The following is a 72,089-nucleotide window of genomic DNA, read 5'->3' as shown; positions in this document are numbered from 1 at the left end:
TTTATTTGTGAGTAGGCTCAGTGTTATAAGCCTACTCACATTTACTCTGCCCACATTCACCAGTTAGTTAGAGACCAGAGTATCGATGTTAACACCAAAAGTGCTTCTCGCCCTGGTCAGACCGAATAATGAAGCCATGAATAATGAGCCACGTATGGATTTGTCAGATTTTTCAGTGATTATTCGAATAATGAGCCACGTATATGATGTTTTTCTGAAGGAACTGCAGAAAGCAGATGTTAAAAAAGGCTAAGGGCTTTTTCAGAGTGGAACCTGCTCTGTTGCAGGTAATCTGTTCTGTCCTCGTAGCCACCAGGTACTCAGATAATGGGCTTCTAACAGCCATTAACATGCCTCTAACATCCTCGTTTGGCCTTGTAGTACCTCGTACACAAATTGCCTGCGCTTTTTTTGCTAACTTTTGAACTTCCCGAAATTAGCACCACGCTCAGAGATGAGCCTCATTAGAAGAGCCACTATTTCTTGACTCACACAAAAAAATTCATGCTACGTGACTCATTATTCATCATTTATTATTCAGTCTGACGAGGGTTTAACCATGCAGTGTATTGTGAATCCTCTCTATTGTGTACCTCTACCTCTTTCATTCATTAATTTTCAGCCACTTGTCAAGGTCATGGTGACAGCAAAGCAAGCAGCACTCCCACACTTCCCTCTCCTTGGCCAAGTCCTGTAACTCTTCCCAGGGGATCCCAAGCTGTTCCCAAGCCAGCTGAGAAGGACAATCTCTCCAGCATGTCCTGGGTCTTCCCCGGGGCTTCCTCCCAGTTGGACATGCCTGGAAAACGTCCTTAGGGAGATGGCCAGGGAGCATCCTCACCAGATGCCCAATCCACCTCAACTGGCTCCTTTCGATGCAAAGAAGTAGCGGCTCTACTCTGAGTCCCTCTCAGATACTCAAGCTTCTCCCCCTGTCCAGGAGTGTAAGCCCAGATACCCAATGAAGGAATCTCATTTCTGCCACTTGTATCCGTGATCTTATTCTTTCAGTCAATGCCCAAAGCTCATGATCATAGGTGAGGATCGGAGTGTAAATGGACTGGTAAATTGAGAGTCTCGCCCTCCAGCTCAACTCCTTCTTTACCATGACAGTCAAGTACAACGTCCGTAAAATTTCAGATGCTGCCTCAGTCTGTGCATCGATCTCCCGCCAGTTTACCTCCACTCGTGAACAAGATCCAGAAATACTTAACTCCTCCACTTGGGACAGTAACTCTCCCCTAAACCAGAGGGGACAATCCACCGTTTTCCGACAGGGGACTAGGGTCTGAGATTTGGAGGTGCTGATTCTCATCCCAGTCACTTCATACTCTGCCTCAAACCTGCTCGGTGTGCAACAGAGGTCACTGCCTAATGGAGCCAACAGAACCACATCATCTGCAAAAAGCAGTGATGCAAACCTGAGGTCACCAAACTGTACAGCCACAAACTTCAGTTTGATTTGGTGTAACATCTACCTTCATAATGTAAAGTCACCATTTCTTCTGTGTTCCATCAGTCTTCAATACATCTTTGAACAAGTAGAACACCACTACTTCTTCCAAACCTCCACAGGAATGTAATTCGGTCTCACTGGCTTTCTGTGTTTTTATTTTCTGTATTACTTTTTTTCCACCTCTCCCATATTCATATTTGGCACCTTATGCTCATATGTCCTGTCCACCTCTGACCTTTGTGCAATCTCATTCTCTTTATTTATTCACTTTTCAAATTTATCTTTCCACTTTCTCAGATGTGTTTGTCATTTGTCACAACATTCCCTTCTTCATGTTGAATCACCTGCATGTCATTCCCAGACTTGACTGTCTATTCCATCCCAGAGCTTCCTTCACATTTCTCTTTGTTTGTAGCTGTTTTAAGGCATCTAATTTGGATTCCGCAACAGCCTTTTCTGTACTAGAGCATGCTTTTATGAATTCTTCCTTGAAATTCTTTACTGTTCTCTTTTGTGCACTGCTCCATTTCTTTGCACCATCATCAAGACTGCTTGTCCAATGTTTTCTGTCCTGCTGAACCAGCATATCCCTAGGCACATTCCTCATTGTCTAAGCCACTGTCTCACCATCGTACAGGAGCTTTTTCCGTGGCACATTTGACAAGTTGTCTCTGAATGCTTCACCAAAACCCATTCCACTTCAGTTCCACCCATCAATACAGGGAGGTGATTTTATCAACAATTTCTCTTGCTTTATCAATCCTATGTTCAGGATTCAAAGTCTCAGTCGTCTTCATGTGCCATTTTTTGTAATGAGAAAAGTCTTTGATCCTAATATGCACCAAAATGTAATGGATTCTTTCTTGGCTCATGTCAAACCTATCCACTGAATTTCATAAAAACAAAAAACAAAAAACAAAAAAAAAAAAACAAGCTGGAAACATCACATTTCCAAAATGAAGGCACCTATACAATGGAAAAAGTTGCAGTTCCTTGAGTGGCTGGTTGTGATTGGATTAGAAAGGAGCACATTCCCATAGAACCCCATGTTAAAATGTCCATCTTTGAGCAGAAATAAACATGTTTACTGCCTGGTACATAAAATGGTTTTGACCTCTAGTTTAAGCTGCCATGACATCTGGACAGGGGGGGGGGGGGGGTGAATTTATTTCTAACACCTTAGTTTCAGACATTTTCACACACACACATACACACACTCATCTTCAACTGCTTAGTCCAATTAAGGGTCGCGGGGGGCTGGAGACTATCCCAGCAGTCATACAGCACGAGGCGGGTTACACCCAGGACAGGACGCCAGTCTGTCACAGGGCCACAAACAGACAAACAAACACATTCACAGCCACTCGCACACCTACGGACAATTTAAAGATTCCAATCCATTATTTTAAACGATAAAATTAGGGGCTTGGAAGTTTTGATTGACAGTTAGCCAAGACCAGGGGCACAGGCTCCAGTAGCAGCCCTGATGCATCATGTAAAATGTCTATGCTCCAGAATTTTGTTGAGTGAAATGTATTTGGGTGATTCTTTAACTACGGGCACTATTGGCCTTCTAAATGTAATTTCCACCACACCATTGCCTTACAATATAAAGCGCCTTGGGGCAACTGTTTGTTGTGTTTTGGCGCTATATACATGTGCTCTGATGTCACTGTTTATCTCCATAGAAACTACCCAAACAATCTTTCATACAAACTGTTTAAAGGGACATTACAGTGTTGTGGTGGAAATTACAGCAATAGTGTGGGACAACTACATTTTGTTTAAAAAAATCACAACAGTTGTATGACATTGAATACCCCAATTATGTTTTATTTTACTGATATTTTATTCAGAGATATTTTAAAACATTAGAAAAAATGTTTCTTTACCATTCATTTTTATCATTGAAGATCAAAAGTCTGGGTGTGGGACAAGCACAAAATGGCAATAAAAAACGGCTGAAAAAAGGTGAAAAAGTCATCATAGACTACTAGAACAAATTTCTTAACACACTTTCATTGTAAAGATAACTATAAAAGTGTGAAATTTCCCCTTTTTTCTGTTTTTCATACAATATGATCAAAGGACATAATAAGTGCCCGTAGTCTAAGAATCACGATTACTCCACGATTACTGAGGATATAAGCAGGTGGTAATTTTTAATGCCCACATCAAAGCAAACCATTATGAATACTATCGCACAGTCCCCCCCCCCCCCCCCCCCCAAAAAAATGCTTTCATAACCAACCAAACCAAGGTTCGCCTGTTAGCCGAGATTGTTTGATAACTTGAACGTGTAGAGCATGTTTGAGCTACACTGGCCCTGCCCAGGTCACTCACAGTCTCACCCACACTTCACCTCTTTATCCATATATGGGTTGGTTTAGGCAGAGCGCTGCCAACATGGCGGCACCCAGAGCAATCATTTTTGGTCTTCAAAATAAATGCCTTTTCCAGGTCTCTATAGAAAACATATGGGTGATGTTATGCAAGGTTTGTCCAGTATACGTGGTCTATTAGATAATAAACCGACCCTTTTATTTTTTTTTAACTATATGGATTTGAATGACGTGCGTTTACACCAATCAGGCTTGAACCCTCGTGCGCATGCGTGAGTTTTTATAGGCATGTCGGTGATGTCATTTCCCTGTGGGCAGGCCTTGAGTGAGATGTGGTCCCGCCCTCTCGGCTGAATTCCTTTGTTTCACACGCTGCTCGAGACGGCGCGCGTGGACACTATTTGAGAAATTAAGCTGGTTTTCGGTGAAAAGTTTAACGGCTGATGAGAGATTATGGGGTGTTTCTGTCGGTGTAAGGACTTCCCACAGAGCGGGACGTCCTGCAGCGCTTCCAGGCGCCGTCGTCGGCCTGTTTCGACCTGAAAACATCCTAATTTAAGGCTTAATTCACCCAGGACATCGTGAGAGAACAGAGAAGATTCAGGAGAGGCCGGCATGAGGACTTTATGCGGACATTCCACTGTTTAAGGACATTTTTTAATGAAAGACGTGCGCGCAAATTCGCCGAGTCGTTTCCGTGATGACTCGGCAAATCTGTGTGCGCCACGACAGGAAAAACACCTCCGTGTTGAAAACCATTTGTAAAATTCAGGCGGCTTTTGATGGCTTTCAACAAGTGAGTAACTGAGAAATTGTTTAACAGCTTGGGCATGTTCCAACTTGCCCGTTAAGGTTTCCAACGGAGGTGTTTTTCCTGTCGCGACCCCCCGCGGTCGGGTCCGGCCCGACATGCGACTCTGCCCGCACGTTCTTTCATTACAAAATGTCCATTAACAATGGAATGTCCGAATAAACTCCTCATGCTGACTTCTTCTGAAAGTTCTCTGTTCTCTGACGACTTCCTGGGTCAACAGAGCCTGAAATGTGGAAGTTTTCAACTTGAAACGGCGAGACGCTGCCGCCTTGAAGCGCACATCACCGTCAGGCACCGTGGGCCGTCCTTAAAGCGACTCTACCAGACCAAAATCTCTCATCAGCCGTTAAAATGTTTACCGAAAACCAGCTGAATTTATCGAATGGTGTCCACTCAGTTGTGCCTTACAGTTTTGAAAAAATTTTGATCAAACAAAGCAGCAGTCTCTGAGCCATTCCTAAACAACGAAAAAACGACGAGAGGGTGGGCCACTCCTCACTCAAAGACTGCCCACAGGCGAATGATGTAACCGACAGGCGTGAAAAAACTCTCGCATGCCCACGAGGGTTCAAACATGTCTGATGTAATCACACGTGATTCAAATCCATATGGTTTTTGAAAAAAATAATAAGGTCGGATACTTTTCTAATAGACCTCGTATAATATATGATAAAAACCAGTGAAGTTTTTTACTTCTGCCAACAACAGGTAAGACTGAAAACAACACCCCCTGTGGCGGTAGTGATGCATGGACATTAAAAAAAATTCAATCCTATCCTAGGTCTTTTGGATCCTTTGGATCTATAAAGCTTAAATATGAAAAAGTATCGGTATGGATATTCGCGATACTGGGCTTGTATTTACTTGGTATCGGATCAATACTAAAATTCCCGGTATCACCCACCTCTACTCAACTGAGTTCTGATCTGGTTGCTTTTAGTTTCCCAAAAGACCCTAACTGAAAGGACGAAATGAAGGCTGTGACCCTCGACTTCTTTTCTAAAAATGAAGAAATATGGAAGCAAATACATATTTATGAATCATTCACATTTTCTTTTTCAAGAACACACCAGTTTTTCTGAGCGATCCCCTGGAAAATAACACACTGGTACACAAAACAATACAGTGTGTGTTTGATTGTGTATGTTGTTTGTGTGTGTGTGTGTGTGTGTGTGTGTGTGTGTGTGTGTGTGTGTGTGTGTGTGTGTGTGTGTGTGTGTGTGTGTGTGTGTGTGTCTGTCAGCTGTGTGGCTGGCTTTGTTTGGCCGGGCCTGTGATCACACCACCTTAAACACTGTGATTAGTGAGACAACTGTGGAAACACACGCACACAAATTGAGAGCCACAAACTTGAGGAACACACACGCTTCTGCATAGAAATACACAAACCACTTCTCTTTTTTTTTTGGCTTACAGACACACAAACATGGACAGTACACCCACATGCATGCACTTACTCGAAGCGCTTGGACTGTTCTGAAATGACACACAATTCTCTGGATGCTCTCTAATTTCCTGCGTGTGAACTGAGAGCTTCTGAGGTAAGAAATGATGAGGGATGGCTCATCGTACTCTGCAGACATAAAGCAGGAAACTTTATCCCTGAACACTCACATGCTCATTCCTGACTGGATGTGTCATACGCACAAGGTCAAGGAAGTTGAACTCAAAATGGGAACATGTGGCACACACTGTGTTCTGCAACCATAATATCATCAGTACCAAGGAATATTCATATCCAAACTGTAGAGACAATGGAAAAAAAAATACAATCTTGACTTCTAAAATTGGAATAATTTAATAATCATCTTGACATTTGTGGCACATGGTCTGAAGCCAGGGGCCTGAATCCCTTTGGGGTGTGTCCAGTGACACATTGCTATTGAGCACAAACTAGAGTGCGTGATGCAGAGGTTGTATTTGCTTACCTAAACAGTCATGAGTGTGCTATGGATATAACACAAGCCCCAACCTCTGGTGCTGAAAAATTAAGCCTTTCCAGAAGTAGGGTTGCCAACTCTCTGAAAAATAAATAAGGGACACCTCACTGGCAGGGCTGACCGGCCCATGGAAATATAGACTGGAATGGACGTGCGCGCCTCTATCTATTAGCGTCACTCAGGACAGGAAGGCGCCATTACTAAGGGTGGAAATGTGCAGCTCATCAATAATAAACTGACCGCTTTTTTTGCACTAGCATCACTATTTCTTAATGGATTTTAATAAATGTAGGCTTGTTTCAAAGCCCTTTGAAAGCTCTTTCCAATGAACCTATGCATGTGTGGGTGAAAAAAAAACTTTTATGTAAAATGCAGAAATTTGGGGAAATTACGACAAACTGTGCTGCTTTTCTCGCTTTATTGTCGTTATTTGTTAACAGATTTTAATAAAAGCAGGCTTGTTTTAAAGCCCTTTAATTGCTCTTTCTAATGAACCCATACATGTCTAAGTAGAAAAAAATGTTTTATGTAAAGTGTGGAAATTTGTGGAAAATATTCCATTCTGTTCATTTACTGTGATTTGTTTTTTTCCTGTCATCATAATTGTCAATGGATTTTTATAAATGAAAAGGTCTAACGAACCCATACATGTCTGGATAAACAATCCTTATGTATTAAAATATAAATCTGAAGTATGCCTTGCCATTGTGCTCATTTATCTTGCTGCTTTTTCCACTGTAATATTACTGCTAGACTTTTAATGACAACATATATATGATTTTTACTAACATTTTATTACAAGTAGATATAAAGCCATTCAGAATTTATGACTTTTGACTCTCAGTCAGGGTAAAAAGTACCTCCTCCATCCCCTCCAACCACACTGTTAAAATTTAAATGCCTCCTGTGACCACCATGTACATATCACATTAAACAACAGCTGCAAGTATATATACACTCAACAAAAATATAAACGCAACACTTTTGGTTTTGCTCCCATTTTGTATGAGATGAACTCATGGATCTAAAACTTTTTCCACATACACAATATCACCATTTCCCTCAAATATTGTTCACAAACCAGTCTAAATCTGTGATAGTGAGCACTTCTCCTTTGCTGAGATAATCCATCCCACCTCACAGGTGTGCCATATCAAGATGCTGATTAGACACCATGATTAGTGCACAGGTGTGCCTTAGACTGTCCACAATAAAAGGCCACTCTGAAAGGTGCAGTTTTGTTTTATTGGGGGGGGATACCAGTCAGTATCTGGAGTGACCACCATTTGCCTCATGCAGTGCAACACATCTCCTTTGCATCATCCATGAAGAGAACACCTCTCCAACGTGCCAAATGCCAGCGAATGTGAGCATTTGCCCACTCAAGTCGGTTACAACGACAAACTGGAGTCAGGTCGAGACCCCGATGAGGACGACGAGCATGCAGATGAGCTTCCCTGAGACGGTTTCTGACAGTTTGTGCAGAAATTCTTTGGTTATGCAAACCGATTGTTTCAGCAGCTGTCCGAGTGGCTGGTCTCAGACGATCTTGGAGGTGAACATGCTGGATGTGGAGGTCCTGGGCTGGTGTGGTTACATGTGGTCTGCAGTTGTGAGGCTGGTTGGATGTACTGCCAAATTCTCTGAAACGCCTTTGGAGACGGCTTATGGTAGAGAAATGAACATTCAATACACGAGCAACAGCTCTGGTTGACATTCCTGCTGTCAGCATGCCAATTGCACGCTCCCTCAAATCTTGCGACATCTGTGGCATTGTGCTGTGTGATAAAACTGCACCTTTCAGAGTGGCCTTTTATTGTGGGCAGTCTAAGGCACACCTGTGCACTAATCATGGTGTCTAATCAGCATCTTGATATGGCACACCTGTGAGGTGGGATGGATTATCTCAACAAAGGAGAAGTGCTCACTATCACAGATTTAGACTGGTTTGTGAACAATATTTGAGGGAAATGGTGATATTGTGTATGTGGAAAAAGTTTTAGATCCATGAGTTCATCTCATACAAAATGGGAGCAAAACCAAAAGTGTTGCGTTTATATTTTTGTTGAGTGTACATAAATATATTTAAACATTTTTGTTTCCACATGTGAACGCAGCTTAATGAAAAGAACTTATGGCGTTGAGTTATAGTCTCAGTATATTGACATTAAATTGCGGCATAACGACTTTAAAATAGACATTTGTTTTACATAATTACATTAAGGCTCTTGTACAGTTCATTTTAGTATTGGAGAATTTGTTTTTGTGGTTCGTCCAGTTGATGGTGGAGCACTGGCTGCCTTTTTTCTGCTCATATCGCTTCTGTTTAACAGGATCAAGGTCTCTCTCCACCCTCAGTAACGGCCGCCGTGCAGCACGCCGCTAGTCACGCCGCTAGTCACGTGACGTCCATTCCAGTCTCTTTTTCCATGGACCGGCCAACTGACCATCGCCTTCACCCTTCCCAGCGCGTGTGTGAAACGATTTTTAACCATTTGACTATTGACTTGACCCTGAATTTAAGTAGATGCACACATGCATTTGTTATGATATGAACATGCGGAAAACAAATTATTATTTAGCAATTTATTTTTAGTGCAAAATAAATTTTCACTCACAATTTCAATATGAGCATCCTGTCCTGCTTCAAAGTACATAAAGAAAAATTTCTTTAAAAATAAATCTTTCTCTGTCGTGTTATTGCTTAACTTAAAAGTGTATAAATTAACAAAAACAATGTAACAGTGAAAGTCTGAAAAAGTAAACAATACATACAATACTTATAGCTGTTGTCGCACACCTTTTCCACCCAGCCATTTTACTTTTCCCATTTGCCCATGTACTTTTGGTTTCTTTTTTGTTTTGTTTTTTTCGAGGAGGAGTAACGACGTTACAGACATTGCTGTTCGTAGGCGTGTCTGCGGTGCCAGTGTCGGTATCAGCCACGCTACTTTGTTATGGTCGTCCACGACCGTCGCCGGCTCATGATTCTCGTCCAGGATCTTCTTGCGAGCAGATGTCCCTCAACCAGTGAGATAAGAGTGATTCTGTATCGTCAGCTCGTGTCTGTCAGCTCATTGGTGAAGAGCAGGAGAGAGGCTGGGATCATATTTACTGTAAGTTTCCATATAAAGTGCCAGTCAATTCCATTGACATTTTACAGACTTTTTGATTCTCACAGAAATACAGGACAAACTGTGTCCCGTTTCAGGTCAATACGGAACGCACACTTTTATTTCCAAATAAGGGACGATTCCGTTTTTGAAGGGACGGTTGGCAACCCTGTCCAGATGTGTCAAAACACGCAGTTCTTTGAATGGCCACTTGAGGCTGACTCCAAACACAAGTCACAATTCTATAGCCCCCCATGTTAAACTGTAAAACAGAAACCAACAAGATTACAACAATGGTACAAAAACTGTTTTTGATCTCTATCGCTAGTAACCCTGTACATGACAAATGGATGTTGAGGAGCGGGGGGGATTATCTCCATAACTCATCAGTGTCAGGTATTTGTATTTTAAGCCATAAAGTTAGGAAAATTAGGGATATGGTCACTCTGCATGCCAGCTAATGTGCAGGACTGATGCCCCAGTTAGCTGTGGCAGCTAGCTGCTATAGACGTGCTTGTCTTTTCTGAGCATTTTATTATAAATGAGATAATTTGTGTTACTGTGCAGCTAATTGTACAAACAGACCAAGAATGTGCTCCAGAATTTCCATAATATTTACCAGAATTTCACTGATATTTCGCCCCTTAACCTGGAACATCTCCTGGTGGCAGGGCAGTGAACAAGGACATCTCTCAGTCACTCTGCATAGCTAGCCTGTCTCAGGAATTGCTGGCTCCCCATACCTTGTCCCACCTCCTCAACCAGAGCCAAAAGCTTGCTTTCTCTGCCTCTTCTGAAAGCTCCCTGGCAGTTTTGTGTAGCTCCTTACCCCCAGTTCCTTCAGCAGGTAGGTTGTAGATGTGCCCACAAATCCCCTTGTGCCAACCTCCACTGGATAGAGTCTTGTACTCCATCTACTCTCCCTGCATTCCGTGACCAGGTCAGAGTATTTTGCCCTCTTTTTTTCGTGCGCTTCCTCCATTCCCTCCTCCCATAGTACAGTCAGCTCGATCAGAAGAGCAGTTCTTTTGGATGTGGCCCATAGCACCACATCTGGTTTCAATGTGCAACCGAATGGACAACAACAACAACAACCTTGTACTTCCCAGGCAATTGGCTTGCGTTGATCTTAGACAGGCCTGCTGAGAGTTGCTGAAGGAAGATCTTCCCCATATCATGTTTTATGTCCAGATTCCATGGGACAACCATGTGATTGGGTTCGATCATGATTATGTTAATCTGGGTAGAAATCAATCAATCAGTCTTTCTTTCTTTCCTTCCTTCTTTCTTTCTTTCTGTCACATAGAGCTCAGTGAGATAGTATTTGGGCTACCAGTATGTAGATCTGGGTTCGATTCTCTGTCACACTACCTGTCTGTGTCCTTTGAAAAGGCACTTCATGTACATTGTCTCAGTCCAACCAGCTGTAAATGTGCACCGGTCTTGACTGGGGAAATAGCATATGTCGGCCTGGCGTCCTGTCCCGGAGGATATAGGACAATATGAGGTGTTGTGAATAGAATTTTGAGGCAAAAATGAATTTATTCTTTTTCTAGAATAAGGCTGTAACAACACAATTGGGAAAAAGTGAATACTTTCCAGATGCACTGTATATTGTTAGTCCATCTCCTATACCACAGAGCCCTCTGTTCTGTACAAATACATGCAAATCCAGGCTAAATGTTACCACTCTCCAGATGTGGCTGGTAAAAACTAAAATATATTAAACTGTAGTGTGTGTTTATGTACTGGATTAAGGTTGCCAATTGTGAGCAACATGACTGTAAAGCAGTCTCATGTATTTCTCATGTACTTTTAAACACTTCTTTCACAATCAGTAGGTGCATCAGACAAAACAATCAACAAAAAGTCCCCATTTTGAGCCCTCTGATGTCAAATGGAAATTTTGGGCTGCATGAACTGTATACAAGTACCTCTTTAGCAAAACAAGTCCTTATAATGAAAGGAAATGGCAACACTCCATGATACCAGCTCTATTCACTACTTACATTTTTCAAAATTATATGATCTCCACTATTTTGTTGAGGGTCTGCAGGGTGACAAAATGACTGACCTCCTGTTCCCATGGATTTTAACTACAGGTTTGAGGAGAAAATGACCACCTTAAATCTGCCTTGACCGCCCAGCACGGCGACAAGTACCCAGGAGACCTGTGATTGTCGGACTGGTGACAGATGCATGCAGTGAGTGGTGGTAGGCCGTAATTCAGGCTGTAATTTGCAAAGTGGAAATGTAGGTGACTGAGGAGTTCGTCAGTGTGAGCAAGCACGAGAGGGAAATAGTGGAATCCAGATGGCTGATTTGCAAAATCATCTTCAATAGTTTCCTTCTTCCTTTTATTATTTTTTATTTTTTTGCCCGCCAGATGACTCCGTATACTTTCCACCAACTCTATCATCGCAGTTGAGCATCATTTCCTTTGTAACCCAAGTTGACTTCCTGTGTCAAAATGCTTTTCCTACGTGGAAATCAAACACATGGTGTGTTTGATTCTGTAATTGGTCACAGTTTAGTTTACAGCATGCTTTGTCTGATAAGGCCAAAGGTCAAATCTGCTGTGGATTCACTGAAACAACTGAAATGAGGGATGCCTAAAATTTCCATTGCCATGTTGGACCACAGGCAGTGTTTTTGACATTGTAATCTGGTGGTGTGTGTGTGTGTCTACACCAATGTCAAAATCATTCCTCAGTCAAAAAAGGTCCACTCTTCTGTATCTACTGCACAAACTCTGGTTCCACAAGCACATCTTTGTAGTATTTTAGTACAGAGCAAAGTGGACCTGTGCTGTCCTTTTTTATGTTCAGTCTGCAGATTAAATATGTAGTTTCAGGCGGTTTATATATATGTGTGTGTGTATGTTATGTATACGTATCTATATGTCTATGTATATGTGTATCCATCCACCCATCCATTTTGTATACCCGCTTACTCCATTGATAGGTCACAAGAGTACAAGATATTTCATGTTCAAACTGATAAACTTTATTGTTTTTGTGCAAATATTTGCTCATTTTGAAATGGATGCCTGCAACATGTTTCAAAAAAGCTGGGACAGTGGTATGTTTACCACTGTGTTACATCACCTTTCCTTCTAACAGCACTCAATAAATGTTTGGGAACTGAGGACACTAATTGTTGAAGCTTTGTAGGTGTAATTCTTTCCCATTCTTGCTTGATGTATGATTTCAGTTGTTCAACAGTCCGGGGTCTCCGTTGTCGTATTTTGCGTTTCATAATGTGCCACACATTTTCAATGGGCGACAGGTCTGGACTGCAGGCAGGCCAGTGAAGTACCCGCACTCTTTTACTACAAAGCCACGCTGTTGTAACTCATGCAGAATGTGGCTTGACATTGTCTTTCTGAAATAAGCAGGGACGTCCCTGAAAAAGACGTTGCTTGGATGGCAGCATGTGTTGCTCCAAAACCTGGATGTACCTTTTAGCATTGATGGTGCCATCACAGACGTGCAAGTTGCCCATGCCATGGGCAATAACACACCCCCATACCATCACAGATGCTGGCTTTTGAACTTTGCGCTGGTAGTAATCTGGATGGTTTTTTTCCTCTTTTGTCCAGAGGACATGACATCCATGATTTCTAAAAACAATTTGAAATGTGTACTCATCAGACCACAGCACACTTTTCCACTTTGCATCTGTCCATTTCAAATGAGCTCGGGCCCAGAGAAGGCGGCGGCATTTCTAGATGTTGTTGATGTTTGGCTTTCGCTTTGCATGGTAGAATTTTAACTTGCACCTGTAGATGTAGCGACGAACTGTGTTAACTGACAATGGTTTTCTGAAGTGTTCCTGAGCCCACGCGGTAAGATCCTTTACACAATGAGGTTGGTTTGTAATGCACTGCTGTCTGAGGGATCAAAGGTCACGGGCATTCAATGTTGGTTTTCAGCCTTGCCGCTTATGTGCAGAAAGTTCTCCAGATCCTCTAAATCTTCTGATTATATTATGGACTATAGATGGTGGAATCCCTAAATTCCTTGCAATTGAACATTGAGAAACATTGTTGTTAAACTGTTGGACTATTTTTTACGTAGTTGTTAAAATGCCACAATTTTGTCCCACAGCAGGATGCTCAGCATCTCTGGGGGTGAATGGAGATGTGGGCATGCCTGGACTCTGGACCTCTGCACAATGATTGCACGATCAGTCGAAAGGCTGAATCCCGTTTTGATTGACAGCTAATTTGAGATATAGCTAATTTGTAAATTTTTGCGTATTTATGCATTTTTAAATTTATTCCAAAGTGTTTTGTGTGAGCTATAAATCAGTCTGTTTTAAAGGCACACAGGAGATATCATATGTTTATACAGTGCTACCAAACTAAAAAAAAAACAAAAAAACTTTGTATCGCAGCCAAACAAAATGAGACAAGACATTTGGAAAGACAATAGAAACAGACAAAACTGGTGATGTTGATACCAGGAACATTCACATATGGTAGGCATCAAGTAACGGATTAGACATTGTGTGAGATCCAGGTGAGTTACTCTCTGCTTCGTTCTTTAGAGTTTAAGGTCGTTGTACTTTAAGTAACATCCTGGTTTGCAACACACCATCAAAGTATTCATGATTATAAGTCTATCTGTGGACATGTGGTAATAATTAGTGGTCACTGATGTACTTTATTTAGTGCCGGAGAAACCAAAGCATTTTGAACCATTGAATCAATAGGAAGCAATGGTTCAGTGTTTCGAAGCTTTTGATACAATTAGGTATGGCGATGTCTGCTGGTCAACCTTTAACATAACATTTGCATGGAACGTAAAGGGCAAGATGTCATCAAACAGTCAGGCTCTGTTATGTATGTTTAATAATAAAGGTTCTATGTGCTTCTTGAAATTTTTGACTTTTTGTTTAAAAACATTAATAATATACTTGTGTTATAATCCCTGAAGGAGTCTTCCCAAGGGATTAATAAAGTTCTAAATAAGGTTCTGTCTAATCTAATCTAATGTAATTGTGCCACCATAAAATACTGTATGTAATGGAGATATAAATTGTGAAATGCTTGTGCAACAAAGGACTGTTATGAGCATTTTACATATTTGAATTTACATATAAATAAATTGACAAATTTTATGATGTAAGCTGACAATGAGCTTCCCTTCTTTGAAAGACCACCAGCTACCACTGATGTCTATGTATATGTGTATGTGTATGTATATGTGTATGTTATAAAATATATAAAGCTGACCAAGTGTGTGTGTGTTCGCTATGCACAGCCATAGTCATTAAGCAATCTACACCAAACTTGCTATGGTGACTGGGGGCACCAAGGGGTGCCCTTAGGTTGAAAGCGTATGTGCACGAACACACATACAGTCAGCCATATATATTAAATTACGACCTGCTCACTGGAGCCCTTATTTTCCCAGTTCATGTGGTACTCAGGTCAGGTATCAAGCATCACACTTTATTTACTATGTAGTAGCTGCTGGCTAGGGTGCACTTTAATTACAATCCAAATGGGCCAGCACGCAACATGTGCCAGTTAAAGCGCGCGCTTTTTCAGTTAAAATGTACCTGCTGTGTATGGCATACTGGAGAACTGCAATGATATGACATGCTATCAACTTTTATTATCATTCACGTGAGTCTCATGAATGTCAGAAATTGCTCTGTCACAAATTAATGATGACAGCATATACACAATGTAATACCACTTATTACACCTTAACTAAAGTGTCATAAAATATACAATAACATGGCTAAAATTCATCTATTACCCGTATATAGAGTGGGTAACTCAGCTAGTGTACAGTGAGACAAATAAGTGTTTGATCCACTGTTGATTTTGCAAGTTTGCCCACCTACAAAAAATGGACAGGTCTATAATTTTTATTGTAGGTACACTTCAACTGTGAGAGACGGAATCTAAAAACAAATCTGGAAAATCACATTGTATGATTTTTATATAATTAATTTGCATTTTATTGCATGAAATAAGTATTTGATCACCTCCCAACCATCAAGAATTCTGTCTCTCACAGACCTGTTAGTTTTTATTTAAGAAGTCCTCCTATTCTGCACTCTTTATCTGTATTAATTGCACCTGTTTGAACTCGTTACCTTTATAAAAGACACCTGTCCACACACTCAATCAATCACACTCCAACCTGTCCACGATGGCCAAGACCAAAGAGCTGTCTAAGGACACCAGGGACAAAACTGTAGACCTGCACAAGGCCGGGATGGTCTCAATCAGTCAATCAATCAACAACTTTATTAATCCCACAAGGGGCAATTTCATTTGAGCAGTCTGTTAAAAAAAAAAAAAAATAACATAACAATATATATAACAACAATAAACTAATAAAAACAAAAAAAAAACAGACTTAAGAAGTTAAAATGAATAGCAAGAATAAATAAATAAATAAAAACATGGCAGACCTACGGAGCATTTAAAAGTCGAATAGCCGAAGGTATAAACGACTTTAAAAACCGGTTAGTTCTACACACTGGTTTTTAAAGTCATATACCAGGACAATAGGCAAGCAGCTTGGTAAGAAGGCACAACTGTTGGTGTAATTATTAGAAAATGAAGAAACACAAGATGACTGTCATTCTTCCTCAGTCTGGGGCTCCATGCAGGATCTCGCTTGTGGGGTACGAATGATTCTCAGAAAGCCCAGAACTACATGGGGGGGACCTGGTCAATAACCTGAAGAGAGCTGGGACCACCTCAGAAAGATTACATTAGTAACACACTATGATGTCATGGTTTTCTGCAAAGGGGGCATGATGACTGCACCGTATTGAAGGGAGGATGGATAGGGTCATGTATCGCAAGATTTTGACAAACAACCTCCTTCCCTCAGTAAGAGCACTGAAGATGGGTTGTGGCTGGTTCTTCCAGCATGACAATGACCCGAATCACACAGCCAGGACAATTAACAAGTGGCTCCATAAGAAGTATTTCAAGGTCCTGGAGTGGCCTGGCCAGTCTCCAGACCTGAACGCAATAGAAAATGCTTTTTACTCTTTAAATTCATTTTATTAGGAAATGGAGTGGGCTGCAGCCTCAACTTTATCTAAATTCTGGGCCTTAGTAGTCACCTTAGTATTTCTTCTGTTTTTCTTGTTGCTTAATGCTGACAAATTATACTGCATTTGTTGTCTTTCTGATGCCTGATTCTGTTTTTTCTCTGTTTGAGGTGTGGCTGCATCCAGACATGGGTGTGGTGTCTGCTTCTGCAACCCTCCTGTCCTGTGCACTGGCAAAATTTCCTGTATATTCGTTTTGTAAATTGTGTCGGTAGCATGGCCCAAGCAGAGGGTCACCCCTTTGAGTCTGGTCTGCTTGAGGTTTCTTCCTCAAATCATCAGAGGGAGTTTTTCCTTACTACTATAGCCTGTGTGATTGCTCTAGGGGTTGGTAAGATTAGATCTTACTTGTGTGAAGCGCCTTGAGGCAACTTTGTTGTGATTTGGCGCTATATAAATGAAAATAAATTGAAATTGAAAATCTTTGGAGGGCGAGAAGATCTGTATGGAGGAGTGGACCAAAATCCCTGCTGCAGTGTGCAAACTTGGTCAAGAACTACAGGAAAAGTCTGACCTCTGTAATTGCAAACAAAGGTTTCTGTACCAAATATTAAGGTCTGTTTTTCTATTGTATCAAATACTTATTTCATGCAATAAAACAAAACTTAATTATTTAAAAATCATACAATGTGATTTTCTGGATGTTTTTTTTTTTTAGATTCTGTCTCTCTCAGTTGAAGTGTACCTACAATAAAAATTACAGACTCCATTTGTTGTAGGTGGGAAAACTTGCAAAATCAACAGTGGATCAAATACTTATTTTCCGCACTGTATATGTCTATCTTATATATATTTATATGTATATGTATATATACATACACATATGACTTTTCTCTGACAGGAAGCAGTGGTCAGATAAAGGGAGGTGTGTTCTTGCTTTTGATTTAGCAGGATTTGCCCAGCTGCAAAGCAGAAAGACAAGTTACTCTAATACACACACCTGTTACTGCATTGCGATTGATGGCTGCTTTGATGCTTGGGCTGGTGGGGGGCAACAGTGGTGAAGCGGAAGGGTTTGAAAACAGGACTACATGACCCATGGGACTGCTGGGTGTTAGGAGCACTTTGATCCCTGTTCCGCCCTTACATGTATACTCCATCCAAGGTTACCCCCGGACTGCTCCCCCCCCCCCCCCCACAGCCCCAGTGCTGATCCTTTGGGACAAGTGAAGCAGATATGGGAAACGCGACCCAGAATCTCTCTGACTAACGCAGAGCTGGAAAACCAGCCTGGACACAGGATAAACCTCACAGGGCTGCAACACAGACATGCACGTGTGTGCACATCATGTTGTGAAGCTGTTGTTTTTATCATTTATGCATTGTAGCCATTTAATCTGTTCTGACTTAATGACCAGGCTGACTTGATACCTTTGACAAGGAGCTGATGTATTCTGCTGGTGTTTGTTTGACAATAAGCAGGATGACTCAAAAACTGCTGACCCAATTTTCAAGAAGGTTGGTGGACAGAATTACAGAAGAATGTCTGTGTGTGGAATTCTTTTGCCCATTCCCATTTGGTCTAAGTCAGGAGAGTGGATCCACCAGATATTATGGAGTTTAAGCAGAGATAATGTTAAGTTCTGTTATGGTAATTAAAAAAAACAAAAAAAAAAACAACAGGTTTCTTATTTTAAGGTTTCATACAAACATTATTGGTTTTATTGTATCTATAGATAAACTGATCTTGGCAGCTGCAAAATGCTGGAAAATCTGCCTTGCTTTTTTCTCTACAGACAATTTAGGATCAAATGCAGATATCCACATTATAATTTAGTCTGGTTTAAGTTTATTTTATGAATTAAGGGATTAAGGACTCTGAAGGGTACCTTTAGCAATGGTGACCCATAACCTTCTGGTCAGTATTCTTTACTCTTGCTTTTGAGTAAACGTCTGGATATCTCCTGCCTTTATGTCAGACTATTCTTTTAAAATAACATGAAATAATTCCTATAGTAGATCCTGAAACCTGATTGATGCTCGTCATCACATTCTGTATCATGAAGCTGAAAAGTGTGCTGCTTTCCCTGGACGTGAAGCTAGTCCAATACAAGTTACTTTCCCAGCAAAGACCGGTTCCCATTATGAGCTGGGTGGACTGAGACAATGCAGATGAAGTGTCTTGTCCAAGGACACGGACAGGTAGTGTGACTGGGAATCAAACCCACGTGTACATATTCCTTCTGCCATTGAGCTCCCTGTCTTCTTTGATATATCACTTTTCATTCATATTTTTATGTGTCCCATTTTCATATTGCTGAGACTTGGAAGACTACAGTAGTCCTCAGCAGAAGAATTCAGTCATTTGTCAATGGCTGTCTCTGCAACATCCTTGGCATCCAGCCATGGAAGTCAGAAAGAGAAAGTGGGGTTGGATTGGCCACTCCCTGAGGAAGGAGGAGCTGAACATCATCCGGCATGCCCTGCATTGCAACGTGCCTGGCAAGAGAAGATGTGGATGACCAAGAAACACCTGGTGTCACTCCTGGGAGGCCACAATGATAGAAGCTGGCTTGGACTGGCCCTTCATGGTTCGGATGTTGAGGGATAGAAGAAGTGGAGATAGCACGTTGGTGGCCTACCCAGACAGCAAATAGATCCGGGCTGGATGTAGTCCAACATCTGGTACCAATCCTGAAAACAGATCCGGTCCAGGCAGTTTTTGCACCCTGGCCCAGATCCGGCACGGCTCCGCTTTACAGTTCTGGAACAGATCCGGACCAGATCTGAACTGGATCCGCAAAAGACCAACCGTTTACAGACCATATCTGGCACGGATATGGGGTAGATGTGGACCTCATCACAGCACCGTGGCAGGAACAAGTTTTACAGGGGTAAGTTCCGTGGATCAGAGGAAACTGATTTTTATCTATAGCACACAGATCAGTGTCCCTGGACTTACTTGATTGTCGTAAAGAAACAAACCGCTTTGCAATAAGCATTTAAAAAAGCCTCAGTGACGATCACGATTACAGAGTACAGAGTTTACAACCGCTAATGGATAGTTTCTACCGAGTGCAGATAAAAATTGCTTATCGTTATGCCCCATGTTCCTGCCTCAGTGCTGTGATGCGGACCACATCTGTCCAAGATCTGTGCCAGATATGGTCTGTAAACGGATCCAGTTCAGATCTGGTCCGGATCTGTTCCAGAACTGTAAAGCGGAGCCGTGCCGGATCTGGGCCAGGGTGCAAAAACTGTCTGGACTGGATCTGTTTTCAGGATTGGTACCGGATGTTGGACTACATCCGGCCCGGATCTATTTGCTGTCTGGGTATGCTCCACAAGGACCGGACAGGCTTAAGAAGAAGAATTTCCAGATTATTTGTACTCTGTTGCACTTCAACTCGATAATGAACAGATTGGTTGGTCTTTTGCAGAGTCATGCAGTCTCTGAGTACCTTCTGATTATCCCAAGAAGGAAGGTGCAGATTATGTGAACACTAGACAATACTCATCTTTCATGAATCTGAATTTTACATTTGTTGTTTTCTCTGGACCCAAAGGCACAACTCAGTATTTAAAGGGGCAGCACTGTGCAGGATCATAATTTATGACATTTCAAGTTACACATCCTCAAAGTACCACATATCTACATGAACGGAGGAAGTCTCCACATATAAACAAAATTCTGCTGTGAAATAGCCCATTCTGGAATTCTGTGATTTCTATCACAAAACACCATATCTGCTCTCTGGCTTGACCTCTGAACCCATCTGCACTTGGTGTGTCATCTCCACTTGGACTGTAGGTATGAAACAAGGACAAGTTGGTTGTTACTTCAAATGAGTACATGTTTTTGGAGGTATTACTTCAGTGTCTGTGAAGTGTTTTTATGCCAGACTTTGTTATCTGTCTAAAAAGACCTGGTTGCTTGCTGAATGGTAGATAATATTCTTTTAACATGAACAGAACCAGAACATGAATGAAACACTCAGAAACACACATTTGCGTAGGCCACACAGCCCCCTTTACTTTATTTTTCAAACTAAATACAAATCCTTATATTATTTGTTTCAAGCTGATGGAGCACCTCTACACATTTTTTTTCCACCAGATTTGGATCACCTCTGGAAAGACAATAATGAGATCCTGAACACTAACTACTCTTTGATCCTGATTAGGACCTTGATCCTGATCAGCTTATCTTAGTTTCTGTTTACTGAGTTATGATACTGACCTTTGATTTTCATTGTTGAACTTAGACTGTCAGACTTCAATCTTAGTCACATACCTTTGAGCCTGACCCCGATCTTTGATCTGGATTTTTGATCTTCATTGCCTTTGATTATGATCACTAACCTTTGATCTGACCACTTATAGTTGTTGAACTTAGATCCTGATTGCTATAATTTTTACCCTGATCTTTGCGCTTGATTGCTTTGATCTTTCCATTTGCATTAAAGAATCACAGGTCAAAAATTTAAATAATGGAGACAGGATCTGGCCTTTGATCCAAATCCACACCTAAATTTGCTGGGTCCTTCTTTGATATAGGGCTTACCTATGGACAAAGACTCGTTGAATCCTCTTCATGTATTTTTGAGGTATCCTGTTGACAAAGAAACAAAAAGAAATCCATCAAACACATAACCTGAACATAATTATCCAACATATGGCTCTGGGTGAGCCTGCAAATTCATATCAGTGCAGTTAAAACAGGCTGAGGAACACAGAGAGTGTCTCAGTACTCAGACATTCTGTATGAGCGCAAGTGGAAAGAAATGTAATGCACGTAGGTAATTCCGTAACATTAGCGTGCAACAGCATAATCCGATTTATGACTGCTCGGTTCATCCAGATTTTGAAATGTGTTCAGGTTGAAACCAAAGAAGCTTGACAGAGTAACCACATGTTTTTTTTTTCCAAAAATTGGCAAAAAAGTACAAAGAAAAAATATGCAAGAAGAAAAGCATGATGACTGTGCATTCGTGGGCTTGTGGTTTCAGCAAAAGACTAGGTCGATGGATGTATCAGAAGATAAAGCAGGATTGACAAGAAAGCAGAGAGAAGAAGAGAGAATTCAGTGTAAGGAGGGCTACAGGACGAACAGTATGTCCATTGTCCGAGTGGCCTGGTTAACATTTTAATGAAGGAGCCACATCCAGAGTCCAGCCACACACTGCACACTACTCCGCACAATGATTAACACTCAGCAAATATGCTCAAACAACGCCAGAGCTAACTTCAGATTCATTGACATGAGCTCACATACTGTGAATACACACCACCACACATGTACACACACACACAAAATGTCTAAAAGCTGGTTTTTACTACAGCAATGCTGCACGTCAGCACCACCTTGACCAAAAAGTGCAGGTGGTTATGTGTTGCAGTTCCACGTTGCCACTGGAGGAGGTGAGGGTTTGTACTGTAAAACATAGCTGTGTGGAAAAAATCTCTATTAATGGTGTTACTTTAAAACAATTACTTTGAAAACATTAATTAAATATAATTCAATGCTGAAATACCCTCAGCCATATGAGCATAAGTAAAGGAAACAGAATGTGACTTTTTGACCTCTTAAAATAGGTCAAGGTTAGCCATCTTTGAACTTGTCCAAGGTCTGTGTCCCAAGAATGTTCCCTGTGCATGTGAAGACTCTGGCAGGAATAGGACTGGACTTATGCTGAGCCCAGACAGACGGATGGGTGCAAGGCCTTCGCGATAGCGGATGGCCATATTTTGTCCTCGAGTAAAAATAGATTGTATAATATCTCACACTGAGAGTTGATACCTTTCCTTGTGCAGATAAAAGCATAGAGCTCGAACAGAAAAAAAAAAAAAAACGTAGATGAGTGAGTGAGTTCATCTCACCCAGCTTTGGGCCAACAGTAAATCAAACAGTGAATAAATAAATCAAATAAATGCTATCATCATGTAAGTCACTTAATCAAAAAGAACATACAGTATAGAATCTAATTTGCTAAAGGTTTGCGTAAACACTCTATCACTTGCATGCTGATTCAGTAGCAGAGCTCACTGAGGACTGCAGCTTTCCAGTGTGCAAAATAGCGCATATTGTCCATTTAGCCAGATAGTCTTTATCTGAATTTGAGCTTTGTGCACCCGAGTGTGCAAAACTATGGGAGGGAACATGCAAAGACGAAATGTTTGCACACAGTGTTGTTCTTCTTTTGGCTGCTCCTATTAGGGGTCACCACAGCAGATCAATCGTTTCTATCTGACCATGTCCTCTGCATCTTCCTCTGTCACACCATCTCAGTCTCGTCTCTCTGACTTTGTCTCTGCCCCACCTTAGCTGTCCCTGTGATATGTTCTTTCCTAGTCCTGTCCATTCTTGTCACTCCCAAAGAGAATCTCAACATTGCCACCTCCAGCTCTGCCACCTGTCTTTTTGTTAGTGCCATCGCCTCTAAGCCGTACAACATAGCTGGTCTCACGACTGTCTTGTAGACTTTCCCCTTCACTCTTGCAGATATTGTTTGGTCACAGATCAACCCCCCGTCACCTTTCTCCACCCACTCCACCCTGCCTGCACTCTCTTCTTCACCTCACTACTACACTCTCCATTACTTTGGACAGTTCACCCTAATTATTTAAATTCAGCTAGTTTCACCATTTCTACTCCTTGTAACCGCACTATTCCACTGGGCTCCCTCTCATTCACACACATGTACTCAGTCTTGCTCTGACTGACTTTCATTCCCCTGCTCTCCAGAGCATATCTCCACATTTCCACGCTAGACTCAACCTGCTCTCTACTCTCACCACAGATCACAATGTCATCTGCAAACATCAGAGTCCATGAAGACTCCTGTCTGATCTCATCCATCACCATGGCAAACAAACAAGAAAGGACTCAGAGCTGACCCTTGGTGTAATCCCACCTACACCTTGAATGAGTCTGTCATTCCTACTGCACATCTCACCGCTGTCACACTATCCTTGTACATGTCCTGCACCATCCTCACATAATTCTTTGCCACTCCAGACTGTATGTAACTATTTCTGGCCTTCTCTATACTTCTCCATCAGTATTCTCAGAGCAAACATTAAATCTGTAGTGCTCTTTCTCGGCATGACACCATATTACTACTCAGAGATCTTCACCTGTTTTCTAAGCCTAGCCTCTACTACTCTTTCCCATAACTTCATGCTGTGGCTGATCAGCTTTATGCCTCTATTTACTGCAGCTCTGCACATCACCCTTGTTCTTAAAAATAAGCAACAGCACAATTTGTCTCCACTCCACAGGCATCCTCTCACTTTCCAAGATTTTATTAAACAATTTGGTTAGAAACTCCACTGCCATCTCTCCTAGACATTTCCATGCCTTCACTGGAATGTCATGGACCAAATGCCTTTCCACTCTTCATCCTCTAGCTGCCCTCACTTCATCCTTGCTATCCTCTTGCACTTCCTGATTTACTCTCTCCACATCATCAAGCCTTTTCTCTCTCTCATTTTCATTCATCAGCTCCTCAAAATGTTCCCTCCACTTTCTCAATACACTGTTGTCGCTTGTCAGCACATTTTCCATCTGCATCTTTTACCACCTTAACCTGCTGCACATCCCTTCCAGGTCTGTCCCTTTGTCTTGCCAATTGTTGCAAGTCATTTTCTTCTTCCTTACTATTCAACTTCTTGTACAGCTCATAATATGCCTTTTCCTTAGCTTTTGCCACTCCTCTTTTCGCCTTATACCGCATCTCCTTATTCTTCTTCTCTCTGACTATCCCAATTCTTTTTCACCAGCCTCTTTTTCCTTATGCTTTCCTGGACATCTTCCTTTCACCACCAAGTCTCATTGTCTTCCTTCCACTGTCCAGATGTCACACCCAGTACCTTCCTAGCTCTCTCCCTTACCACATCTGCAGTACTTTTCCAGTTGTCCAAAATTGCATCCCCTCCATCCAGTGCCTCTCTCACCTGCTTCCTCCTTCAGCATCCACAATCTGATCATTGGTTGAGCTCTCACGCTCTTCTTCTTCTTCACCTCTCAGACCAGGGTTTATAAACAGGTAGTGGTGACAGCAGACAGGTGAGTCAATCAGCTCCATGATGCAGCACCTGGAGACAAAGGAAGGAGCAAAGCAAACACTAAGGCAACACAACACTTTTGCTTGCATCTCATTCAATGAATGTACTCCACCTGTGTCCGCTCTTATATGTCACCCTGTGCTCCTCTGTTTTCTTAAAGTAGGAATTCACCACAGCCATTTCCATCATTTTTGCAAAATGAACTGCCATCTGTCCTTCCACATTCCTGACCTTGATACGATATCTACCCATCACTTCTCCATCCCCTCTGTTCCGTTTGCCAACATGCCCATTGTGGTTCACTCCTATCACCACTCTTTCATACTTGGGTACATTCTCCACCACGTCATCTAACTCACTCCAGAAATCTTCTTTCTCCTTCATCTGGCAACCTACCTGTGGGTCATATGTACTGATGATATTCATCATCACTGATTCAATTTCCAGCTTCCCATTCATCATCCTATCAGACACACACTTAACCTCCAACATACTCTTAACATACTCTTATTAAAATGACCCCAACACCATTTCTCTTCCTATCCTCACCATGATACAACAACTTGAACCCACTACCTATGTTCCTGCTCTTTATTCACTTCCAAGTTCTGTATCTGCAGTAGCATGGTCTTTTCTTCTATAATAACAATTGTACCATTTGAATACATACCTTTTTAAATTGTGGACTAGTTACATCTGCTATATGACTTGCAGCATTGCATTTATGTACAGTGGCCCTAAGCCAGGCACACACACACACACACACACACACACAGAGTAATGAACATATGCACAAGGACCTAACACATTTTCCCATCAAACAAGTTTCGAACGTCCAGCTGGCATGCCCACAAAACTCTGACTGATTGGAGGAGACGACATTTTGACGAGAGCGAGAGCACAGAGCGGGCAGTGGAAGGGGGCTTGACAGTTGAAGACAAAGTAATTTGAAATGTTTATTTCTTTCTTCTTTTCTATGAGATGTAATTTTGAAAATGAAAAGGTAATTTTTAAACTGTGGGTGAAATGACCCCTTAGATTAGAGTAAAATTAACTATGAAGACTGAAGTTCAGCCATCAGCCATACTCACCATGCAACAGACACTTCAGTCCACGGCCAGGAAATGATACCAAAGCTTTGGTTAAATGCTACAACCATCCTTTGTCATCAGCACAAAACTCAGTCCTTTTCTCCGCCTGTCCTCCATGCACAAATTCTTCAACTGACTGAAATGTGCAAAGCATATGTTGAGCGACCTCCGTGGAAGTTGTTTCCCAATCATATCTTCTATCATAAGATTTTTGTGTGGAAAAACACTGACAAATATGTTGTGGAATGTTCCTTTGTGTCAAATTCTTTCTCTCTCCATCTTCCTCATTGTGTTTCCTTCTGCCCAGTGATGTGCGGTCAGGGGAGGCAGAAGAGGCATAGCCTCACCTGTCATCATGAAAAGAAAAATGTAAAATTAAAAAATAAATTAAATGGTTATATTTATCCAGTGATTTGTACTATAAAGTTATTTTCCTTTTAACGTCACCAGTTTTAGATGATTTTTTTTTTTTTATTCAAAATCGCTGAATTTTCCCATTTGCCGTTCAAATACTGAGAAGAGATGTACGGTGAGGCAGCAGCCCGCTGTGCCTCACCTTGGAATGCACAATCACTGGGCTAAGTCCTGGCATGCTGTGCAGTGAGACTGCATTACTGTCTCGCTGTATGTCGCCATTAAAATGGTCACTTTCGCTATATGAACTTAAATTCATAGTTAGTTAGTTAGTTAGTTTAGCTGATGTGCATAATGTACAGTGTTTTTGTCAACAGCTGTATGTGTGTGTAACATGTTTGGTGTGCTGAGCGATCATAAAACGGCTGCAAAAAGACACTAGGTGAGGCATGCAGTTCTCCTGCCTCATGGTAGGGGGACCAGTGATCTCAGGAATTCTTCTTGCAGCAACTCCTTAGCTGCAGAATAAGTGACAGCAAGCTACAAGAGTAGCCGTTCATTTGTTTTTTCTTCTTGCCTGGACTTTAATTTCAGAATGTCCAAAGTGAAACAATTTTCTAAACTGGACTTTGAATCGAAGCAGGAGGTAATAATTAAGGGCCCCTTCACACATAGTGCAAAGTCTGGATGAAGTGCGCACTTAGTGCACATGACGCAGGAATCGTGTGCAAACCATGTGAAATTGTCCCTGCCTCAAACGCCTTGTACACCTGTTGCTACAACAATTTGCGCACACCAGCGGCTGAATGACAGAGTGTGCCCTGTATGAACTCATCGCACCCTCTCGTGGCAGATGTTAGCCAAATTACAGGTGACACGCATGAACATCTAACACTGCTCGCATGGCACTTAGAAAATGTGTGGCCAGTCGCGCTGTTGGCACAAGACACTGCAGACTGTCTACTGTCGTACTACTGTGAAATTCATCTAAGTTCCCCACGACTGTGGAGTTGCTGAGATGTGGCGTGCCATCGGCTCCCCCCACAATGTGTGTGTGTGTGTGTGTGTGTGTGTCGCGCGCTCCGCCGCCCCCCCCAACAATGTGTGTGTGTGTGTGTGTGTGTCGCGCGCTCCGCCGCCCCCCCCCAACATGCGCATGTGTGTGGTTCGCCCCCCACAGGCTAGGTGCATCTCATCTGATCAGAGAGTAACACTGTGGTCTGTGCACTGAACGGACGGGGGTGTAGCAGTTGTTGACATGGCTGGTCCTGGACATCAGAGCTGCAGAACACGCACCATGTGCGCTTGCTATACTCCAATCAGTTTATGTGGATATGTAGCAGGCGATCTGAACATCACGTCTGTCTGACAGGACAGTGAGCTGCGCACTGCAGGACCATATGACAGACAAATACACCACTTTCAGTCACATATCAGCAGAAATACACCATAGCAAACGCTGTTTGGTCAGTTATCACAGCACTTTTCTTCTTTTTTCTTAGAAAGTATGTTTGTCTGCTTGTTGATTAGAGCCATTTCACACCCCCATTATGAGACAGTTATTGTGGCACAGTGGTGGAGTTGCTGTCTGGTAATCAGGTGGTATGAGTTCACATCTTGTGAGTGTTGTTTTTTTTTTGTTGCTTTTTTTTTTACCAGGGTTGTTTAACCACGGGGTTCTGTATTGTGTCCCCCTTTATGTATTATTTATATCAACCCAGTGATATTCATGAATTATACAGCTTGTTTTTATTTTATATTCCTTCAAATCAGCAGCGCGATGTGGTGCAACTTGTCCCATGGAGCACAATGTGAGCAGCTGCAGCAGCGTGAGCTGCTGTTCCTGCTTGACAGACACTGTCGCATGCACAAACCATTGCACTGGTGTTGTGCACGCTTGCCCTTTGGCGAAATGTTTCGTGGTGTGCAAATTTGAAGGGTTTCACACTATTTCACCATATTCGTCCAAACATCATCCAAACTTTGCATTATGTGTGAAAGGGCCTTAAGGGAAGACAAAGGCCGGAGTAAAAGGTTTGCTTGAGATTGTGGTACAGAAGACCCACTCTTTTCAAATGGGATGGGACACATGTAAAGTCTGGCTGTGTGAATGTCCAGCAAGAAAACACCTTTCCTGCTGCCTTCTTTTTTCAACTTGTGACTGTCTGGACTCAGATGGGATATTGTGACCTGAAGAATTTTCTCATCAAACACGAGCGGTCAACCACTCACATTCAAAGTCAGAAACGGCTCCAAACATACTGATGGACGACTTTCTTCCCTGGCAGTGATCTTTACTGAGACAGAGACACTTAAAATTAAAGGAAGCTAAGAAACCTCTACAAACAAGTCATCAATGCTTTTGTTCAGAAGGAGCGGTACATGGACTTCATTTATAAGTAAAGGTAAGTACATAATAACTTTTTTATTATTAAATGTGCTTTTTGTGTGCTACATTTTGCATGTGTAAAGAATGCTGATATGAGATTTTAAACATAACCCGTTAACTGCTGCCAATCAAATAGTGAATAAGCTACTCTGTGGGGTTCATATGTTTGTAAATCTGATAAGCCAGTTTCGAGTTTTCAGTGCCACAGTCGCTGCTGGGTAAGTTCAGAGGTCAATGCATATAAACGCTGCACATTCCCAGGATCCTGGTGGCAAAGTACGGACAAGTCTGCCTGTGGAAACGGGAACATTTACAGCAGTTTCTTCGTGTAAGGGGTTTATCAGTGACGGGGAGAGTGGATGAGCTTAGAGCATCATCTCACCCAATCCATTCGCCGATCTCCCAACTGGTTCGCTCGCTAAGTTACTGCATTTATAAGAGATAATATAGATGAAGCTTATCACAGGCTGGCACTTCTAATATTTTTTCTTTTTCTTTTGGTACATGTGTGTCATGGTTAACGTCACCCAGAAAACTGCACACCGGTAGGAAGCTTGTCAACTTGCAAACAAAAATCAAGATATTGTCAGAAATATAAATAAAGTTCATGGCACACTGGAGTGATAAGTCATCACTCCGGCTGAAGAAGTTAATTCAAGGTGATTAAAAGAAATTTAAGCCAAATGATTAAGAATTGTATTATAAATGCCCATGTACTACTATAATGTTTGGTTATAATACTATGTACATTACAATGACGGTTTACGGATGACCAAAGTCTCATCTGATAAATCTTCATACAGGCCCCCCCATCACTATATAAATTAAAAAAAATTCTGATAATGAAATGTTTCTGACTTTGTGTACAGTGCTAATAAGAAAGCATTAACTCAAGAGCTGCATTGAAAAGAGGCCCCAAAATATCTCTCATACTGGAAACCACCCTAACCAACCCTAATCTACCACATTTGGTATGCCAAGTATGAAATATATCAAAAAGACAAAACTCTGTGGTAAAAGACCATTTTTAATGAATGTGTGAAAGTAATGAATGTATCTTTAGTCACCAAGAAATTTTCTGTTCCATTACTGTAAAGTGGCCAATTCCTGTGTAGTGTAAAGCCTGGCCATTTCAAAATCGCATGGCTGAATGTCTTTTAAATAACATGACTCATCACACACTCTTCTTATGAGAAATATCTCTATTTTTTGTAACATATGTTGTCATTTGTTAATTATTATAGTGTGTAAACTCTCAGACCACAAGTGGAGGCAGCAAATTGCAAAGTGCTGCACAGACTAACACAGTGGACTGGAACAAGAGTAACTGGCACTGTGTTTTTTAATATGGATTTCATCCTCCCAACAGGCCGTTCAACGAGAATAGAAGCATTTGCAATTTTTCTCGTCTTTGCAACATCAGCAGCAGTTTGTTGATCAATGCCTGAACTGGGAGGAGGGATGTGCAGTTTGGTATGGCGCATCAAAAGCTCACGTCATCATTTCTGGGGAAAAAAGTGAAAAACAGACTTTTCTTAAACCTCTCAGGTTTTCTTTATCATAGTCGACTTGAACCTCTAGGGATAAACAAGTCGCACCTGGCTATGGGTCAACCCAATCCTTTTCTTTAAGTCAACCCTACATTTGTGGTCAGTCCTCCCCTCAAAAAAATCTATTTTATCTCAATGTAACTACACTAAACAGACCAGGACTGTAAAAATGTTTGACCTCTCCAGTCTGAAAGTGAAAGAAGCTTCTTATTTCAATGGCACATTACAATTGTGACTCTCAATGTGTTGAAAATAAAACACTCTTTAAAAAAAGCAGACAAGAGAAATTAGATCTATTAAAATAAGAAGAAAGCTACATTTATGATAACTTAGTGCAGGCTTGATAGGCAGCACAGGCTGGACGCAAATGCACAATGCAGGAACACAGCTCAGTGGAGGAAAAACGTTTACTTGGTAAACAGGCTGGGGTCGGTACACGGATAGGCAGTCCAAACAAAGCAACAGGATCAAGAACATCAGGCAAAAAGCGTGGTCAGAAAACAAGCAGGTAGTCGTCATAAACCGATAAGGCACACAAAGCAAGGCAAGAATACAAGAATGGTGTTGGTAACAAGGCGCAATGAACTGGCATAGGACAGAGTCAAACTGTGAAGCTTATAAAGCACCCAAGTGATTAACTGCAACACAGAACAGGTGTGTAGAGAAACTCCCAGAACCGAGGCGTGTCCAGACAGAAGGAGATACCCACCACCAAGAACCAAGAGAAGAAGGCAAGAGACAACAGGACAGAGTAAACCCAAGCATAAAAGTAGAAAAAGAGACAAACCGAACACCAAAAACACCCCCACAATCCAGGAGCCTGACACCTAGTATGTTGTTTACATAAGTGAAAAGCTGATATAAACAAAGAGAAAAGTAACTGACATAATTATCAATGTTAAACATAAATATATCCAACAAAGAACAGAACTTAAACGGTAAAGTGTTCACAACCTGATCATTTTGCTACTTAGTTTCCAAATTCTGGAAGTGGCTCGTCATAGAATGGGGCTATGTGATACAACTACTGACTTTAGAAATGTTTACATACCGTTTTCTGTCCACAGTGTGACTTCTTTCTGCTCTTTAAGCTGTTATGTCGCTTCAAAAACACTGTCTTCTTACCAGCGTGAACGGCATCGACAATCTGTTTATATGCATTGACCTGAGAAGCGAATGCGCACTGAGAAACTCCAAACTGTTTTATTGTGATGAAGTCACACCAGCCATCAACCTCACCGCACGTCACTGCTTCTCCATAACATGTCTTCCACAGCTGTGTCAGGGTGGCGTGATGACAAAGACGGTGAACAACACGAGGAAGCAGGGGGACAGTGAGAGGAAATCTTTGGGGGTCAATGACACTGGAACTGGATACTTACACCATGTTTATCAAAGTGTCGCTGCATTTGTGGAAACGTATGTCTGAGGAGTGTACATGAAAACACACAATGTGCTACAGTATATTTAGTATTTCAACAGACCACTGCTGTTGCCTCAACTTTGACTGTGTGCTGTGGGATGTTAAGTGGACTTATGGGCCTTTCACACTGAATACGTCAGATGCGTCAAATGCGTCAAAAATCAGTCTAAAAAGCATTATTTTCAATGAGACACGTTGCGTTTTAGATGCGTCAGATGCGTCACGTCAAAAGCCGAGCTAAACCGACGCATCTGACGGGGGCACACACTGCCGCTTGTCAGCAGGCTGACACAGTCAAAGTTCAGTCCAGTCCAACTTTCGAGGCTCTGAGCTGTGACGTACCTTTGTGTTGTCCAATAGGAACGACGCGTTGGGCCAAAACACGGAAGACTAGTGGCAGAAACCACTGATCTCTACAAAATGGAACGGTGTTAAAAAAAAAAAGGGATCGGTGTTGAAACCACTGATCTCTACAAAACAAACGTGTGACAGGACTGCTCATTTATGGAGCAGTTTTCTGAAGAAAAATCCATGGAAATGTTTTTTGTTGTTGTTTCTTACCTCAGAATTTCTGATTACTGTTTAAAAAAATTTAGAACACTTGTAATTAAAATAGCTAAATAAATCAATAAATCGTTCTTTAGAAACCTTTCATCTGTAAATTAAAACCACCTGTGACTTCAGATTACTGGTAGATAATTTCTTGTTTAACATAAGGAACCTCAGACATTTATTTTTAGACAAAATAACATGAAATTTTGTACATTTTTTAAAGTCTGGTAGATTATTTATATCTCATTTCAACCATAAAAACAGACACTGTAAATAAATACAAATGTTTATTATAAATGCAACAGGAAATAATTTAACAATGACTGCAGTGTGATTGTAAAGTAGGATTTCTGTGACATAAACCTCATGATGATTTTTTTTAATATAGTCATTTCAACTTGTAATTTCGCCAAAATATGTAATTGCCTTTAATGTTGTTATCAGGACAGAGTAATTTCTAAAATATGAATTTGAGCGCAAAGTGGAGAGCTTCTACCTGTGCAAATGTCTTTTGACTTTGATTTCGTGGACATTTTTAATGATCCATTCATTTAATGTTAAAATATAAAATGAAACAGATTTTGAAAAAATAATTAAATAGTTGCTGTTGAAAGAGCCTTTTATTTAGAAGGCTTTAATTTTATTTAGAAACGGCCAGAGTGGGACGTGGCAACCCCCCCTTTTATTTATTTATTTATTGCTGCTTCCAAAGCGACGCGTCTGATGTCATGCACGTTGACGGGTTGGCCTGACGTATTCAGTGTGAAAGGCCCATTAGGGCGGTCTCGCATTGCAGAATTTTGGTCTAATTTCCATCTCAATTTCAAAACTAAGGAAATTGGATTTTGCGGTTGGTTTCAGTTCGGAAGGTTCTGGGTTCAAATCCCACCCCTGCCACATTTCTGCATGTAATGTGGAGTTGCGTCAGGAAGGGCATCCGGCGTAAAACCTGTGCCAAATCAACATGCAGATCCACCTTGGATTTGCTGTGGCGACCCCGAGTGCAAACAAGGGAGCAGCCGAAGGGACTTACTAGTTTTTAGTTAGCAAAATTTGTTTTCCAGTCTATTTTATATCCCCTTACAATCTATATTATAATAGCCAAGTGGCCTCTGTGTGTGTGTGTGTGCGCGCGTGTGTGTATGACATCAATCAAGCAAAAACTGCAGAGAGCTGAAATGCTGCAAAAACGGAAAGTTGATAGGGCAAATATTTTTGGAGAAATTAGCCATTTTAGCTAACCAGTAAACAATGGACGTTGTGCTGCAATGCACCACGGGAGTTCAGGGTTTTGAGGTTTTAAATGTTGTTATTGTGGTTCATGTTAGTTTAAGAGTGTTAGTGTTATTTATTATTTGTGTTTTGTAGTTGAATTGGTTTAGTCCATTTGGTTAAGTTTCAAGTTGCTGTTACAATAAGTGAGTTAAGTTAAATGTTGCTGGTACCATGAGTGAAAACTGTAGTCTGTTTGATGACTTCAGCAACTGTCTCTGTTTCTGCCTCTCTAAAATTAGAAGGACCTGCTTGTGGCAGATTGCGGAAAAGACAGTGTGTGCAGGTGTGCAACTTCGATCACAGAGAAACTGTGGAGAGCTGACATTTGCTAATTTGCATGGTGGTTCTCACAATGGTTTACTTATTTCCGGGCTAGAACGACTCAAGCTACAGATAGCCGCTAAAGTGCTAATGCTGTTAGCATCCAAAATCAATTCGCTGATAATTTGTCTTGATTGAAATAGTGGTGAGACATCTTAAAAGATGCGTTATGAGAAGGAACGACAAAACAAGCCAAGTTATTACAAATATATGGAATAAAATATTCAAAATGACCGACACAGTAATCACAGCAGCTAGCAGCATCAGCCAGTGGCCTCTGAGAGAGCGACTCTGAGCTAAGACTCAGCAACTCAGTGACACTAACAAGTCAGAAAAATCCCCTGCATCCATGGTTTTGGGTTTAGTTTGGGTGTCTTGAGGAATTTTAAGTGCACTGCTCCTTTATTTCAAACTTTAGCTGTGTTTGAATGCTGCTACAGTTTTTGTTCCTTGGTCTCATTGTCCCTGTGTAACCGCTGCTTTTGGTGTTTCCTTGTGTGTGCCACGACACATTGTCAGTGCTTGTTCCTTGTTTGAGTTTCTTTTCACTTGTGGTTTGTAGTATTTCCATTTATTTACTCTGCTTGTCTCTCTCTCTCTCTCTCTCTCTCTCTCTCTCTCTCTGTCCCCCTTTGGTGTCCTTGGGTGAAGTTGCAACATTCCCTGTGCGTGTGTGTGTGTGTGTGTGTGTGTGTGTGTGTGTGTGTGTGTGTGTGTGTGTGTGTGTGTGTGTGTGTGTGTGTGTGTGTGTTTTGAAATCCTGCATTGGTTTGACTTAGAGACTGAAATGAAAACTTCATCTTCACCAACAAAGCTATCACCTCCCACCTATCCTGGATTCTAAAGAACTGCTAGGGTACAACTAAAGGTGCCTCAGGAAGAGACAGCTGCTATTACTACTACTTGCAAAAACAAAAAGGTTAAAAGTTCAAAGGAAAAAGAAGAGAATAGAAACGTATGCCACCAGCCATTTAGCACACTTACCGATGATGTACCACAAAAGTGTCTCTCCCCTTAACTACGACTACTGCTAAAGTGCTCAACAGTCTACGTCACTCCCAGTATGTCAAAGTATATGTGTGCTAGGTTTGGCTCAATTCCGAGTTGCATCAATCAGGAAAGGGACACACACACACACACACACACACACACACACACACACACACACACACACACACACACACACACACACACACACACACACACACACATATGCAGTTGTCTGTTAGTATACAACCCCTGGCAAAAATTATGGAATCACCGGCCTCGGAGGATGTTCATTCAGTTGTTTAATTTTGTAGAAAAAAAGCAGATCACAGACATGACACAAAACTAAAGTCATTTCAAATGGCAACTTTCTGGCTTTAAGAAACACTATAAGAAATCAAGAAAAAAGATTGTGGCAGTCAGTAACGGTTACTTTTTTAGACCAAGCAGAGGAAAAAAATATGGAATCACTCAATTCTGAGGAATAAATTATGGAATCACTCTGTAAATTTTCATCCCCAAAACTAACACATGCATCATATCAGATCTGCTTGTTAGTCTGCATCTAAAAAGGAGTGAACACACCTTGGAGAGCTGTTGCACCAAGTGGACTGACATGAATCATGGCTCCAACACGAGAGATGTCAATTGAAACAAAGGAGAGGATTATCAAACTCTTAAAAGAGAGTAAATCATCACGCAATGTTGCAAAAGATGTTGGTTGTTCACAGTCAGCTGTGTCTAAACTCTGGACCAAATACAAACAACATGGGAAGGTTGTTAAAGGCAAACATACTGGTAGACCAAGGAAGACATCAAAGCGTCAAGACAGAAAACTTAAAGCAATATGTCTCAAAAAATTGAAAAATGTACAACAAAACAAATGAAGAACGAATGGGAGGAAACTGGAGTCAACGTCTGTGACCGAACTGTAAGAAACCGCCTAAAGCCAGAAAGTTGCCATTTGAAATGACTTTAGTTTTGTGTCATGTCTGTGATCTGCTTTTTTCTACAAAATTAAACAACTGAATGAACATCCTCTGAGGCCGGTGATTCCATAATTTTTGCCAGGGGTTGTATAGACATTTGCCATCCCTTGCGATAAATGTTGTGTATGTAAATTTTTCATAAAACGGGATCCAGGAGGTGAATGAGTGGTGGGTCACTGCCAACTTCGCCCCATGTGCTCCCACACCAGTCTTTATGTCTATGAAAAGAGACTTAAATTTTAATGAAGTTACTTCCCTGATGTTCTGCAATTTTTAAAAAATGCTTTATTCAAAGCTGAATTACAGTGCACCCAGAAAGTATTCACAGTGCTGTGCTTTTTCCACATTTTGTTATGTTACAGCCTTATTCTAAAATAAATGAAATAAATTTTTCCTCAAAATTCTACACACAATACCCCATAATGACAATGTGAAAAAAGTTTTTTTTTTTAGATTTTTACAAAATTATTAAAAAGTTAAAAACCCAAGAAATCACGTGTACATAAGTATTCACAGCCTTTGCCATGAAGCTCAAAACTGAGCCCTAGTGCAACCTGTTTCCTGTATAAACTGAGCAACTGGGAGAGAAGGGTCTTAGTCAGGGAGGTGACCAAGAACCCTATGGTCACTCTGTCAGAGCTCCAGCATTCCTCTGTGGAGAGAAGAAAACCTTCCACAAGGACAACCATCTCTGCAGCAATCCACCAATCAGGCCTGTATGGTAGAGCAGCCATATGGAAGTCACTCCTTAGTAAAAAGCACGTCATAATTATTGTGCTGCTGAATCACGACATGCCATGAGACTGGGTTAGAATACTTTCATATGTAAATGGAATTTATTATTTTTTGAGTTTAATAAATTTGCAAAAAAAAAACTTTTTTATGTTGTCATTATGGGGTGTTGTGAGTAGAATTTTGAGGGGAAAAAATGAATTTACTCCATCTTGGAATAAGGCTGTAACATAAAATGTGGAAAAGGTGAAGCACTGTGAATACTTTCTGGATGCACTGTATTTCTTTGAGCACTTCAAAAGCTAACTATGCCACTTTTTTGTGGTGGTGATTTGGAAAAAGACTAGAGTCACTTTTATTATTACTACTACTGTATTAGAATCACTTGGCTATCACCACAACTATCATAGCGGTATTACTCTGTGTTTTTACTGTATTAACATTCCTTTCAAATTACTAGAGCGGGAATGTGGGTGGAGTTCCTGCAATAACAGTCCTGTTCATTGTTTTTCTATGAACAATGATGATGACTAAGTGACATTTTTCAGCACTCTGTGAGTCAAAGAAAATCATCAATGCAGTCAAATGTTTTGAAATAGTTCAGATTGAAAAAAGAAATCATTTGTAATGATGCAATTAACCTTTTGACTTTGGGTCAGTTTTGCACACATTCAGAAATGGAGATAAAGCGTGATTTGCTGTTGTTTTTGGAGTAACAATTTCTCATGACTCTAGAGCAAGCACAAATGCAAACAGCATGAAAACACAAACAAGCACTAATGACAGTCCTTCAAGTGATAATAACAACAGTAAGAATGTATTTCTACTGGAATTTCACAGCACAAAGTGCTTCACAATATTAGATTAAAGATTAAAAATATTAAAACACAGTAAATGGGAAATGACTGCATTTATATAGTGCTTTTCCATCTGTATCAGATGCTCAAAGCGCTTTACACACTAATGCCTCACATTCACCCCGATGTCGGGGTGCTGCCATACAAGGTGCTCACTACACACCGGGAGCAATAGGGGATTAAGTACCTTGCTCAAGGGCCCTGAGTGATTTTCCAGTCAGGCTGGGATTTGAACTAAGGATCCTCTGGTCTCAAGCCCAACACTTAACCACTAGAAAATCACCTCCCCTACAGAGGTGCAATAAGTAGCAGAGGTGGGATGAAGTCACCATCAAGTCACTCTCAAGTCATCAATCAGCAAGTCCCAAGTCGAGTCTCAAGTCATAATGGACACCAAATGTTTGCAAGCTGACTTGAGACTTGACTTGGGACTTGCTGATTGATGACTTGAGAGTGACTTGATGGTAACTTCGTCCCACCTCTGGTAAGTAGTAACTTCCCCACCTTCACTGAATATAGACAGCTAAGAACAGGCAGGTTTTAAGTCTAGTCTTGAAACCCTCAAATGAAATCAAGTGTCTAATCTCAATCAGTAGATTGACAATGGTTCACAAAGTGAAAATGGTCTACCACTGGCTTCCTTAACTCCTAAACCTACCAAAACACAACAGGCCCCTCTGTGATGGCAGGCTATGTGTCACCATAAATGGCTCATCCAGCTCAGCCATGCAAACTGGTGTGCAACCATTCAATATCATGTAGGTTGGTATCAGCAATTTTAAAATCTGTCCTCTCATCAACAGGTAGAAGCGACCACTGAGGTAATGTGATCAAATTTTCAAGTTCTTGTCAGAATTCAAGCAGCCGCATTCTGAATCATCTGAAAACTTCTAAAGCATTTACACTGAAGTCCCCAAAAATTGTATAATTTCAGTATTCACTTCTGGATTACGAAGAAGCATGTATCAACATCTCAGCATCAACCATAGAAAATGGGTCTAATCTTGGTACAATGTAATATTCTGGTAAATAGAATGAAAAAGAGCCATCTTAGTCAGTTAGACAGTAAGATTGGTGAGGGTCTCACAAACCTTTAAAGACCAACAGGTTGAGGAGCTGTGCCAACAGTCTTAGAGACAAGCACGCTTGGTGAAAATAATCAGATTAAATGTTCTGATGATTTAGTGTCAAGGCAGATGTTGGTCAAAGCAGAGATTTGTTACCAGCTGGAGATCAATACACGAAAAAAACACAAGGCTCATTCATTCTGATTGCTGACCTTTGATTGTGATGACTCATATTTGATCATGAGCTTTGATCCAGAATGCTGACTTTTAATCTTAATATTTCATACTCTGGCCCTATCTTTGTTCTGGCTTGCCAATATTTGATGTTTGAATCTTGCCAAGGATGTTATCTTTTCTTCACCATTTGTCTGTGTCAGCTCTTCATCACCTGGGAACACTGTGAGGATCAACCTGGTATGGGTGGACTTTTACCTCACATAACATGAGGAACCAAGACTACAATTTGGACATGGTGGTGTGCAGTACAGTGCTACCCCCCCCCCCCCCCCCCCCCCCCCCCCAGGGAACACTGCTGGCTGCACTTCTCAGGATGATGGGGAGCACAGAAAGCTGATACAGGACTTTCTGGACTGGTGCCAGTAGCACTGCCTCCAGATGAATTCAAGGAATACCAAGGAACTGTTGGTGGATTTCTGTAGGCATAGACACTACTCCCCAACACTGATTAATATCCAGGGAGTGGACACTGAGATGTTATTAGAACAATTAACTGAACTGGACTATTCATGCATCTACTGTATACAGGAAGAGCCAAAGCAGGCTCTATCTGTTGAGGAGGGTGAGGTCATTTGGAGTGCAGGGTGCACTCTTAAAGACCTTTTATGACTCTCTGGTGGTATCAGCTATCTTCTCTGGAATGTCTGCTGGATCAGCGGTATATCAGCAGCAGACAGGAAGAGACTGGACAAACTGAACAGAAAGGCTAGTTCGGACCTGATATGACCACTTGACCTAGTGGAGGTGGTGGGTGAAATGAGGATAGTAACCAAAGTATCATCTCTGCTGGAGAACCGGCCTCACCCTCTACAGGACACCATCACAGCACTGGGCAGCTCCTTCAGTGAGATGCAAAGTGTATGTAGGAGCGGTATCACTGTAAAGCCCTGGTCCTACCGAATAATGAAGGATGAATAATGACCCATGCAGCCCATGCTTTTTTTTTTGTTACATGTCAACTTATTCAACAAACGTGGGAGAAAAGTGGCTCTTAGAGGCAGAATATTCAGCTAACATGGCTCATTTCTGAGTGTGCCGCTAATTTCGAGAAGTTCAAAATTAAGCAAAAACATTGTGAGGCAGTTTGTGTATGAGGTACTACAAGGACAAATGAGGATGGTAGAGGCATGTTAGTGGTGAGTACGAGTCTGTTAGAAGCCCATTATCCGAACACCTGTCCGCTACGAGGACAGGACAGGCTATTTTGAAGAGGCTATTTTGGCTCCACACTCTCGCACAGTTTTTCGTGACAATCCCACCCTCTTTGTTCTGCTGGATGCCACACTTTGTGCGCTAAATGCTGTGTATATAAAATAATTATTTCGTAGTGGATTAATCATTTTCCCTCAGAAAAGACCTGTTAAAACACCTCTAATCGCTTCCCGAATCACAGAGGACCGTTTCAGGTGTAGCATTGTTTTCCTCTCTCTCTCATGCACTTCATGAGGTGGAGATCGTATTTGGAACAGTCTTAAAAGGTAATTATTTCTAATGTTTATATTGTAATAGCTTGGTAAAACAACTATATGTTCATTCCTTCTTATGAGCAAAAGAGAGTAAAAGTATGTTTATGATAGATAAGCATGTTTCGTGGGAGGAAACCCATACAGACATGGGACGAATATGAAAGGACAGGAAGCGATCCCATGACCTTTTTGCTGCGAGGCTCCAGTGCTAACCACTAAGACACCATGCCGCCATAGCTGCTTAAACTGTATAAAAGTACTGAGTAATTAATTCAGAGTCAAAATACAGAAGCACACTGCTCAGTGATGCCATGGATCTTACTTAGAATGGTAGCAGTGACTTTCACAGATCACTTGTATGACAGAAAAAGGTGTCTAGACTAGGCATGTGGAGGTTAATCGATATGAATCGGTATCTAGATACAAATGTGCGCGATATGAGTGCATCGATTCATTCAGTTTACATTGATTCAATTGACGGGTTGAATCTTGTTGCATTGTTTGCTGACTACTTGCAGTGGTGGGCACAGATAACCACAAAATTAACTTCGATAACAGATAATCAGATAACTGAAAAGTTATCTTCGATAAAGATAAAACAATAAACTACCCAAAAATGTATCGGAAGTTACAGATAACCAGTAACAGATAAATTCCAATATTATCTCTGGTACATTTACAACTGCTAGTAAAACAAATTTAATAGCTTCTAGTAATATTAAAAGTAACAACAGACCCAAACAATGAGAGCACACTTTTTTCTTTCAAAAGTCTGCCCCTGCTGGAAGCTCTTGTTTACTACAGCACTCCCAGCACAGAGGCACTCTGAGAGCAGTCCTAAAGCCAGCTCTCTATCAATTACAATGCTCCGGTCAGGCGGAGGTCTTGAAAAATAAAGTCATGCTGAGTTATGGTTTTGATTTATAAATAACATTAATACCGATAGAATAACTCCATTAATGTCAATTCTGTCATTTGTACAAAGTTAAAATATAACATATATCTTTTAATGTTGAATAATGCACTAATTCTGAGGTTTTGTAACAAACAGACAGATCGCAAAGGATTCTGGGTAAAAGTGCCTCTGCTAAACACTGATTGGTTCAGTCATTCATTATGTAAACCAACACGTTAATGTGACGTCTGTCGTGTGTTGGTGTTTAAAGATAAATGTGCTTTTGTAAAATATTCCATTTTTTTTATTTGTAAAAACAGGCATTTTTACGGAGCCCTGCAAGTGTCATCGTAAAATGTTTTGCATGTGGAGAGAATGTGCGCACGTTTTATGATGTTGTAAAACGTGCTTTACACTGTGCACGAGATGTGTATCGTGTATTGTACATGGAGTCTCAAGCTGCGGTCAACATCTGACGACCACATCCTGATCGCCGATCGTATGGTCGAATGAGAATCAAACCTGTTTGATATATTATTGTGGTCGGCCGTCGTGAGGGTTTCCTGCTGCTGAAAAGCTACAAGCATCCAAGCGCTTGCACTGTGCCTGTGCAAACACTGCAGAGCTGTCTTGTAATGTTATTATTATTATTATTATTTTGCTGTTGTTTTGTTTTGTTTTTAAACTTCATTTGTTAAAAAAAAAAAAAAAGCCATTTGCAAAGCCAAAAAGTTGATTTGACAATCATCTGATATAACCGGGGTCAAAATAAATAGAACACTGCCATCTACTGGTTCCCAGACGCTTAGTACTTAGGGCGAATACTGCCATGAACACTACTGGCCAATCGATGCTAGATGGCAGTAGAGGCCTTGAAAACAAAATTCCAGATAATCCCTGTCTGCTACATTTAAAATGCATGGAATTTAACAAACGCAAATATAAAACCAACGTCTATAAATGCAGAGAATATATTCAAGAGAGTTTTAGGCACTAGAGTTTAATGCTGTTGTCCGTGGAGCCTGAACAGAGTGTCTGAAATGCATTTGTCCTGCACTATGGGGCACAGCATGTGCTCACAAAACCTTAAAAATTAGCACATTACTTTAAAACTAAAACATATCTGATATTTTCACTTTATAAAACTTCAGACATGACAGTAATTTTAAATAACTTGTCCAAAATTAGTTTGGTTAAAATTTGAACCATAAGTTTAAAATGTATGCCTCTGGATGACTTGATATTGCCAGCATATCGGTATGGTGTTAAAGTAAAATTTTTTTTTTTTGGGGGGGGGCGGGGGGGGGGCGGTGTTTCTCCTTTGTCTGCCAGAGGATTGAGATGCTTTTCATACAAGCAGTTCTCTTCTGTTAGCAGAGAGTATAACTGTGTGTCTGTTACAAAACTTTTAACAGGTGGGTGCTGAACTGATTTTAAATTTTAAAAATGCTGTTTGTCACTGTTTGGCTTTGTTTATCGGTTTAAAAGTTATCGGACAAAAATTAATCGGAAGATAATTGGTCCGATAATGGTTTTTAAAGTTATCTAAAAAGATAATCCGATAATGAAAACATTATCTTAGATAATTATCTGTTACCGGATTATCGGAAGTGTGCCCACCACTGCCTACTTGCACCAATTTTTTTTTTGAGGCACACTGAATGCACCACGGATGGTTCGGGACACCGGAGCGGCCATTCCTTTTGAGGGTGTTTATCGAGAAAATGATTATTTCTCTACATTGATTGCAGACTGCAGAGGGTCTGCTTGAAGCTTGAAGCAAAAAAGCAACGCTTCGACCTGCTGTTCACTGGTTCTCTGCTTCGCTGGTTTTCAGAAGCGACAAGTCCACTGGCGTGAGCACCGGTCAGTACGTGAATTGAAGTTCTCCATCAGGTATAAGAAAATAATACTACTTCTACTACTACTAATAATAATATCCTCTGTTTTGTGGGACTAATTGCACAGCTCCAAAGAGCCGCACAGATTTCGGTCAGAATTAATAACTTCAGAGCGAATCACCGTTTTAAATCAAATGACACCTCTTTCCAAACATTATAATACAAACAATAGAACTACAAACAACCAAAACTGTTGTTTTTTCCCCAGAATGAGATGTTTTTTTTATGATTTACATCCTCAAGAGCTCAGCTCAGAGTCTATGGAGTTACATTTGTGCCATTAATATCTGAAAGGAAATGCTTTTGAGAAAAACTACAGCTTTTGTTTGTTTCTATTTCTGTCTAGAGATCTAGAATCCACTATGTACATCAAGGATCCAGTGACCATGTACAGATTTTATTGATTTTTATTTATGTCCAGAGATCAAGGATCCCATGACCAATTTCATATTTATTTACTTTAAGACTCCAAAAAATGTTGTTGACATAGAAAACCTGTAAAGCCTACTTTTATTACACAGAAAATTCACAAGATGTATTGATATGGGAATCGATAAAGAATCACATTGATAAGCGGAATCGATAATGGCATCAATATCGATAAAATCTTATCAATGCCTATCCCTCATCGTATCGCACCAAATCGCATCGCATTGTGAGGAATTGAATCGCCATCAAATACATATCATATTGTATCATATTGCATCAAATCAGGAACAGGGGTGAATCGTATCGCATCATATCGTCAGCATCGTCATGTATCGCATCGCTGGTAGTGTATCGAGGTGCATATCAAATCGTTATCAGTGATGATATTCACATTTCTAGTCTAGACGGGTGCTTTAAGCAGAAAATAATTTTTCATTTTTATTTCAAATATAAATCTGAAAATATATCCTAATTTTACTCTGCATCCCTTTTGCATATTTTTATAAGCACACATGGACACGCAAGTCACACAGCCGTAAGTGCGCATAAACACAGAGCGCAGTAAGCATTTAGTCGAGCACAACAACAACACACACATGGGCGGGTAATCGCAGCCATTCACACATGCATGCCAGCACAGTGTCTGAGAGCAGACCCACAGTGAGTGTGGATGGCCGGAGGTGCCTGCTGTTGCTTTCTGTCTCAGATTACAGCTCGCTGAAGCAGCGCTGTGCAGCTCCTCCTGTGGCTCAGACTCTCATTCCTCTGAAGCCACATCAAGGAGCGCTGGCTTCAGTGTTAAACAAACGCTTTAGCAGCACCGCCGCTGGCTCCCAACGAGCAAGACAGAGCCCTCCACCCCATACAATGGAAAGGCCACAGTCCTTACGTGCACATTCAGCGGACTCTGACGTGAAGGATGCAGCCGGCTATCTCAGATGACATTATACAACCCCTGGCAAAAATTATGGAATCACCGGCCTCGGAGGATGTTCATTCAGTTGTTTAATTTTGTAGAAAAAAAGCAGATCACAGACATGACACAAAACTAAAGTCATTTCAAATGGCAACTTTCTGGCTTTAAGAAACACTATAAGAAATCAAGAAAAAAGATTGTGGCAGTCAGTAACGGTTACTTTTTTAGACCAAGCAGAGGAAAAAAATATGGAATCACTCAATTCTGAGGAAAAAATTATGGAATCACCCTGTAAATTTTCATCCCCAAAACTAACACCTGCATCATATCAGATCTGCTCGTTAGTCTGCATCTAAAAAGGAGTGAACACACCTTGGAGAGCTGTTGCACCAAGTGGACTGACATGAATCATGGCTCCAACACGAGAGATGTCAATTGAAACAAAGGAGAGGATTATCAAACTCTTAAAAGAGAGTAAATCATCACGCAATGTTGCAAAAGGTGTTGGTTGTTCACAGTCAGCTGTGTCTAAACTCTGGGCCAAATACAAACAACATGGGAAGGTTGTTAAAGGCAAACATACTGGTAGACCAAGGAAGACGTCAAAGCGTCAAGACAGAAAACTTAAAGCAATATGTCTCAAAAATCGAAAAATGTACAACAAAACAAATGAGGAACGAATGGGAGGAAACTGGAGTCAACGTCTGTGACCGAACTGTAAGAAACCGCCTAAAGGAAATGGGATTTACATACAGAAAAGCTAAACGAAAGGCATCATTAACACCTAAACAGAAAAAAACAAGGTTACAATGGGCTAAGGAAAAGTAATCGTGGACTGTGGATGACTGGATGAAAGTCATATTCAGTGATGAATCTCGAATCTGCATTGGGCAAGGTGATGATGCTGGAACTTTTGTTTGGTGCCTTTCCAATGAGATTTATAAAGATGACTGCCTGAAGAGAACATGTACATTTCCACAGTCATTGATGATATGGGGCTGCATGTCAGGTAAAGGCACTGGGGAGATGGCTGTCATTACATCATCAATAAATGCACAAGTTTATGTTGATATTTTGGACAATTGAAAGGATGTTTGGGGATGATGAAATCATTTTTCAAGATGATAATGCATCTTGCCATAGAGCAAAAACTGCAAAAACATTCCTTGCAAAAAGACACATAGGGTCAATGTCATGGCATAGGGTCAATGTCAACGAGTAGATGTGATTTGATGCAGGTGTTAATTTGGCGGATGAAAATTTACAGGGTGATTCCATAATTTATTCCTCAGAATTGAGTGATTCCATATTTTTTTCCTCTGCTTGGTCTAAAAAAGTAACCGTTACTGACTGCCCCAATCTTTTTTTCTTGATTTCTTATAGTGTTTCTTAAAGCCAGAAAGTTGCCATTTGAAATGACTTTAGTTTTGTGTCATGTCTATGATATGCTTTTTTTCTACAAAATTAAACAACTGAATGAACATCCTCTGAGGCCGGTGATTCCATAATTTTTGCCAGGGGTTGTAGTAACTGAAGAGATGTGCATATAGAGCAGAATCAGGCTGCAGACAGAATAAAGCCCCCCATTCTCTGCCTTTTGTCCAACTCTTCTAAATGGTTCTTTTGAGACCTTCAGCTGCTCTGCACTTTCTAATGGTTTAATGAGCACTAAACAGGCTCATTATTAACTAAATGACCACGTCTTCAAAGCTGGATAAAGTCTCAGTGATTACAAAATCATCCATGCAAAGGAAAGCTGCTGGTTTTGGGGCGGTCGGTTTGATTTTTTTGGTTTGTTTTTGTTTGTTTTTTTAGGATGGTTATGAACGTCAAGCAGCATGGTTGGACTGACTCAAGTTTTGATGATGAGCAGATGATTGTGGGTCCACGTGTGACCAGCCGCCCCACAGGTCTTCTTCCTGTCTCACTGAAGGCACGACCACACTCTGCCCACATAGACTGTCTAACGCTGCCCCCTAGTGGTAGTGTCCTCTTTCCCCTCCTCACTTTTCTGTGCTCATATGTGAGGTTATCAAACATGAATTCACACAGAGGGAATCATGGCTTGAATGAAAGCAGCAGATGTGAAGGCGATAACGACCACGAGTCCGCTTGTCCTTGGCTCAGCCACTTTTCCCAGACTTTCTGTGCTCCGTCAGCTAAATGAGCAAAATAACAAGTGTTTAGGGACCTTGTGTGTGTGTGTGTGTGTGTGTGTGTGTGTGTGTGTGTGTGTGTGTGTGTGTGTGTGTGTGTGTGTGTGTGTGTGTGTGTGTGTGTGTGTGTGTGTGTGTGCGTGCGTTGAGAGATGGAAAGATCCTGTTGGCTTTCACATCTGTTGGCGAAACATCTCCCTCACCTTCCAAACACAGATTCTCTAAGATCTTTTTTTTTAAAGTCAATTCTGAACTGACACTTGTTCTCCAGATGGCTCTACTTCCTGTTTTTTTTTTAACTGAATAAATATCTTCTGTGTCATTGGATGGTTGTGCTGTCAGCGGTGTCATGAAAGTAACTGCTTTATTATGAGGAAATGAGTCAGTGGAATCTCTACTTTCAGTTTAACAGCTTCCCAGCAGTGGTTTTAAACATATCAAGTCTGGCTGTCATCTGCATGTCAAGATGGGAGTCTGTAGAAAACTGAAACTAAAACTGACGTGTAGGAGTTATCCGAGCACGTCTCCAGAATTTATGACATTAAAAACAGGGAGGGTTTTATGAGCAAATCATGACTTTTCTTGCACACACACACCTCTACCCCGTGACCCTTAATTGGAGTAAGCGGTTGAAGATGAGTGAATTTAGACTGTGCCTTGGGATACTACTGAAACCCCAATTCCAATGAAGTTGGGACATTGTGTGAAATATAAATAAAAACAGAATACAATGATTTGCAAATCCTCTTCAACCTATATTCAATTGAATACACCACAAAGACAAGGTATTTAATGTTCAGACTGATAGACTTTTTTTTGTTTTTGTGCAAATATTTGCTCATTTTGAAATGGATGCCTGCAACACATTTCAAAAAAGCTGGGACAGGGGCAACAAAACACTGGGAAAGTTGATGAATGCTCAAAGAACACCTGTTTGGAACAATCCAGAGGTGAACAGGTTAATTGAAAACAGGTGAGTGTCATGATTGGGTATAAAAGGAGCATCCCCAAAATGCTCAGCCGTTCACAAGCAAACATGGGGAGAGGATCATCCCTTTGTGAACAACTGCGTGAAAAAAAAATAGTCCAACAGTTTAAAAGCAATATTTCTCAATGTTCAGTTGCAAGGAATTTAGGGATTCCATCATCTACAGTCCATAATATAGTCAAAAGATTCAGAGAATCTGGACAACTTTCTACACGTAAGCGGCAAGGCCGAAAACCAACATTGAATGTCCATGACCTTCGATCCCTCAGGCGGCACTGCATTAAAAACCAACATCATTGTGTAAAGAATCTTACTGCGTGGGCTCAAGAACACTTCAGAAAACCATTGTCAGTTAACACAGTTCGTCGCTACATCTATACAAGTGCAAGTTAAAACTCTACCATGCAAAGCAAAAGCCATACATCAACAACATCCAGAAACGCCACCTCCTTCTCTGGGCTCGAGCTCATTTGAAATTTAAAGAAGTGTGCTGTGGTCTGATGAGTCCACATTTTAAACTGTTTTTGGAAATCATGGACGTCGTGTCCTCCTGACAAAAGAGGAAAAAGACCATCCAGATTGTTACCAGCGCAAAGTTCAAAAGCCAGCATCTGTCATGGTATGGGGGTGTGTTAATGACCATGGCATGGGCAACTTACACATCTGTGATGGCACCATCAATGCTGAAAGGTACATCCAGGTTTTGAAGCAACACATGCTGCCATCCAAGCAACAACTTTTTCAGGGACGTCCCTGCTTATTTCAGCAAGACAATGCCAAGCCACATTCTGCACGTGTTACAACAGCTTGGCTTCATAGTAAAAGACTGCGGGTACTAGACTGGCCTGCCTGCAGTCCAGACCTGTCACCCATTGAAAATGTGTGGCGCATTATGAAGCGCAAAATACAACAACGGAGACCCCGGACTGTTGAACAACTGAACTAGTACATCATGCAAGAATGGGAAAGAATTACACCTACAAAGCTTCAACAATTAGTGTCTTCAGTTCCCAAACGCTTACTGAGTGTTGTTAGAAGGAAAGGTGATGTAACACAGTGGTAAACATAGCACTGTCCCAGCTTTTTTGAAATGTGTTGCAGGCATCCATTACAAAATGAGCAAATATTTGCACAAAACAATAAAGTTTATCAGGTTGAACATTAAATATCTTCTTTGTGGTGTATTCAACTGAATATACGTTGAAGAGGATTTGCAAATCACTGTATTCTGTTTTTATTTACATTTCAAACAACATCCCAACTTCATTGGAATTGGGGTTGTAAATAAACAAAATCTGGTCTTCAGAACTCGTGTGACCCAAGGAGCATTTCTCACCATAATTTTGTCAAAATCCATCTACCACTTTTTCAGATATTTTGATTTTTGTCCAAAAATCAAATGCACAGGGTCAATCACATAAGCCCCACCCCTCCTCTGTCAGTTTTTAGAAGTAATGGTATAAATGGAATAAAATTATCTCTTGATTGACCTCTAGGTATGGCACACAGTCATTTATAAACTCCATCGATCCATCCATCCACTTTCTTAACCCACTTATTCCATCATAAACTAGGTTCCAATGAGGAAAAGACAACTATCCACACTTAGGTAGTGTTTAAAATTGTACAAAATCAGACAAATATTGAAACCGTTGGTCTACCGCTGGTCTACGAATTACATCATCCAATGTTTCCTATGAATAAAGTCAGTTTTTGCCAAATGTTTCTGACCTGGAATATATTCTCACCAGAGTTAGACATCACGGTGTGGCTCTTTCCAAAACTCATTCGTCTCCACATGCAATGCAGGTCTCAGTGCATACCACAGGCAATCACATGCACGCACACACGCACACTTTAACAGTACAAAATATGTTTAACTTTACAGCCTGAATGGTCTCCCAGTGAGAAGTGTTGATGGATGGATGTCAGAAGCCAATGACCTGCCTAGGCCGACTCTGCTTCGCACAGCCACATTAACTGGGTCATCAATCAGTGCGAGTGTGTATGTGTGTACATGTGTGTGGTTTTGTGCATGCACCAAATGCCATGTGTTTCAGTCTTATGCGGGACTCCACCAGCGTTCCAGCATATACACGGTGAGCACAAATCATGTTGTACTTCTGCCCTCCAGGACCTCTTTACTGCAGCCAATCAGGAGGCCAGTCTTAATGCTGATTAGTGAAAGACCTCCACAAATAAACAGCAAAGGACTGAGCAAAGAGGACGACAGGAGTCGACCGGGACAGATAGAAGAGAAAATGAGAAAAGACAAGAGTATTGTAAGGTGAGAGGGGTTTCTCTTTTGTACAGCCCAAATTCACTCCTGTCAAAAGCCCCGTGGATACGCCCCCAAGAGCACACACGGGAAGAACACACACATGTACAAACACATCAATCAGTCAACACCTTTCTGTTTTAACTTCGTATTTATGCTAGTCTCAGCTGCCGCACACACATATACACATCCAGTGTGTTTTTGTCCATTTTTTGTATAGTGCTGCTCTACATGGATCCTACTGAGACTTAAGGGTTTGATGCACACTTTACCAAAACCTTCTTCTCATTAAGGAAATCACTTTCTTTTTACCTCCACCAACAGTGTTGCCACTGATACTTTGAAAAGTTACTTTTCAGTTACTTTATACAGTTACTTCTTTAACAACTTTATGCAGTAACTTTATTAGCATCTACCAACAACTTGTAACTAAGTATTGTAACTGAAAAGGTAACAGGTAATCTAACTTGCCTACTCTTAAGACTGAGCAATCAGCAAAATAACTAATCAGCAAAGTAACTGATAGTTACTTTTCTGAGTGCTCAATCTTTAAAATAACCAAGCCAGATTAGTCGTTACTTTATAAGTTGCATTCAGCAGCTGCCAACAAGTTGTCTGCAACGAATAATGAAGTACCTGTAAAATGTAACTGTATAAAGTATAAAGTAACTTTTCAAAGCTACTGTGGCAACACTGTTCTCCAATGAGGTTTTTCCCCTGTTTGTTGGGGAATTGGGGTTGTACTCTGCTAGGCTATATAGGAGCAGGGGTGGTGGCCAAATGGTTAATGCACTTGGTTTCAGTGTGGAAGGTTCCCAGTTCAAACCTCTGCCACATTTCTCCACATGATGTGGAGTTGCATCAGGAAGGTCATCCAGTGTAAAACTTGTGCCAATTCCACATGCAGACCCACCTTGGATTTGCTGTGGCGACCCTGAGTGCAAAACAGGGGAGCAGCTAAACGGACTTTGCTTGGCTATATAGGAACATTACTAATGTATTCAAACCATTGAAATGCTTTTAAAAACAAAAGTAGACACGAGTGGAAAAATACAAAACTTTAACAGCTGGTTAATGCCATACTTTTACCTCTGGTATTCTTCCTCTCTGGACTGAGCTTGCCACGGGAGGGTGCAGGTGCGGTGGTGGGGTGGGTCTGTCTGGCCCCGGTGGGATAAGTAGAAGATCAGTTTTATATTGGATGGTCAACTCTGCTGTAGCACCACAATTGATATCAGGAAGAGAAACAGAAGCATGTTGGAAAGCCACCCTGATCACTGAGGACCCTCCACACCCCCTTCACCACTTCTTCCAGTTATTGCCATTAGGCAAGCGATATAAAGTCCCTCTGACCTGCAAAAATACTTATAAGAAATCTTTCATCCTCTCTACTATAGCAGCCTTCAGTAAAACCAAATAGACCCTTGTGTTGCCAACTGCATTTTGTGTGTGTGTGTGTTTTCATTAACAGTGTACAGTGCCATTTTTGTGTGAGTATTTAATGTGTGTTTACTGAGCCTGTTGAAGAAGAATTTCTTTGACCTTTTTGGGACAGATAATAATGTTTATTCTATTCTTTTCTATTCGGCTATGTGGTCTGACTCCGCTTGTTTCATACCTGCCTGTGCTACCACTTTACTTTCGTTAAGGGTGTCTCCTCCAGTTTCGTTTCTGATCACTTACTGTTGTTGAGTGTATGTTAATTTGTTTTTTATAGTGTTTTAACATACAAAACAATGAGAGCAGTGCACCATTTCATTATACGGATCTTGGCTAGAGGGTCCTCGGTTCGATTCCCTATCAGAGAGGAAACTGTCCGATGCAGACATTCAGAGCACTTTGCAATGATGCATCTCATACACACACACACACACACACACACCAATGTCAGCATGATGATCTGCAAAGCACTCAACTGCACACTGAGAGCATCTTGGGGATTTAGGACCTTGCCCAAGTGACCTTAGTGATTTTTTTGTCTGTGTATTCTTGATCCACTACTCATTCGGGACTATCTTGCTGATTATTATAAGTTTAACACTCACCACTAGAAGTGTTTCAGCTGACTTTGAAGAAGCTGTAATAAAATCTCTGCAAAAGAAGCCAAGATTGGATTCTGGGTTAATGGAGAATTACAGACCTATTTCGATTACAGACCAATTACAAACAATTACAGACCTATTTCAAATTTATCATATTTATTGAAAGCGCTGGAAACGATGGCTGCAAGGCAACTTCTTGCCCATTTGTCAGAAAATGATCTTTTTCAGCCCACATTTGGCTTTTGGGGCTCGTCATTCCACTGAGACTGCCTTCACAAAAGTGGTGAACGACCTATTGATGACCATCAATACAGATTCTGCATCACTGTTGCTGTTGCTGGGCTTGAACATAGTGTTTGATACAGCTGATTGTGGTATTTTGTTGAAGAGAACTGATTATTTTGGTACAGTATTTCTGGGTTGGTGCTTGCATGGTTGAGGCCTTATTTGTCAGGTACTTAATTATAATGTGTGTTCATTATAATGGCATCTGATTTCTCAGCTATGAAATTTAGGATACCTCAGGGTTCTGTTTTGGGTCCATTTTTGCACATTTTGTCCAAACTGAGTGCTGTAGTATAACCAGCAGGTTACCATTGTTGTGATCAGTGAATTTGGATAATTCCCACTTTGCAGCTGATTCATATTTTGGGGGTTAATAAGCTGTGTCGGATGCTCTGGTCCCAGGTAAACATTTAACATCAGCACGCAACTCCAATCTCACTTAGTGGGTAATGGAATCTTTATCTACACTCAAGAAAAATATAAACGCAACACTTTTGGTTTTGCTCCCATTTTGTATGAGATGAACTCAAAGATCTAAAACTTTTTCCACATACACAATATCACCATTTCCCTCAAATATTGTTCACAAACCAGTCTAAATCTGTGATAGTGAGCACTTCTCCTTTGCTGAGATAATCCATCCCACCTCACAGGTGTGCCATATCAAGATGCTGATCAGACACCATGATTAGTGCACAGGTGTGCCTTAGACTGCCCACAATAAAAGGCCACTCTGAAAGGTGCAGTTTTGTTTTATTGGGGGGGATACCAGTCAGTATCTGGTGTGACCACCATTTGCCTCATGCAGTGCAACACATCTCTTTCGCATAGAGTTGATCAGGTTGTCAATTGTGGCCTGTGGAATTTGGTCCACTCCTCTTCAATGGCTGTGCGAAGTTGCTGGATATTGGCAGGAACTGGTACACGCTGTCGTATACGCCGGTCCAGAGCATCCCAAACATGCTCAATGGATGACATGTCCGGTGAGTATGCCGGCCATGCAAGAACTGGGACATTTTCAGCTTCCAAGAATTGTGTACAGATCCTTGCAACATGGGGCCGTGTATTATCTTGCTGCAACATGAGGTGATGTTCTTGGATGTATGGCACAACAATGGGCCTCAGGATCTCATCACGGTATCTCTTTGCATTCAAAATGCCATCAATAAAATGCACCTGTGTTCTTTGTCCATAACAGACGCCTGCCCATACCATAACCCCACCGCCACCATGGGCCACTCGATCCACAACATTGACATCAGAAAACCGCTCACCCACACGACGCCACACACGCTGCCATCTGCCCTGAACAGTGTGAACCGGGATTCATCCGTGAAGAGAACACCTCTCCAACGTGCCAAACGCCAGCGAATGTGAGCATTTGCCCACTCAAGTCGGTTATGACGACGAACTGGAGTCAGGTCGAGACCCCGATGAGGACGACGAGCATGCAGATGAGCTTCCCTGAGACGGATTCTGACAGTCTGACAGCGGTTGTGAGGCTGGTTGGATGTACTGCCAAATTCTCTGAAACGCCTTTGGAGACGGCTTATGGTAGAGAAATGAACATTCAATACACGAGCAACAGCTCTGGTTGACATTCCTGCTGTCAGCATGCCAATTGCACGCTCCCTCAAATCTTGCGACATCTGTGGCATTGTGCTGTGTGATAAAAATGCACCTTTCAGAGTGGCCTTTTATTGTGGGCAGTCTAAGGCACACCAGTGCACTAATCATGGTGTCTAATCAGCATCTTGATATGGCACACCTGTGAGGTGGGATGGATTATCTCAGCAAAGGAGAAGTGCTCACTATCACAGATTTAGATTGGTCTGTGAACAATATTTGAGGGAAATGGTGATATTGTGTATGTGGAAAAAGTTTTAGATCTTTGAGTTCATCTCATACAAAATGGGAGCAAAACCAAAAGTGTTGTGTTTATATTTTTGTTGAGTGTATCTTTATCTTTTTCTTTATCTGTTACTGACATACGCATTTCAGCCTGACGACAGAGGTGTTGGACACCCATAACCCTCTTTTGGGGGGGGGGGGGGGGGTCCACCAAATATCCAGCATGGCATTATTTCACAATACTGAAATTCATAAACCCAGCAGTGGTTGCTCAGTAATTTCTTCCTGCCTTGAGCGGACATGACGGCTTTCATATGACATCATACCAGATATGTTTAAAGTATATTTATCTATGAGTTTTTTGTTTGTAGTTTTGCCTGTACAGACTGTAGCAGACAAAAAACAGTTTAAACATAACCAGCTGTGGCTCGCACATACCATCAAACATCACAGAGTTCTGCTTCATGCACCATCAAGCACATCCTCACAAACACACACAAAAATTTACAATACAGTACACACACAACCTCATAGGAAATTTACATAAAGGCAAACACACGAGTAGTTATTAGCTGTGCAACAAAAGTCTGCTCACAACGTGATCGTATTTTCAATCAATCTACAGTACTGTCAGACACCATGGCAACATGTCTGTTGTACCACTCACAAAAGTGTATTCTGATCCTCCAGGTTATTGTCTATAGTGCATGTAAAGGTTGTATAGTGCAGTCATTATGTTACAGTATGTTGTAATTAACTGTCATCTCTCTGATGTGTATTTGTACATTTTCGTATTGATGGATGGACTATTTAACAACCTAAATATTTTAAACAGTTTTGCTAATCAATCCCCTCAGTGCACCACTCATCTGACATTTAAAAATTTTATTTAAAAATGAATAAATAAAAGTGTAAGAGGCCAGCCACTTCAAAATGGCAGGAACATAACACTACTACTACTACTACTAGAACACCTACTTTGTAACCGTTGCTCACTCAGTGGTCACCAGATTGAGCATCAAGTCCAGGTGATACAGGTGTATTTTTCTTCAGTTTATATGAGTCATGTAATATGAGTCTTTGAGGTTTTAGGTTCTGTCAGTTGAACACACAACAGCAAACAATAGAACACCACCAAAATCAGGCAATGCAAATAGATACAACAGAAAATATGTGGAAAACCTTGTGGGTAAGACAGCAAAGGTAGAACTGGGACTTGTTTACCATTATTCACACCAGTGAACATACATCTTTTTCTCAAGCGTTATTGAACAATGAATTATAAAGTTGGATGTTGAATCTTCAGCAAAGGAAACCACCAGTGGACAAATAGTCCCTAGTGATTTTACGATATCACCAGAAACACTGTAGCAGTCAGGGGCAAATTTCAATTTGTCACTGTAAATGGAACACAAGAGTTACTTGGAAAATTGTGAGCAGCTGTAAATAATTGTGATTTAACTTATTTGTTAATGTTTATTGGTTATTCTATTATGTTGACATTGTTGAGAGGGTGCATGTGTGTTAAAGGTGGATTTTATTGTTGACATGCCTGATGGAGCAGTGTACCTGAGCAGTGAGATCTGCAGTACTAATGCCAAATAATGTTGGCTGCCACAGCTGTGGGGCAGTGCTCACAGATCTACCTGTACCAGCATGCATGAGCGGCCAGCCTAACAGAGCAGCATGCATGACCAGATCATCCGAGAGCTAAAGAGTAGTCTGCCCCTAATACCGGTCACTGCAACAAAAGGACAGCGCACTCGAGCAGTTGTATCTCCCCCAACCTTTTCATTGTTTTACAACATCGGCACAATTCAAAAAGCACTGAAATGCATTTAAAAAGTTTAGAAAGAAGTAAAGTCCCTTCGGCTGCTCCCTTGTTTGCACTCGGGGTCGCCACAGCAAATCCAAGGTGGATCTGCATGTTGAATTGGCACAGGTTTTATGCCGGATGCCCTTCCTGATGCAACTCCACATTACATGGAGAAATGTGGCAGGGGTGGGATTTGAACCCGGAGCCTTCTGAACTGAAACCAAGTGCATTAACCACTTGGCCACCACCCCTGACTTAGAAAAGAAAGAAAACAACGTAAAATAGGAACATTGTTATAAATTTCAGCATTAATAATTTAATAAAGGCCCATAACTACAGACTGGGGCAACTGAAAAGTTTAGAGCCTGACCCAGAAAAAGTAGTGTGTGGTTTTCCATTTTTGGCATTCAGAAAAACTGACATTTCTCTTGAGACTGTGTGAAATTTTGACTCACTCCACTAAAGTGTTGCAGACACAACATTTCAGTGAAGTGAGTAGGGGAAGTCAGTTGTTGTTTCTTCTTGGTCTGGCTCAAAACTTTTCAGTCACCCTTCATATATTGAAATAATGTTATATACAAATTAAAATGAAGCAAAAAAAAAAAAAAGGTTTTAAGTTGCCATATAAAAGATTCACTTGAATTTGTCTGTCTCGTCAACAGTGAAAAGATTCCCACAAACACAAGAACACGATAATACAAAGCCTCTGCAGCCTGCTGACTTCTTTTTCACCTTTGAACATAGCATATACCTGAAACTTGGCACAGCAGAATACAAGACAATGACACATTAACCTTAACAATTTCTTCGACACCATATAAGAGGCCACAGTGGCATTCAGTATTTTCTGTTAAGCCCCTTTCACATCGGGCCCATTTCGAGTTGATTAGATAGAACTTTATCGATCCTTTGGGAAGTCTCCCTCAGGGAAATTGAAGTTCCAGCAGCATTGTATAGCATCACACAGGGTAAAGGTGCGCTGACACTTGATGCACGCACGTCGTAGTGATGATCCCACCCGCTATGTTTCCAGCTGGACGCCATGCTTTGTTCCACCGGCTGCCACGTGCTGAGTACTGGAAGCTGCGTATATAAAATAATTATTTTGTAGTGGATAAATCATCATCTCTGCAGTTGGCTGCTGAAAATGGCTCTAATCGCTTCCTGAATCACAAAGGACTGCTCCAGCTGGAGCAGTCGAACCGTACAAGCTGGAGAGAGCATTTGGAGCCGTCTAAAAAGGTAATTATTTGTCATGCTTACATTGTCATGGCATGGTAAAACAGTTGCATGTTCTTTCCTTCTTATGTGCAGCTGTAAAAGTATGTTTATGATAGCTTTAACATCTCGTTATAATCCTTCAGACAAGCTGCACTCTGATGCAATCTGCTGACGCAATCATTCGCTCTGTTCACTTCTTCTTTACTCCACTTAACAAGCTGCACGTAGCGTTAGGGAGCTGATCATGCCACGCTGCATGACATTCATGCGTGAAAGATTTTTTTGAACATTCTCTTTGCACAATTGCACGCCCCATTGACCCTCTCACATTCAGTCTGCACCCGTTAAAGACGCGTTTACTCTCCTGAACGACACAGGGCATGCAAGTGCGTGCATCAAAGTCGTGCAAGTGTTAGTGGACCTTAAGAAGCACACAGAGTATCAAAAGTGAAAGTTTAAAAAAAAAATACATTTTTGAAGTGTTATGGCCAAATTTCCAGTTGTGGATAAAACTCTAGCAGCTGTATTTTAAAAATTTTGGAATCTTAATGTATTAGTACACAGTATAGGGCATAAAACAAAATGTTATCGTAATCAGCTGATGCAGATGTCAAAGCATCCAGCTTGATTCCATTCAGAGCCATTTGACTGTAATGCCTCATGTAAGCATTTGCAATAAAGCAACAGCAACTGACAGTTGCAGGTAACACCCACTGACAAACGCAGGTGTGACTTCAATTACTATTTCTTTGTTAGTTGGCTTTGTTTTAACCCTGGCTCATCAGCCTCTGGCTGTAGCTGCCATTAAAAAAAATGGTGCAGGAAAACACCTTCACCACCCAAGTGTGTTTTCTGACTCTAGGTACATTATGGGAGAATTTTTATCATCCTACATTAGCTGCAGGAATTGAACATGAAACAGTGGTGTATCGCCGTACGCTTTGTCTTCGTGTGAGACATAAATAATGCTCAGTGTGACAAAGTCCAAAGCTGCCTGCACAGCTGGAATGCTGCTGCTGAAGTCATGTTGATTTAGCCATTAAAGGCTGAAACAGGTCTGAAATAAAAACCTGTGCAACTGTTTAGTTTGGACCCACTGTGACTTCTGAGTGCACACTTGTGCTGATTTAAACACTCGTGCCTCACCGCTGGGTCGCTGGTGCATATATGCAAAAGAAGCGCATGTTTGACGTTCTCACGTGAATCTGGCAGGTAACAGACGGCTTTTAGGCTGCAACACTTTGAGAGCAGATTGAGCTTTTAATGGAGAAAAGTGAACATGTGATTGCAGGTGATTTATTGCCCTCGCTGAGCAGGATTGTTCTTGTCAATAATCTGTCACAACATTCTCAAACATCTCACTTTCGACCTCTCTCACCTCGACATTAAATTTCTGACTCAGATCTTCATTCTTATGGCATTAAAAGGGGGGGAAAAAAGGCCTGTTTCAAAATATTTCCCCAATAACATTTTTTTTTCATTTTCGCTTTTGTTTTGGGAGATCTTGTCATTCAAAATGTATTTCTCCCTAATTTGTCTTTCCAGAAATCAATGCACTAAAGTGCATGCTTACGCAGACGTTTGTGGCTTCTATCAACACACAAAGCACATTCCACAAACGTTCAGACTGATTGCTACACTCGTCTCATACAGGTCGCGTGAAGCGGGTTATTTTTCTTCTTCCCCCCTTTTGCTCTGATGGTTAAAAGACATTTTGGCAGATTGTTGGAACGACATTTAAAGTTCTTCCAGATGGACCGTTGATGGGTTGCCTGAAAAGAAGTCCTTGTTTTATGGAATCAAAGTGGAGTCAGGCCTAATTACAGCTGAGAGTGACATTAGAGAAGAGAAAGGAAAGGAAAGGAAAGGAAAGGAAAAAGGAAAGGAGAGGAGAGGAGAGGAGAGGAGGTCTGGAGCAACCTTTATTGTATTTACTTTGTTCAGTTTGTGTGCTAAGGAACACATACTCAACGTACACAATAACATAAATAGCAGAAATGTTATTTTTCTTGATTTAAAAATAAGCAGGTTTAAATATATAAGTCATGCTTATTTATTTAAATCTCACTGAATGTGAAGCTATGCCACTTGGAGAGTCAAGAAGAAGCTTTTCCATAGAACATCACATCATTTCAGTGTAAATGTGGCAGCTCGTGTCCAACATTTAGCATGTTGGCTAACACAAGTTTTTCGTAACTGACATATGATTTACCGCCATGTTCTCAATTTCTCCAGATTCTCTATTTTACAAAGGATATATTGGTGTGTCTGTCATAATATGGAAGTGGAATGTAAAAATTTCACATCCCTGTCTGCTGTCCTTACTATCATTACACCCACATCCATTAGCACATACGGGGTGTTTGTGTCTCTGCCCATCTGGACCACACTTGATGAAATGAATGAGGCTCAGTGAGGGACAAAGTAATTTGAATTTGAGAAACATTGGTTTAAAGTCACTGTAATAAGACAATGTCAAATGTCGGCCCTATATATAAGGGATATTTAGAATGGCTATATCGAGAAATTGGTAAAAGATACACCCATGGTTAATAATAACAACAATAATAATAATATTATTAATAATAATAAATTTATTTTATAATGCACCTTTCATTAATAAAAATGTCAAAGTGCTACAGGAAGAATAAATAAATAAATAAAGCCAAGGATAAACAAGAGATTAAAAACAGAAAATCTTAAGATAAAAACAGTAAGCAGAAGAGAATAAAACCAATATAAAATAATAAAATGGAATAAAAAGACTAAGACGCAACAAATTAAAATCATTGAGACATGTGATAGACCTGTTTAAACAGGTATGTCTTGAGGCTTAAACGCATCAACAGTTTGTGGAGCCCTCAGATGGTTAGGGAGGGAGTTCCATACATGAAGGGCAGGTGAACAGAAAGCCCTATCTCCCATGATGTGAAGGTTGGTACGAAGGGAACGGAGAAGATTAGTGTTGTATGCACAGAGGGAATGGGAGGATTTGTGGGGAGTGAGGAGGTATTTGAGGTATGTGGGGGCATTGCCATGGATGCATTGGTGGGTGATAAGAGCAATTTTAAAATGGATTCTGTGGGTGCTGGGGAGCCAGTGAAGGTTATGGAGTATAGCTGTAATGTGTTCCTGTTTATGTACTCTCATCAGAATTCTAGCTGCGCTGTTTTGAATGTATTGGAGCCTTTGAACGTTTATTCCAGAGATCCCAAAGAACGGGGAGTTACAGTCGTCAAGCCGAGAGGAGACACAGGCATGGAGGAGTTTTTCCAGCATCAGTGAGGGTGAGGGAGGGAGAGAGCTTGGAGATGTTTCTGAGGTGGGAGAAGCAAGTCTTAAACAGATGATTGATGTGACTGTGAAATTTGAGGTGAGGGTCCAGTCTCACACCAAGATTAGTAACGGTAGTTGAAAGAGGAATATCTTGACCAGAGAAAGAGGTAGTGGTTATAGTGGATGATTAGACCTGATGGGGGGTGCAGACTAGAATGACTTCTGTTTTGGAGCTGTTTACTTGAAGAAAGTTTTGAATCATCTATAAAAATGCTATTAAGACATACAGGTGTATTTCACAAAGTTCTCGGCCTCACTCAGAAATGAAAGTATCTGGAATCTCGAGATGGCATCACGTTCTCCCACAAAGAGATGGTGAAGGTTGAACATTGGTAGAGCAAGTGCGTTAAATTTAATGGAGATGTTGAAAGCTAATGCAAGATCTATCCTCCTGTGATGTTTTCTGGATGAGGCTGAGAACTTTTTGAAGCGCCCTCATATCACCTTCCTGTTGGAGACATATCTTTTGGCCTTGTGAGACCTTGAAAGGTCATACTCATTGAGAATGGCCATTTTGGAAAATTGGTTAAAACTATGAAATGCCAGTAGGAAAGCATATCAGCTTTCTCTTTACTACATGCCCTTTGAATTAAGGTGATCTTTATACATCAGACTCAAAGCTCAATTGTTTAACTCTTAATCGAATGTCAAGGTCACACAGTACTATGTATGATGGTATTACTGTATCACAAATAATGAAATGACACAACATGGCTTGTATCCATATAGCATTATGGATACAAGCCTTTTCTTTGGAGTTAGCGTGCTGCTGATGCTTCATTCTTATATACTGACTTGTGTCTTGCCCATGATTCTGTAGGTATTACATTGTACAGTCTACATACATCAAATCTGAAGTCTTTCCTAAACTTTAAAAAGAAATCCATGTTGCACACTGAGGTTTGTGTTTAACTTGTAAGATTGATGAAATTTCAGTCTGTAGGTGCCATGAGTTGTCTTCTGTGGTATTCCAGGCCTTTTTGTGTTGCTTTGCTCAACAGTGCATTTATTAATTTGTTTGTTTATGTATTTATTAATTCATTCATTTTCCGTACCCCTCACTTATTCCATTTAAGGGTCACAGGGGAGCTGGAGCCTATCCCAGTAGTCACTGGTCTATAGCATTCCGATACATATCGACAAACACATTCACATCATCACTCACACCTACAGTCAATTTAGTCACCAGTTCACCTAACCTGGATGTTTTTGGAAGTGGAAAGAAGCCGACACCATTGCTCATGTCTGCAGCACCTGCAGGTGTGGGATTTGGTTGTCTTTAAAACAGGTGAGAGGTGTTGTTTGTCTTCACAACAACAATGTATGTGCACACGCAGGCCAGCCACAAATGGCTGGAATGTGCATAAATACACTCAACAAAAATATAAACGCAACACTTTTGGTTTTGCTCCCATTTTGTATGAGATGAACTCAAAGATCTAAAACTTTTTCCACATACACAATATCACCATTTCCCTCAAATATTGTTCACAAACCAGTCTGTGATAGTGAGCACTTCTCCTTTGCTGAGATAATCCATCCCACCTCACAGGTGTGCCATATCAAGATGCTGATTAGACACCATGATTAGTGCACAGGTGTGCCTTAGACTGTCCATAATAAAAGGCCACTCTGAAAGGTGCAGTTTTGTTTTATTGGGGGGATACCAGTCAGTATCTGGTGTGACCACCATTTGCTTCATGCAGTGCAACACATCTCCTTCGCATAGAGTTGATCAGGTTGTCAATTGTGGCCTGTGGAATGTTGGTCTACTCCTCTTCAATGGCTGTGCGAAGTTGCTGGATATTGGCAGGAACTGGTACACGCTGTCCTATACGCCGGTCCAGAGCATCCAAAACATGCTCAATGGGTGACATGTCCGGTGAGTATGACGGCCATGCAAGAACTGGGACATTTTCAGCTTCCAAGAATTGTGTACAGATCCTTGCAACATGGGGCCGTGCATTATCCTGCTGCAACATGAGGTGATGTTCTTGGATGTATGGCACAACAATGGGCCTCAGGATCTCGTCACGGTATCTCTGTGCATTCAAAATGCCATCAATAAAATGCACCTGTGTTCTTCATCCATAACAGACGCCTGCCCATACCATAACCCCACCACCACCATGGGCCACTCGATCCACAACATTGACATCAGAAAACCGCTCACCCACACGACGCCACACACGCTGCCATCTGCCCTGAACAGTGTGAACCGGGATTCATCCGTGAAGAGAACACCTCTCCAACGTGCCAAACGCCAGCGAATGTGAGCATTTGCCCACTCAAGTCGGTTACGACGATGAACTGGAGTCAGGTCGAGACCCCGATGAGGACGACGAGCATGCAGATGAGCTTCCCTGAGACGGTTTCTGACAGTTAGTGCAGAAATTCTTTGGTTATGCAAACTGATTGTTTCAGCAGCTGTCCGAGTGGCTAGTCTCAGACGATCTTGGAGGTGAACATGCTGGATGTGGAGGTCCTGGGCTGGTGTGGTTACACGTGGTCTGCGGTTGTGAGGCTGGTTGGATGTACTGCCAAATTCTCTGAAACGCCTTTGGAGATGGCTTATGGTAGCGAAATGAACATTCAATACACGAGCAACAGCTCTGGTTGACATTCCTGCTGTCAGCATGCTAATTGCACACTCCCTCAAATCTTGCGACATCTGTGGCATTGTGCTGTGTGATAAAACTGCACCTTTCAGAGTGGCCTTTTATTGTGGGCAGTCTAAGGCACACCTGTGCACTAATCATGATGTCTAATCAGCATCTTGATATGGCACACCTGTGAGGTGGGATGGATTATCTCAGCAAAGGAGAAGTGCTCACTATCACAGATTTAGACTGGTTTGTGAACAATATTTGAGGGAAATGGTGATATTGTGTATGTGGAAAAAGTTTTAGATCTTTGAGTTCATCTCATACAAAATGGGAGCAAAACCAAAAGTGTTGCATTTATATTTTTGTTGAGTGTAGTTAAAGTAGCGGAGCAGACATTGACAGCCTGCCAGGTTGAAACGGACCTTCAGATCAGAACACGCAGCAGGCAATCTGACGGTCACGTCACCCACATGAGCTCTGTTCCACGACGCGGTGTCTGTGCTGCGGCATGCCGTCCACAAGACACACATGTCGGGTAGGACATGCGTGCGGCTGACTGGACACATCGGACCAGTAGCTGTGGACATCAGAGCACACTGCTTCTCATTCATGTCATTTCATGACTGTATGTCAGTGACCATGGGTCATCTACAGATGAACAGACGGATCATATTTGTATTGCTCGCTTGAAAATGCGGTGTTTTTAAATGGTGTGGGATTTTAATTTTTCTTGTAATAATTCCATGTCCTTCCTGATATGTGGCAGTTTCCCGCAGCTTTCAAAGAACAGCTCTGTAGCTCAGTGGTAAAGTCACTGACTAGCAATCAGAGCTTTTGAAAGGCACGAGTTCACATCCCAGGTGGTGTGTCTTTTTCTTTTTTTAAATTATTCCACATAAGCGGCATGATGTGGTTCTTCACGTACCATCTGGTTTTTATTTATTCCACATAAGCAGCGCCATGTGCTGCACCTGGCACTGCTCCTGCTCGAAAGACACCGGCCTGTGCAGGAACTCTCACACCGGGTTCGTGCATGCCTGCCCATCAGTGCGATGTTTCGTGGTGCACTAATTTCAAACTGTTTCGAACTATTTCACGCTGTTTTGCCGTAATTGACCAGACGCTGAACAAACTTGCACTATGTGTGAAGGAGCCCTTACTGCAGCTTTAAAGTTTACACTTCACTCACCTCTTGATTTCATCATTTCAACTCCATTGTGGTGGTGTACAAAGCCAAAATTACCAAAAAAAAAAAATTGTATCCCTGTACAAATATGTATGTACTTTAATGTTCACTAGGTCAATGTCCTCTCCCATGATTACCTATAAATCAACGTTCACCAGTAGCATCAAAACATTGATCCCTACAGACAGCGACAATTTTGCATAAACTCAATGGCAGGTTTCAACAAACAGATACAGAGCAGTAGTTCACATGCCCATTCATCACCACCGCTGCTGTTGTTTATAGCACTCATACAGCTCACCAATGACTCAATTGTTGTGATGACTACAACATATTACTCAGAGTACATCCATCATTATAATGTAAAGGGAAATAAAGACAGAAAACATGGTTAAATCTTATCATCACTGAAATAATTAAGTGACTTTGGAATAACAAGGTATTGGCCAAAGTGAGGTTCCCTCAGTGAGAAAACACCATTTAGAGTACGGAAAGCAAAACACAGCTGCTGCCTGCAGAAATTCATTCAGAAGTGAATGATTAACCAAAACAGTTGTTTTAGATAATCAGTTTCATAAATGTTCTGCAGATTTCAATAGAAATTTGTCCAACTGGAAGAAAATATGATTGATTCAGAAAGAAATTAAGAAATGGATGTTACAGTAAAAAAAACAATATCAGGTCTAAAAGATATCTGTGAAACTGGCCACTGAAGAATAAGTAATAATTTTGCACATTACATTTATTCTCTTGTTTTATTGTTACAATTTGTGATCCAGCTCAAGTCCTACTGGAAAACGGTACACATGGCCTGAAGCGTACATGAGTTGTCCATGATTTTACCATCTGTTCTTCCTTTTCAAATGTCAGTTTTTGTAGGTGAAATAGCTTTGCAAGTTTTTTGTGTGTAATCAACCGGATGTGCACATTCTACACATTAATCCTTCTGTTTCTGCTAAAATACCTGTCAACCCCCCCCCCCCCCCCCAACAGAATCTCATCTTTAGTTTTAATACACAAAAACAACGTAAACCTCTAATGAGGTGTATGTGGGTTTCACTGCTCACACATGTATGACAATAATGTTTGCATATTAACAGATGAACCCCAGTCTGATATCTGACAATGAGTTAGGACAGAGTAGTAGTAGTTACTCCAGAAACAGAATGTATTGTTCATATTTGCTAATTCACAAGAGGAATTAAAGAACTTGCTCACCATTTCTGTTAACACCTTTAGACGGTTTGGGATGCAGAGCTCATATACAAAGACTGAAACAATGGTCTTCAATGTGGACGAACATCTGATGGAGCTACCAAGACTGTTTAACATTGGTTCAAACAAACTAAAGAATGTCAGGAGTTTTAAGTACTTAGGGTACACCATTACCAACTCTGAATGTACCATGCAATCTTTACATACTAGAATCAGTGCAGCATACCAGAAATGGAATGAGCTAGAACATGCACTGACTGATAGAAGGATACAACTTGCAATGAAAGTGAAATTCCTAACCACCTGTATATGATCAACGTTTTTGTACAGTGTACAAGCATGGGAATTAACAGGGAATGAACTGAACAAGGTTGAAGTAATTTTGCATAGCTTCTTAAGAAAAATGGTTTGGGGAAGATATAAACGAAAAAATGCACCGGATCAGGCAGAACGTGAAGGAACGAAAGTTGATTTGAGCTTCAGAATATCAAATGAGAAATTACGTGCCCTTACAAACATTCCTTCAACCTGTGATGTTTGTGTGATAAAGCATATGAAATACCTTGCACATGTGTGTAGACTGGATAATGACAACCTCCAGAAACAGGTGCTATTTGATGTTATGGCTCCAAGGAAAGTGTGGAATAGAATGGAGAAACTACTTGCTGTTGATGTACAACAGGCAAGGAAAATGATGATGGTGAAGACCGACTTCCTGCATCTGCTGAATATACGATTCCAGCAAGAGCACCCCAAGGCTGTCTCCGATGCCACGGGGGAACGATGATGATGATGATGATCTATTTCCCAACATTTTTTATCAGTCATGTGTTTCTTCAGCCTGGTAGCACCGAGGATAAAGGCTAATGAAGAAGACAGCTGAATCGACAGGGCTGAACAAAAAGGGGCACTCGGAGAGTGCGACACCTACTCCTTATGTATGACACTCACTCATGCAGATTAAATCTTTGTGATTCAGTGACATCATAAGATATGGTTCTGTGTGGCCTTGACAATGCGGGAGGAATAATGCGGGTTCCGTCCTGGTCGTCAAACAACCGACTGGCTCTTTACTCTTACAAGGATCATGGAGGGAGCCTTGGAGTATGCCCATCCAGTCTACATGTGTTTTCTGGACTTGGAGAAGGCGTATGATTGGATACCCTGGAAGAAACTGTGGGAGGTGCTGCGTGAGAATGGAGTGAGGAGCTCCCTTCTCAGGACTTTCCAATCTCTGTACGCACAAAGTGAGAGCTGTGTTTGGGTTCTCAGCAGTAAGTCGGACTCTTTCCTGGTGGGGGCTGGCCTCTGCCAGGACTGCGCCTTCTCACCAATCCTGTTGGTGATATTCATGGACAAGATATTCAGGCGCAGTCGGGGGAGGAGGGTCTTCAGTGTGTTGGGCTCAGAGTCTCGTCACTGCTTTTTGCAGATGATGTGGTCCTGTTGGCTTCATCAGCCTGTAACCTCCAGCACTCACTGGGCTGGTTCACAGTGAGTTTGAGTGGTTTGCAGTGGTTCGAGTGTGAAACAGCTGAGATGAGGATCAGCACCTCTAAATTTGAGGCCATGGTTCTCAGGAAAATGATGGATTGCCTACTCCGGGTAGAGAATGAGGTCCCCAAGTGAAGGAGTTCAAGTACCTTTGGGACTTGCTAACGAGTGAGGGGACAATAGAGCATGAGATTGGTCGGAGAATCAGTACAGTAGGGACAGTGTTGAAGTCAATCTGCTGTACTGTTGTAATAACAAGAGAGCTAAGCCAAAAGACAAAGCTCTCAATCTACAGGATAATCTTCATTTGTACTCTCACCTATGGTCATGGGGGTTGGGTCATGACTGAAAGAACTAGATCACAGGTACAAGTGGCTGAAATGGGTTTCCTCAGCAGGGTGGCTGGTGTCTCCCTTAGAAATAGGGTGAGAAGATCGGTCATCCGTGGGGAGATCAGAGTAGAGCTGCTGCTCCTTCATGTTGAAAGGAGTCAGCTGAGGTGGTTCGGTCATCTGGTAAGGATTCCCCCTGGGCAGCTCCCTAGGGACGTGTACTAGGCACGTCCAGCTGGAAGGAGATTCCAGGAAGACCCAAGACTAGGAGGAGAGATTATATCTCCACACTGCCCTGGGAATGTCTCGATATCCCCCAGTCAGTGGTGGTCAATATTTAATGGAACAGAAAGGGAAGTTTGGGGTCCCCTGCTGGAGCTGTTGATTAACTTGGATATATTCAATTAATCAGGAAGCAATCATGCTCGTGAACCCAGAAGCCAAGTTCCTGGGAAGTAAAACAGCAACATGCACTAGGAGCAGGACCATCACAATCAAAGCATGAGAAGAAGGAGATTACACTACTACAGCAGAGCACATAAACACTAAAACATAACTTGTCACAGATAATGCTGAAAGGGCTAGAAAGCCAGAGACAAGTAAACTATCATCATAACATGAGCCATGACATATATAAGCAAAGGTCCAAAAACTTTGGCCTAGGTTTGCAACATTTATGGCCTCTTCACACATAACACGATTGAGGCCGAATGGCACACAAAGGAGAATATGAAAGGCAATCGTGAAAATTTGGAACCTCCTCGAGCGCCTCGTCCATTTGGCCACAGCACATGCACTCTACATTCACGTGTCGCTCGCACTGGAAATCCATTCGAACGACAGCCAAGATGAGGTCGCACTGCCATCTGACCATGGTTGCAACAATCACACAGCATGTCATTCACTGGTCGGACAAATCGGGCCGCAGCTGAGGGGTTGCATGAAATCTTCCACATTGAACCCTGGCCGAATGGTGTGATCGAGCCAACCTTTACACCAACGGCTGAATGACGGCAAATGGCGGATAAGTACCCATTTGACCCACTCTCGGCCGGAGTCCACGTGCCATGCAGTGGACTCCAACGTCCATGCAGTCAGAGCTGCACCTGACCACTATGTCATTGCTACAGCTGGAGAACACATATTGTGCCATGAAGAACATCAGCTCTCAACATGCCACCACGATGCATGTGTGGGCAGGCTCTCATGACATGGTGAAAAATAAAACACAAATCACCTTTGGAATGTGTTCAGCTGCTCCTCAGTGTGCACCGCAGACACCAATTGGCCAGAGACAGGTGGATGTGCAGAGCCTCCGTGTGGCTGGCTGATGTGTTCATGATGTGAGGTCATGAATTCATTCATGTCAGTTCATTAATTCCTTGTTTACATCCATGGGCATGGTTCATGAACAAAAAAGAAAATCAAGATAAAAATGTTTGTGTTATCTGCTCTTTATAACAGGAATTAAATATTTTAACAGGCAAAACAAAATACATTTGTTTCATCAATTCCAACACAAACCGACAAGTCATCTAGCATCAATTTAACATCATTACCAGTAACATGATTCTCTTACATTTAAACATTACATTGATTGTTTTTATAATGTTCTGTGCTCTCTCATTATATTGTCTGTACACATTTTATTCAATTTATGTACATTTGTACATTTAATTGCTTCTGCTGTTGTGTGAGCATGATGTGATATCACACCTCTCACGTGGTCGCACTGTGTTCATGCACATGCACATGAGCGTGCGTGAAACCCTCACCATGGGATCGTACGGCATCCAGACACAGCTGTCCGACCATCTGTCCCTTCCAACAGCAGCTGGAATTTTTCGGGGTTCACCAATTCTGCCTTTATTCACCTTTTTTGGCCTGTTTCGGCCTCATTCACCCAACTTCATTTGCTCAACTGTGTGAAGGGGACATTACCTTTAACCACTTATTTTCAAAATCATATCACTTCATCCTTAAAAGATCTGCCATCACTCCATGCCATCATTTGTTCACAAACTGACATAATAATACTACTGTAAGTTATACAAATAATTTCTAAGTGTTATTTCACATTGGCACTCTCAGCTACATTGCTTTGTATCTGCTTTTGAATCCCTTGTATAATGTGAGGAATAGTGTCATTCCAAAAATCTAAATTTTTTTGTCTAGGGAGAGAAAGTGGCCACTTTTAAAAGGGCTCTGTGACCTAATGGAACACTTCCATTCTTCATTTTTGCTCTAATTGTACCCCAAAGGGGCACTTAAAGGTCTTTAGTCAGCCTAATTGTATCTCTGTGTCTGGGCAAAATGTCCCTCTGATTAGTTCACATGTCACTCTTGTGTGCGGAAACAAACCCTAAACTCTGTATGGAATAAGAGCCCCAATTCATTTTCACCACCGCTCTCTGGTGACGATGTGCCAACTGGAATAGATTGCCAGTGTCATCATCAATGAAATGGACTCTAGAAAGATTTAAATTGTGCATTACATTGTTTATTACACCTACTTAAACATGTGGGTTAGTTCAACCTTTCATAGTCTTATGTTGTTAGTTTGTAATTTAAAAAAAACACTTTTGTGTAGGGAAGGAGCATCAGTGTATTTTATATGTACAACCTTCAGTTTGTCTTTTCTACATCTGGACTTTCCCTGCTACCCCCTCAGTCTCAACTGGACTCAATATTTTTGACTCATTAGGGAGAATGGGCATATCTGGACTTTTCTTTGGCTTTATTCATGACTTCCTGTTATTTTAAAACCATATTTCTGACATACATACTCCAAAATGACAGCACAATTTTCTGTAATGAATGAATCTTCTGATGTGATGTGAATCTTTGTCAGTATATGCATGGGTAATGGGTTATAACACTTTGGGTTATGCATGGCACCCACCTAAGCAGGCAACCGGTCCATCACCACCAACCAAAAGTAGCTATATATCTGTCACAGCCAAGTGATATGTGGGTGTCCCCTTGGCCTTTACGATTTGCTGGGGTCCTCACCTCTTAAGACACCTGCATACTGGACTATGCCTAGAGAAATGCACCACAGGGCCAAAAGATCATAGCTGAGATTCCCTCACAGTGGAAGTTGTACACCACCTTTGAGTCCCCCGAACCAAACATTTGTTTCATAGAGTCTTTCCAAAGGTACCCAAGGAATCACTGAAGACACCTAGTGTCAAACACATCCAATTGTCGTATTTGGTCCAGGTCTAACAACCATACATCAGACGCATCAGAACCCTAAAGATGTGGATCTTCATTTTGTTGCAAAGATATCAACATCATCAAACACCTCTGTCCAACATCCTGATGATGTCATACGTGTTTCCCAGGCATCTTTCAATGTCAAAGGCCGAGGACCTTGAGACATGAGGTAAGACTACTCAGATAAGTAAATGTCTCAACAAGTTTGACACTTTCACAGAATAAAAAAATACACTTCTGATAGCTGAGTCCAGTCAATGAAAGCCTGGATCTTAGTCTTGATCCTGGACAACTGCAAACACAGACAGTCTTCACTCAGCTGCTCAACTGCTGCAAATAGTGCATCCATTGATTCCACAGCACCATTCAGGTCCCTAACCCTTACACAAACCTTTCACTGCAAAAAGAGCAGTGTAATATTGCTGCATTTGTTGCAGTTCAGGTGATCATCCTTTCCTTTCCACAATGGAATGACAAGTCTTTTCTTTCAATTCATAGGGATGATGCATGTGTCCCACACTGACAGTATGCATCTCCACCTGTCAGAATAAGTTCAGCTCCAATACCGCAGTCCCTGGCACTTTCCCTGTCCCTATTAACTGATTCCACCTGCTCAAAGTGATGTTAATCATTAAAATCACCTGGTGGAGTTGGTGGTTGCACAGAAAACCTGCAACCTCTCGGCCCTTTCTGGAATGAGTTTGAGACCTCTGACATCTTTGCCCCTTCTATACTACAGGGCGACACTGGTGGAGTGTTGAACCTCTGTGGCTATGTGACGTCACACATCGCTGTTATAGCAGCTGTGACCGTAAGACCTTTGTGGCTGGGACAGCGGTGGGATCGAACCCGGATTTAAACACTAAAGACCATTCCTTTACCAGGTCAGCCAAAGGGGAATTCCCCGTTAGCTGAGCTAACGGGAACATCTTTTCAATCAGGACCTGGGACCTTCATCCCGCTACAGTTCTGTGACTACCCACATCCTGTTCGTGATGCCAGATTGTGACTGTAGGACCTTTGTGGCTGGGACGGCGGTGGGATCGAATGGTCTTTAGTGCGAGCCATCCATGTTCGATCCCACCACCATCCCTGCCACAAAGGTCCTACGGTCACATAGCCAACATGGCCGCCTGCTGGTGGCTTTAGACCAGCCATACAAAAATGCTCTTAACTTTAACATAAGTGATCACACATGCCTACAACTTTTCATATGTACTCTCAATATCATAATCTACCAACCTAATCATAACTTATCAGTGGGTTTTCTTTTCCTTTAAATATCATGAGAGTTTCACTCAGTATGAATATTACAACAGAGATGTCATAGATGACCCATCAGGATGTTTCACTACACAACAGGCCATATTATTCCAGGTGTTTGTAATAAAATACTTCAAACAGAAATGGCAACAACACAAGACAGAGTGACTCCGTCACAGTCGGCTATGGAAGGTGGAGTGATTGGGCTCAGCCCCTGTCACTCAAAGTAACCACGCCCACAATTATATTGAATTTGATGGATTAAAATGTCTTAAGCTAAGAACATAGAAAAAAATTCACCCCTGCACAGATGTCATGGAGGATGAAACTATTTATGGAGTCCAAAACCGTTTATTTGTACCAGGCTGCAAACATGTTTATTTCTGCTTTAAATTTGGACATGTTTTGGAGTCAGCTTCAAGCGGCCAGTCAAGGAACTGCACTTTTGGGTTGGGGTCAAAATTGGGGCTTGAGTGTTGCCTCTTGGTAAGCAGGACCAAGGGTCACTCAGCCACATATGGCGAGTCACCTGATCACAGATTCCTCTAAACAAAAAAAAAGCCTCATTTTCGATCATCAGAGCCCTCACGGTCCACTTTCTCAGCTCTT

This window comes from Thalassophryne amazonica, chromosome 13 (genome assembly GCF_902500255.1).
Source record: "Thalassophryne amazonica chromosome 13, fThaAma1.1, whole genome shotgun sequence".
Classification (NCBI taxonomy): domain Eukaryota; kingdom Metazoa; phylum Chordata; class Actinopteri; order Batrachoidiformes; family Batrachoididae; genus Thalassophryne; species Thalassophryne amazonica.
Note: the sequence above shows the minus strand (reverse complement) of the source record.